The 72,089-nt window shown below is 39.0% G+C and overlaps 1 protein-coding gene, 2 long non-coding RNA genes and 1 other non-coding gene across 6 annotated transcripts; 2 read left to right on the top strand and 2 right to left on the bottom strand.

Annotated features, from left to right (window-relative positions):
• Window positions 1-26,349: 26,349 nt before the first annotated feature.
• Window positions 26,350-26,456, top strand: LOC128131445 (small nucleolar RNA R71). The gene has a single exon (XR_008229361.1). It is a non-coding gene; the product is annotated as a small nucleolar RNA R71 (small nucleolar RNA).
• A 16,483-nt stretch (window positions 26,457-42,939) lies between these two features.
• On the bottom strand, window positions 42,940-44,718 carry LOC111907524 (heat shock 70 kDa protein 15-like). The gene is made up of 5 exons (XM_023903326.2): window positions 44,000-44,718; window positions 43,805-43,878; window positions 43,690-43,722; window positions 43,216-43,308; window positions 42,940-43,067 (listed from the first exon to the last, which is right to left on the bottom strand). Exons 1-5 carry the CDS (start codon window positions 44,716-44,718, stop codon window positions 42,940-42,942), a joined length of 1,047 nt encoding a protein of 348 aa, XP_023759094.2.
• A 2,752-nt stretch (window positions 44,719-47,470) lies between these two features.
• Window positions 47,471-50,402, bottom strand: LOC122198287 (uncharacterized). The gene is made up of 2 exons (XR_006192667.2): window positions 50,070-50,402; window positions 47,471-47,807 (listed from the first exon to the last, which is right to left on the bottom strand). It is a non-coding gene; the product is annotated as an uncharacterized LOC122198287 (long non-coding RNA).
• Window positions 48,042-52,135, top strand: LOC111921832 (uncharacterized). 3 transcript variants are annotated; one of them, XR_006192652.2, is made up of 7 exons: window positions 48,042-48,597; window positions 48,951-49,019; window positions 50,902-51,145; window positions 51,273-51,342; window positions 51,469-51,555; window positions 51,691-51,813; window positions 51,920-52,135. It is a non-coding gene; the product is annotated as an uncharacterized LOC111921832 (long non-coding RNA). The 3 variants fall into 3 exon arrangements; XR_002860293.3 differs by having other exon boundaries at window positions 50,858-51,145; XR_008224223.1 differs by lacking the exon at window positions 51,273-51,342.
• The last annotated feature ends 19,954 nt before the right edge of the window (window positions 52,136-72,089 follow it).

The raw sequence follows: 72,089 nt of genomic DNA, 5'->3' as shown, positions 1-72,089 counted from the left end.
GTTTTAGAAAAGTCATAGAAAAATAATACGAAGTGGAAAGCTAAATCCGTAAATTCTGAGAGTTCCCAAAATGTGTTTAGTTTACTCATAATTTTTATCATGATTTTTAATGACCTCCAACTTGGGTGAAAAAGTCCATAATCACAGACTGGTTCGGATTGGTGTTTGATATGATAGGCAGTTTTGTAAAAATCACCATAAATTGTAGAAAAATCTTATGGAGATGTGAAAGTAGTCATTTTAAAGAAAAGAACTGGAACTACTTACACCTAAAACAATTTTGAAAACAAAAATGTTTAAGTTGCCCAAAACAGTCCGTGAACGGAGTTGAACTTTTCTGATGATGGCTGTTACAAACGTTTAGTTATGTTCTTGGTGTTTTAACTTGTATTCCCCCCCCCCCCCCCCTAAAAACTTGAGAAAACATGAAAATGTAGGGGTATGAACTCACCTTGAGTACTTTTAGTAGATGAGTGTTGAAGAAGAGAAGTGTCCAACTCAAGAACACTTGAAGAATCACTTGAAGATTCGAAGATCTAACAAGAATGTGATGATGTTTGTGTAAGGAATCATTGATTTGAGAAAGAGGGAAGTGAAATAATCATATGGAGGATGTTAATAATTACCAAAAGTAGAAGAAACGCTTGGAGTATAGCCTTGAATCTCGAATTTTAGAGAGAGAAGATGAGAGAAAGTGAAGTTTGTCCTTGATGGAAGAATGAGAAAATGAGAGAAGTGTGAGGAGAGAGGAGAGTTAGCCTTTGACCAATTGTGTGGTTGGAAAAAGGTGGGAAAATTACCATGAAATGACTAGGTATGGGCTGATGGTGAATAGTGACATGGATTGGGTATGCGAGTGGTTGCTTGTGTCGTATATAAAGGAAAGTCAACACTCCACCTCTTGTACTTCACCTACACTTCTTGGATAAGGTTTATCCCCAAAAACGTGGATACTTAATAAATATGGGGCCTTATATGTTAAAATAAAGTTTTGGATGAAAATCCCGCGTTAAAATAATTATAAACGAAGTTAAAATGAAGTCGTAGTCAAAAACCGGGAAGAAAGGCTCCTCCTGCGAGGCTTCTCGTAAGGGGGCCGAAGGTTCGGTCCCTTCTGGTGCTGGGTCCGAAGCGAACTGAGGCGAGACAGCAAGAAGCGAAGAGGAGGCTCGGTCCGAAATCAAGAGCGAAATAGACCGAAATGAACAGTAACTTCGGGTTCGGGCTTGTGCGAGGTTCGGACTCGAGAGCACCCTTCGGGTTCGGTTCAGCAGCCTTCGGGTTCGGTCCCTAAGAGGACTTTCGGCTCCTTAAGAGGGGTTTCGGCTCCTTAAGCCTATTTTACTCGTTTTTACCCCGTTTCAAGTCGTTTTGACCTGGTTAAGGGTCGGAATGATCCGAATGACTTCAAAAAGTTACGGGAACTTTTGAGAGAGATTTGGGAGAGATTTCACATTCTTGGAGAGATTTCTCATACAAAGAGAGATTTAGGAGAGATTTCACATACTTGGAGAGATTTGGGAGATATTTCACATACTTAGAGAGATTTGGGAGAGATTTGACATACGTGGAGAGATTTGGGAGAGATTTGACATACGTGGAGAGATTTGGGAGAGATTCTCGATAAAGAAAGATAGAGTGAAAACGATTGAGAGAGGTTTCGTGTGTGACAAATGTGAGTGTCCGGCTTCGCAATGCAAGGTCCGTAAACCCCGTTAAGCCTTGTTTAAGGATCTTACACACTCCCGATGAGTATGCAACATTGTTTTATCGGCTTGGCTCATCACTCACCACAGTTTTAGGTTAAGGAGATCTAGATGTACGTACTTTTTGATTTATGATCTCTCATTAGAATAGCGAGTTGTTTAAACATTACATAACATAAACTCTAGTACCCGTGGGCGAATTGAGTCAAACGGTTTGACTTCATGACTTTGACTTGATTGGAAATTGACGGTTGTTACAGAAGCCTATCTAGCATACAACTTGATATATGAATAATAAAAACTAGTTAGATAATTACCTCTTTATGTAGCTTGTGTTACTTAATAGAATTTTCTAAGGTCATCTCCTCTTTAACTTCTGAAGTTACCACGGTCTGTCATCAAACCTCATAGGATAAAGAGAAAGCTAAACAGGGGTTCAAGATTGAGTTCCTTTAAGAGCTTAGCACCTCAAGTGTGATGCATCAAATGCTTCACAAAACACAACTAATAATTAGAGAACTTGAGAGCGAGGTTAGTAACAGCCTAAAATTGGCTACACACTTGTGCGTCCGATTTTGGGTCTAAGGGGTTATATATAGAGTGTTAGAATTCCAAGAGTCACATTTAACCCTAATTCTTACACTTAGTCTTATGATCCATAACTCATGTGGACTAACTCTTCATGGACTCTCACAAAAACTTAGCCCATCATGGGTCAATAGCCCAAACCATATGGATCACTAATTTACATAATTAGTCCCCATTAATTTAATTAGTCTCTTTTGATCACTAAATTAATTCCAAATTAATTCTTGATCAATACTAGTTAAATAAGATGATTTCTCAATTAATATATTATACTTATAATATATTAGTAAATCATAAATAACCCCTTTCTCAAGTATCCATCCTATCAGATTGTTCTGGTGAATGCAACCCAAATGGACCATGCTACTCTTGGGTCAAGAACATACCAATTATAGTTATGGGCTTAGACACCTAATCCAACACAATTTTCCACATGCACTTTGATAGATGGGGACCTAACATGGTGGAACGATCATGTGAAAACATTTGGTGTGTTTGTCGCCAAACGCATCTCGTGGGACAATATGAAAGCACTCTTGGTGGATGAGTACTGTCCTCGGGACGAAGTACAAAGTCTAGAGAACGAATAGTGTAACATGAAGATGAATGGATCTGATATCAAATCTTACACCACAAGATTTAACGACCTAGCTCTTATATGCCCAAGCATGGTGAGTTCCAAGTACAAGAAAGTCGAGGGCTATCTGTAGGGTCTAGCACATAACATTAAAGGGATGGTCATTTCATCTAGCCCTACAACTTATGATAGTGCCAAACATATAACACTTCAATTGACAAAAAATAATGTTGATAAAGGAAAAATGGTGGCCAGGGAGAAAACTCCAAATAATGTTGATAAAGGAAACCCCAAAATTTGGTGGTCACAAGCAAAAGTCCAATGGAGAAAACTCACACCCATAAAAGAAAGAAGTTGAGAAAGCTTATATGACGGAAACACCATCAACAACTAGAGTTACAACACCATCCTAACAGAAGGGCAACAAAGGGAAACTACAATTGTGTAACACTTGTAACCGGTATCACAACGGGGATGCTATGATTGCGAAAAAGGCAACAGAAAGGGGCACACTGCAACTTTCTATAAAAAGTTCAATACAAGTTGGAGGAAACCAGAGGGTAAGTACATGATCGGGTAATGGAGGAGGAGGAATTTGTTACAAATGTGGAGAGAAATGGCACTTCAAGCGCAACTGTCCAAAGTTAAAGAAGAATGATGGGAATGCTTAGGGAGGGCATTTGTGATTGGGAATAGGGATGGTATCCAAGATCTGCCGATAGCTATTGGTACATTCCTTATCCATAACTTATATGCTACAAAACTCTTTGATTCTGTTGTTGATAGAAGTTTTGTAACTCTATCAATTAAAGAATTCCTAAATCATGAGTTTAGTAAGTTACATGTAGATTATGAAGTAGAAGTAGCTAATGGCCAGATAGAAATTAGTACTGATGTATTCAAGAATTGCCTTGTAACCCTGAACAACCGACCTTTCCCAATAAATCTCATGCCAGTCCCGATTGGGAGCTTTGACATTATCATAAATATGTATTGGTTATCACCCTATGATGTCGAGATTTTGTCCTACAAGAAAGTAGTGCGATTGAACCTACCCAACAGAGAGACCATGACTATTTATGGTGACAAGTTGGGGAAAAAACGTAAGCTTATTTCTGGCACTAAATCTCAAAAGTATCTACAAAAGAAATGCTACGTGTTTTTGGCAGACATTATCGATAAGAAAAGCGAAGAAAAGGAAATAAAAGACATAACTCATGTGTGTGATTAACCTGAAGTATTCTTTGAAGATCTACTTGGATTACCAGTTAGCAATCAAGTCGAGTTTTGAGTTGCCTAAGTTCCAGGAGCAACATCAGTAGCTAAATCCCCCTACAGATTGGCACCCCTTAAAATGCAAGAGCTTTCAAGTCAACTACATGAACTTCTTTACAAGGGCTTCATTAGACCAAGTTTTTCACCTTGGGGAGCACCAGTTTTATATGTCAAGAAGAAGGATGGGTCTTTTAGAATGTGTATCAACTATCGGGAGCTAAACAAAATAACAATCAAGAACCATTACCTGTTCCCTAGGATCGATGATAGTTGTGATCAACTCCAAGGATCCAGATACTACTCAAAGATAGATTGATATAAGATATGGGTATCACCAACATAAAATCCAAGAAGAAGATGTTCCGAAGACCACATTCACGACTCAGTATGATCACTATGAGTTCCTAGTTATGCCTTTCATATTAACCAATGCACCATCAGTATTCATGAACCTCATGAACCGTGTGTGCAAACGCTAATTTGACAACTTCGTTCGCATGTTCATTGAGAACATTTTGATACACTCGCAAACTAAGGATTAACACGGTCAACATCTGCAATTAATATTGGAACTATTGATAATAAAGAATTTTTATGAAAAATTCTCCAAATGTGAATTTTGGAGCATAGAAGTACATTTCTTAGGGCATATGGTGGGAAATAACGGAATACATGTGGATCCCACAAAAATTACAACAATCAAGAATTAGGAAGCGCCGAGAACGCTAACATAAGTGCGACAATTCCTAAGCCATACTGGATACTATCGGAGCTTCATTAGGAACTTATCAAAAATAGAAAAACCTCTCACTACATTGATACATAAAGAAACAATGTTTAAGTCGAAATACAAGCAAGAGGCATCATTCGAGAAATTGAAACATATGGTTTGAAGCACATCTATTTTATCCATCCCCAAAGGAACCGAATACTTCATCATATAATGTGACGCGTCTCACCAAGGATTAGGTTACGTATTAATGCAAATAGAAAAGGTGATTGCGTATGAATCATAACAACTTAAAGCGCACAAAATTAATTACACGAATCATGAACTTGAACTAGGAGCAGTAGTCTTTGCCTTAAAGATCCAGAGACACTACGTATATTGTACAAAATGCACTATCTTTTTGGATCACAAAAGCCTCCAACATATCTTTGACCAAAAAGAACTGAACATGAGGCAATGAAGGTGGGTTGAGCTACTAAATGATTAAGAATGTGAAATTCATTATCACCCTGGCAAGGCAAACACTGTGGCAGACACGTTGAGTCATAAGGAGCATGTGAAATGCCAACAGGTAAAAGCATTAATGATCAACATCCATTCCAATCTCAAGGCTCAAATTTTTGAAGCTCAAATTAAAGCACTAAAATAATTGAATATATGGGAAGAAGCTTTGCAAGGAATGGATAAATAGTTCGACCTTAAGGAGGATTGGACCCGATACCTCATGAACAAAAATTAGACACCAAAGTTTTGTGACATCTAAAGCTTAGTCCTAAATGAAGCTCATAAAACAAGCTATTCAAATCATCCAGGTTCAGATAACTTGTACTTGGACTTGAAGAAATTATATAGGTGGCCTAACATGAATGTTGAGATTGCCACTTATATGGGCAAACGCCTGACTTGTTCTAAAGTCAATCCAAAACATCAATGGACCTCAGGATTGCTACAACCACTTGAGATTCTCGAGCAGAAGTGGAACAAATTATGATAAGCCTCAACACTAAGCTGCCCAAGACACCCAATAGTCAACATGCTAACCAAGACTACCCAATTCCTACCAGTCAAAGAGACTGAAAAGATAAAAATGCTAACTAGAACATACCTTAAGGAGATCGTCGAACTACATGCTGTAACAATTTCCACCATCTCCTATAGAGGTTGTTGATTCACTTCATAATTCAAGCAATCATTATAGAAATCCTTAGGTGTCGGCTTAGATATGAGAACGACTTACCATCCACAAACTGATGGACAGAGTGAACGAACCATTCAGATCTTGGAAGATATGCTCCAGTCTTGGGAGATTGACTTTGGTAGTTCTTGGTATAATCATTTGCCACTCATTAAGTTATACTATAATAATAGCACCACACCAACATAAAGGCCGCACCATTTGAAGCTATATATGGACGAAAGTGTAAATCTCCATTGTGTTGGATAGAAGTCAGAGATACTAAAATTTCATGAGATCATGCAGGAGATACCATACGTATTGGGCTACAAATAATCCACGAAACCATTGAGTACAGATCAAGGATCGACTGAAGGGCGCATGTGAGCGGTAGAAGAATTATGCTGATGTGATACGTAAGCCTTGGGAGTTCCTGGTTGGAGACAAAGTTATGTTGAAAGTATCACCCTGGAAAAGTATGATTCGATTCGGTAAGCAAGTAAAACTGAACCCATGGTACATAGGACCTTTCGAGATTCTTGCGAGAATTGGTCATGTTACATACCATTAAAATTGCATCAACAACTAAACAAAATACAAGATGTCTTCTACTTCTGAAACCTCAACAAGTGTCTGTCTGATGAAAATCATGTGATCCCTTATGATAATATTCAATTGAAAACAAAAATCCACTTCTTCGAAGAACCCGTAGAGATCATGGATCAAGAAGTTAAGCGCTTACAGCAAATCGTGTCCCTATCGTAAAGATGTAGTGGAACTCTCAATAAGGACCGGATTTCACCTGAGAATGGAAATACCAAATGAACTTACTTATAAAATATTTTAGCGAAAAAATATTCACTTATCTAGGCCAAAAATATATGATTTAAGATATTGTAGTCTACAACTTTATAAAGCATAAATTGTTGTGTATGGAGGAAAAGTATTGTGCACACATCACATCCCATGACTTGTGATTAGTTTATAATAATATTTATTGGATTGCTTAAATATCATTCGATGGTATTACACGCCATCATCATTACCCCTAATCAAATTAAATTGTTCTTTCATCTTCCTCATAAAAATACGACCATTTTTTTAAAAACCTTGTAAAATATCTTCTTCTAATCTAAATACTAACCGCATATTTTGCAAAAATTTGTGTTTTAAGATCATTCAACTTCCCCATAAACATCAGGTGTGGTTTCTTCCCTTGTTTCTTGAAATTACTTTGTATTTACCTTGTTTCTTGTAATTACTTTTACCCATGTTTCCTCTTAAACATTGTAATTAAAATTCCATGATTTTGCAACTTTATAATGAAAATAGGATGTCTTATATGTGTCGATACATGACCAATGAAGATCTTCCTAACTCTATCCTAGTTGTGATTATGAAAAAAGTCGAATCATCATATTTGAAATACTTATGTATTGCAAGAAGTTTGTAATTCTCACAAACCTATTATATATACTTGTATTTGTCTCATTAACATTACCGAAATCAACTTGATTTTTTCTCTTAAACTTTAAATTTTAACTTCATTAGTTGACAAAGTATGAATGAAGAGGGAAAGGAAGGAGATGTCTATAAATGTGACTCCCTTGATCAGATTTCTGGAGGTATGGTTTTTAAACGAACACATAAAGTCGTTATCGATAAGTGTGCAAAAGAAAAAAAAACCCGAGGCCTCATACCAAACAGGAGTGGTATGTATGAATTGGGAAAATTAATTTTCGGAAACTTGGAACTTTAGTTGATTTTTTATCGATACGACTGTTAACATTAATGTTAATATTAGTTATAGACTGAGTACTTGTATAGTGGTAATTCCGAAAGTGGAATTAAGTTGTTAAGTAGTGTTGCAACAGAAGATCATTTTGAAGAAAATTATGTTCTTGGGAAGATTTACACCTCCAAAGGATATCCAGAATGTAAAGAAGGTATTGTAGATACTAAATACATGTTTTTTCATATAAAATTTCCCTTTTTATTACAATATAATCCATAATGCATGTAGTATAACAGTTGAATAGGTTGATGACTAGGATTAAATATGAGTCGCATGGAGTGTAATTATGACAAGGAGTAGAGTTGAAAAAATGAGTTGAATGATCAGTAAATGGTTCAATAGAAGTAATAATTAAGGGTGAGGAAGATCGAATAATGGATTGCGACTGTTTCTATATAGATTTTTTGTGGATGATGTGGAAATCCATTGAACTCTATAGAGTTTATAGGATTATGGATGCCCTTAGACATAACCCTCATCACAAGAACAAATATTGATGGATATTGAATATGTTTTCTTAATTTCTACAAGGTCTTCATTAGGCAACACACTTTAATTAAATTTACTATGCATATTAAAACTTTTCTTTTTGTCTATTTGTTGTTACGTGTATGTGATGGTGGACAAAAGGAATGTAAGTCCCCAAATCTGCTTGTGTATCAATCAGATCCAATTGACGGTGCGGAATCCCAATAAGTTGGATGATTTCATATCAAAATAGAATAGATGGAGAAGAAGAATAACTTGAATCTATGATGTATTCAATATTGGAATGAATCTCCTTACACATAGATTCACACACACACACACACACTCTTCTCTCTAACTTTCTCTCACACCTTACAAACACACACTTAAGCACCTTGAGAGTTCTGATCACCTTACCCACCTAACACCTATATATACATGGGCCACAAACTCAAGGCCAGACCGAAAAACCAATGGACCGAAAACCCAATGCTAGACCAAAAACTCATGGGTTTTCGGTCCAAGATACAATTAATCTGAATATTAGTTTTCGGCCTAAATGATAAAACAATAAATGATTAGAAAAGCAAAGTATAAACCAATTTTAGACCCAACAATCTCCCCCTTGGTTTATAGCTTACTTTTCTAATTGACCCAACAAGCTCCCCCTAAAAAGTAGTTGGCACTTCTTGTCAATCTTCATTGGAAGCTTGGCTTCAGCTATTATCTTCAAATTCTTCAAAGCATCAGGATGAATATATGAATCTTCTATGAATGACTTCATATTGAGTAGTTGGGTATTTCTTTAAGATTTGACTCTGAACGCACATTGGGTGAGGAAACTTTATGTATTGATTCTTGAAAGATAGCGCTTTCAGCTTGAGAATCTTCAGAGAGAATATCCGAGAGAACTAATCTTCTAGATCACTTCAGCAGGTTTAAGATAGCAGCAGACTGATTGAGGAGGCTTCAATGCAATCTGTGACATAATCTTCAATTTCAGCTTCACCTTGCTTCTAGGGTTGACAAATTAAATGTTGAAAGAATAATCTTCATTTGTTGTTCCTTCGAATGAGAATTCCTCAATGCTCACGGATGAAACATTGGCTCATAAGTTTTCGACACAGTCTCCATGAGTCTTATCTATACCTGCAATCACTTTTCAAGACAAAACAAAACTAAAAGAAAACTTAGCACACAAAAAAATATTTTTGATTTTTGAATTTTTCTGATTTTTGATTTTTTTTTTAATTCTCCCCTTAAATTTGTGCATAGAGGAAAACTATGAACAAATTTAACAGAAACAAAACTATTTGGGATCAAAGTTATGAGATAATCTGAACTCATTTATCAGTACCTTCACCTTCATGAATAGATCTGGTCAATTGCTGGTATTGTGGTCCACTTAAACACAAATGATATCAACAAAATTTTTCTAAATAAATCATCTAGCTGACGACGACCACGAATATTGTTGTCCACTTAAATTAAGCAGCGAGATCTACAGAAAACCTCTAAATGGTTCGATTTTAGTTGCACTAGAATGTGTTCCCCACTTCCCGATATACCCTCGTTGTCAAGAACTTCCTAAGGACTCCTTACATTAAGTGAGTAAACAATTATTAAGGAGGAAGATAGATTTAGAAATAGGTGCATATGTTGTGTCCCAGGTTGGATATATTTCAATCACGCAGAGGGGACAACATATGGCTAACAGATAGAAAGAATTTCATAGATAAGGAAGATGCATAGAAATAGATTTACATATGTTGCATTCCAGGTCGGATCTCTTCCAATCACGTAGAGGAAGCAACATATGACTAACAGATAGAAAGCAAGAAAATAATTTCCTACAAAACTACTTTATCAGAACCCCCCAGTCGCCCTATCAGAACCAGAATTAAGGACATAAGTCTGTACATCAAGGAAAAGTTAAGCCACAGTTCTATATGTGTATTAATTTAGTATATCTCATGGGTTCCCATGTTTATCTCACTGCTCAATCTACCCGAGCATCGTATGGTCAGTCCAAACAATCCTATCTAAATCCACACTGTCAAATCCTTCGTGCCTACTAGCACATTGAACACAGAGTCTAGACAATCTAGAGTCAGTCCCTTACACACGTTTGGACTGCCCGTTATCACTTTCTTGATATCACTTCCCAAACAATACTAACGAAAAACTATAAGAAAATAAAAAAAAATATCATCAAAATGAATCAGATAAAGATAAACTCATGAGTATAGAGAAGAAAACGCAAACCGCAATTCACCGATTGAATTTGCATCCAGAAGGTCTGAGAACAGCACGCATGATCTCAGAACAGATCCGAAAATTCTTCATGTCGTTAAGTACAAACCCCATGAGTGACCCCTTCCTTTTTTCTTTTCCCGCAATGTAGCACCCGGTTCCTGGTACGTAAATGTTATTTGAGTATTTCCTTTCTTTTAGCCTTGGACTCGGCGAGTCATAGGTCCGACTCGCCGAGTGGATGCGGGACCCGGGACATGTTTAAGTTGGCGACTCGGCGAGTCCATATCCTGGACTCGGCGAGTCACAGCTGTTGGATGAAACCCTAAGTTTCAGGGGTTTGCACCCTATTTAAAGGACTTATCCGCCCAGGCCAACCCCCATTCTCTCCCCAGAGCTCCCAACCCACATTCTATGCTTGTTCCTTGAGAGTTTGAGGCTATTGTGTGTGTTCTTGAAGGTTTTGAGGAAAAAGGGGAAGTAGATCAAGAGGAAGGAAAGGAATCCAGGCATCTTTGCACTCTTTCAGCAGTTCCTTTGAGGTATAATCCGTTTTTCCCCTGTTTCTATGCTTATTACTTCATGTAAGTCATTCTTGAGCCAAACCCCAAGTTTGTATGTGCAAATTATTTCGTAATAGGCTGATTGGCCCTTAGATCTAGGCAAGATTGAACTCCTGGAGCTCAGATCTGTTAGCTTTATGGCCCCATGTTGCTTATTCACCCTAGATCTACCCTTTTGAGGCATTTTGAGCCCTAAAATCCATATTGGTGAATATCCAAACGTAAAGTTGGAAACTTTACGTGTGATTCGTGTCCTAGAAGTCCAGATCTGTGAATGACATGGACTGGAATCGAGCAAATCTGTGTATTTAGTGGGTGCATGGCAACGACTCGGCGAGTCGTTCATATGACTCGGCGAGTCTGTTCGCGAGTCTCCAAGTTTGTCCCCTTTTCGTAGTGTCGAGTGAGCAGTGAGTCACGGGATGTGACTCAGTGAGTCGGAAGCTAAACTCATCTATGGAGGTACTCGGCGAGTCAATGCCCTGACTCTACGAGTTCAAGGCAATCTCCTTAGATCAAGAACAGACTCGGCGAGTTGTTCATACAACTCGGCGAGTCTCAGCATAAGTGTTCTTCGGATGAAGATGGACTCGACGAGTTGTTCATACAACTCGGCGAGTCTTAGCATAAGTGTTCATCGGATGAAGATGAACTCGATGAGTTGTTCATACAACTCAGCGAGTAGGATGAAGGACTTGAATATTGGTTAAGAAGGTGAACCCGTCGAGTCGTCGCCTAACTCGACGGGTAGGATCGGGATTCAGGGCAGTCGTTTGGATAGGGACTCGGCGAGTTGGAAAGCCAACTCGGCGAGTCAGGTCAACTGAAAGTTGACTCTGACTTTGACTTAGGGCATGGTCAGGGGTAAAATGGACATTTTACCCAAAGGTCAGTGAGTAGTGTTTGATTAGGTATATTGTGGGAATTGCAGCCGGAGGATTTCCGGAGCAGCAGCAACAGAAGTAGGCAGTTAGTTCCCGATCAGATCAGCAGCTACTTCGAGGTGAGTTACCTTCCAGTAGCGGTGGGTCTAGGGCCACAACGCCAACCCACCAGTAGGAGACGTATAATAGATGATTGTCTTTGTGACATCATCTAGGTTTACTACTACCTGATATGTTATATGCTAGCATGATATGTTGTATGTGATAGTAGTCGAGTTCGGTTGTTAGGACCGAAGGGTAGTCAGACACCCCAAATACGTCTGACAGTATATGATGATATGTTTGCATGCTGGCTTGTTATGTTATATGCGATAGAGGTAGTATGAGGGGACCAGTCCCTATGGTCGGTTGTTAGGACCGACGGGTAGTCAGCACCCCAGAATGGCTTGACACGGGTAGTCAGCACCCCAGAATGCCTTGACATGGGTTGTCAGCACCCCAGAATGGCTTGACATGGGTAGTCAGCACCCCAGAATGGCTTGAAACGGGTAGGACGGCACCCCAGAACGGCCGTACCGGGTAGTCAGGCACCCCAGAATAGCCTGGCAGTATGTATGTTACGTGTTTGTATGGTATGTGGTACGATGGGGGAACTCACTAAGCTTTGTGCTTATAGTTTTCAGTTTTGGTTTCAGGTACCTCCTCAGCTAGGGGAAAGGAGCCGGCGCGGTAGCAGCATGTCACACACACACACACACTCTCCGGTTTCCGCATTTACAAGCTTCACTGGGATTTGTACTCTGATATTTTGATTGAATGTATGAATTGGCTTTTAGACATGGTTCACTTTGTGTTATGATTTGATCAGACAATGTGTTTAGTTATTAATATTTGCTAAAGTAATGTTTTTAAAACAAAATTTTTGGTCGTGAAAATTGGGTCGTTACAAGTTGGTATCAGAGCCCTAGTTTGAGGGATTCGGACACACCCTCGGGAGTGTCTGAACTCAAATCGAGGGATTAAAAGATTTTCTCAAGGAAAAATGTTTTCTAAAATTGAGAAAAGAGTTTTGAGAAAGAACGAAGTGTGTGATGTGCGCGACCGGCCGAGCTCAAGTAAGTATCCCCAAAGTACCCATACAAGTTTATGTTATGTTTATCAGCTTTTGTAGAACAGCATGCTAGAATAGGACTAAGGATCTAGGAGTGATGCCTTATGTGCCTACTTAATGTGTTTCAGTTGTGTGAGAACTTGCATGCTAGTTATTGAGTAGACAGTAAGTAGGATAGCCTGATTAGGTTATGCCTGGTAGTATGAGCTTAGCACTTTATGCTAGCTCAGTTCCTGAAAGTAGATAGAGTTAATTGAGATAGTTACCCTTATCTGAATGCTGCTTGGTTCGTGCTACGTGGGACTCTGAATAATGGGAGTTAGCCATTAGGCGAATGCGTCACGTCACATGTGATCATGGTTGAATAATCTTAGAGTGTCGGGTTTGATCCTACTGCGCAGCTCTTGTTTGAGTCCAACCGTTGTAGGGACGAGTCGGGTACTCGAAGGATTATCTTAGCCTCGTCACATGTGATGGTATTCGGGTAATGGCTAATTGGCATTACAAGGAGGCCTGCAGCAGCTGAGGACTGGTTAGAGTGGAATTAGAGATTTCCCTAAGGCAAGCCTAGGATGAGTATAGCAGTGATCAGCAGTAGTGAAAGGGATCTGGTGGAGTCAAGGCATTCCTTGAAGAAGGTACGGATAGATGTGGAAGGTAGTATGGGCCCGTACTACTGAAAGCAGAGGATCCGTACCCTAACCAAGGAAGGCCAAGATAAGACCAGGGAACTTGTAAGTAGTTGTGATCCCTCAGGGAGTATCAGTATCACTAATGATTGTTGTGATGTATTGCAGAATGGTGGTACTTCGATCGAGGCTGATAGATGGCGGTTCAGGAGAGGGGTCGGGTTCGGGATCAGGTTCCGAGCCGGTGGATGAGGGACTACGCGAGTTCATCGCGTCAGAGATCACCAGGGGTATCCTTGAGTCGACTCCCATTATCTTTGGGTCGATCAAGGAAGGGATCATGGAGTTGATGGAGGATCGCCTTCGGGCATTCAGGAGTGATATGGCATCTAGCCATTCAGGATCTCGCACACTTTCCTTCAAGGACTTCAGGGGCAGTAGTGCGCCGGATTTCCATGGGGTGAAAGACCCCATTGCTGCCAAGCGATGGATTGCAGACATCAAGTCTGCCCAGTTGACTAGCTTCTGCCCTAAGGGGTCGAAGGTGAGGTATGCAGCAGGATGTTTACGGGACCGAGCCCGGGATTGGTGGGAGTCAGTGGGTGACTCGTTGGGAGCCTCAGCTATCGAGGCAATGACCTGGTCGGACTTTGTGACCAGGTTCAGGGCAGAGTTTGCACCGGCTGTCGAGCTTCAGCAGCTGGCCAGGGAGTTTCTTGACATGAGACAGACGACGGAGACTGTGGCGGAGATCACAGCCAAGTTCCGGGAGAGGGCTTTATTGGTCCCCCAGTATGCTGGTGACGAGGACATGAAGAGGACTCGTTATCATGATATGCTACGAGCTGACATCCGGAAGCATGTTAGCTTTTCGGCTTGCTCTACCTTGGATTCTATGATTGCCAGGGCAAGGGAGAGGGAGATAGATTTGGAGCACCTTTGGAAACGGAAGTTAGAGGAGGGACAGGCAGGAGGGGCTTCGGGGAAGAAGCCCAAGGGATCAGATGGTAGGCCGAAAGGCCAGTCAGGACCGAGCCGCTGCAGGAAATGCAGCAGGCCGCACGAGGGGGCGTGCAGGATGGGATCATCAGGCTGCTACAAGTGCGGCAAGTCTGGGCACATCAGCAGGGATTCCACTGCTCCGGCAGCAGTTATTCAGACATCAGAGTCGCTGTGTGTTCACTGCAACCAGAGGGGCCACAAGAAGGCCAATTGCCCCCAGTTGATAGTTTCAGCGCCAGTGAAGGCGCCAGCTCCAGCGACCCTGCGGATCACGGATGGCCGGCAGGGCAAGTCAGAGGCTCCAGTGGTGAGGAGCCGAGCATTTCAGCTGACTACCGAGGAGGAACGCGCCGCACCCAATGTGGTGACGGGTATGATTCTTTCCCTCTATCTTATTTTTATGATGTTATGTTATTGATATGTGCTCTGTATGTATATGTATGCATTAGGATCGTTCCATGTGAACGGCCTCCCAGCTCAGGTGTTATTTGATTCGGGTGCGTCCCGAGCATTCGTTTCCCTTGCGCTTAGCAAGAAGTTTCGTGAGCCATCAGGCGAGTTAGATTGCCCTTTGGAGGTGGAGATTGCTGATGATCGATCGGTGCGAGCATCGATGGTATTTCGAGATTGCGTGCTGCGTTTGTTCGAGGAGCGCTACTTGGTAGATTTGGTTCCCATACCGTTGCGTGGGAACAAGCTGATTATAGGCATGGATTGGTTGAGCCCTAATGGGGCTGTGATAGATTGCGCGCAGCAGCTAGTGCGGGTCAGGACCCCAAGCGGGGGAGAGTTAGTGATTCATGGTGAGAGGCCCCAGTATGGACCCACTGTATGTTCGGCAGCGAGGGCTAGGCGCTACCTTCAGCAGGGATGCGCATGATATGTCGCGTATGTGATGGATACCCGGGAGGCGGGTAAGGCGACAGTGAGCGAGGTTCCGGTGGTCCGAGACTTTGCAGATGTTTTCCCAGAGGAGCTTCCTGGGATACCACCGGAGCGACAGGTGGAGTTCAGGATTGACCTTGTTCCTGGTGCGGCTCCGATAGCCAAGGCACCGTATCGGTTGGCTCCTCCCAAGATGCAGGAGTTGTCTACGCAGCTGCAGGAGCTGCTAGACTAGGGATTTATTCGTCCGAGCAGTTCGCCCTGGGGAGCCCGGATTCTTTTTGTGAAGAAGAAGGACGGGTCGCATCGGATGTGTATAGATTATCGGGAGCTGAACAAGGTAACGGTGAAGAACCATTACCCGCTTCCGAGGATTGATGACCTCTTTGACCAGTTTCAGGGAGCATCTTGGTTCTCCAAGATTGATTTGCGTTCGGGTTATCATCAGATGAGGGTCAGGGAGGAGGATATGCAGAAGACCGCGTTTCGGACGCGCTATGGCCATTATGAGTTCGGGTGATGCCGTTTGGGCTCAGCAATGCTCCTGCCGCGTTCATGGACCTCATGAACTGCGTATGCAGACCGATGCTAGATCGGCCTGTGATAGTCTTTACGATGACATCTTGGTTTATTCCAAGACTCGGGAGGAACATGAGGAGCATCTGAAGGAGGTGTTGGAGACCATGAGGAGGGAGAGCTTGTATGCCAAGTTCTCCAAGCGTGAGTTTTGGTTGCGCGAGGTGCAATTTCTTGGACACTGATGTGTGTAAATTCAACTAGTTTTATCCCTACTTTTTATTAATAATTTGAGCACACAAAGGCAGTGAACCTGTCTTTAAGTGGTATAGATTGATAAGTAAGGTATCGAACTCAGGGAACGGAAATTAAACTAATAGCTAATTTTAACTAAAACAAATAATAAAAGTAAATGGTTTTTTCTCTAGTTTTGCAAGACTAGAAACTTAAACAAATTAAATTTAACTAATTAACTAAAGCAACAACTATTCACCAAATTTGATAAAGATGTTTCTATTTAGGTTCAACCAATTCACTCCTATGGTTATTTAAGTTAAGATAGACTAATTGCTATTGGTTACCAATGATAATAGTTAGGTTCATGTTCATTACTCCTAACCCTTAGACAATTAACTAATTTAAGCGTTGATCAAGTGTTTAAACTAATTAATTCCCTAGATTAATTATTTGGGTTAAATAAGATTTGTAATGGTCAATTAAGTTATTAATTCAATTAACCTCTTGTTGGTGGTTTCTCAACAAGCTCACACATTAATCTTCCTATTTTCTTATTAATCTTAGTTTCATAATCATTACTTCCAAGCATACGTTTTAGCATTCACATAGACATATGAGGTTAACAATTAAGTGATGTTCATGCAACCTAATTGCCTTCCAATTAACAGAAAATAGTAGTGATTAACACATAAGGTTCTTTAACAAACTTAATTTAACAAATCACCAATAGACAATTAAACAAGATTCAATAATTAAACCATAGGAGTTCTTTGGTATTCCCCAAACAGAAACAAAAACGAGTTTAGCTCATAGTTGCAGTAGAAACAAACAAAGAAACAAAGTTTAAGAAAGCAAACATGTTTAATTCCTAAGTCTAAGTGGTAGAATTAACCTAATTGCTTGAATTCTTCCAACTCTTGAAGCTTAGGGTTCTTCAATGCCTTCTGAATCTTTTTGTCGCAGGTGATTCTCCCAAAATTCGCCAGGGGTTCCATCCCAAGTGATCAGGATTCGTCTTATAAAGATATCTCAAAACAGAGGGTACTCGGCGAGTAGCAGAATAAACTCGCCGAGTAGGTGTATAGTTATCCGTCTTAGATCAGGAATCGTAGCTATCTTCTGGAACAATCGCGTGTACTCGCCGAGTAATGCCGAACTACTCGCCGAGTAGGTCATTCTTGGTACCCTTTAATCTTCTCTTGCTTTCCTTTTCTCCTTTTTACATCCAAGCATATCTTTTGGGCTGAAAACACAATTCAAAGCATTTTAAGTACCTTTTGTCCAAATTATTCTCATAATTAACCAAAAATAACTAAGAATATATGTTAAATAATTAACTAATTATGCACATATCAAAATACCCCACACTTGACTTTTGCTTGCCCCCAAGCAAAACTATGTTTTAAACACATTAAAATCACATTAATAATTCCAATCCTTCCCAGCCATTATGCCAAGACCGCAGCGCATGCATTTGTGTCTAAAATTTTTCCTAAAGAACCCCCCATATTTCAAATACTCACAATCCTCATAAACATTCACCCACTCACCCCGAACTATGCTCATTTTATGCAACCCTCCGAATCCATCCTCAGAAAACCTCTTTAACCTCAAGGTATTTTTAATTGAGCAACCCAAGCATACATATTCTAAAATTACAACTTTTGATACCACATTGGAGCTCTTTGGAATTCTTCACTTTTTTTTTTTTTTACATTAGATCTTTAATTTCTTCGAATTCACCACCTTGTTGTTTGATTTTTTGGTATCTTCAATTTTTCTGGATTTCTTCGAATTTCCGATCTTCATATTTGACATTTGACTTTGATGCTCCAAAAATTCTTCAAACTTTTTTCTTGTAATTCTCTTTTTTTTTTTTTTTTTTTTTTTTTTAACATGTAACTTTACTTTTTTTTTTTTCTTAAAACCCTACATGCTTAAGCAGGGGCGCTCAATCTCAACCTTTATTGGCTAATGATAAAAATCTTCCTGGATACATTTCAGGTTTAGGCTGCAAAACATATTACATCCCTCAGGCTGAGCAGGGTCGTGTTTTTGTCTCATGATTTCACTGGAATAAGGAAGCCACAAATGCACTAGAACGTGTATAGGCTCAACTAAATATTTGGGTTCTCATGCAATTATTAACACAACTTTAATATGGAATCCTAATTTTTACCAAAATTTTCTAATTTAAGCCCTAAGTATTAAAAATTAAGATTTTAAGTGTTCCAAGATGTGACTAACCCCCTACCCCACACTTATTTTATGCAATGCCCTCATTGCATATTATAACAACAAAAAATGCAAATAGAGAGAAAGTTGGAACAAACTTCCCTGGGGTAGCAGTCGCTAGGTTGACACTCTCGTCTTCAACTCCATCTTCTAGTGACTTTAACCATGGGAACAGCTCATCCATGGCATGGGTGTCATACGTCTCGTGTGGTTGATAGCTCGAAAACTCCAAGGAAAATTGGTTGTTGCACAAGTGGCAGTAGTAGTGCACAAAGAATGTATGAATGGCACATGAACAATAACCAGAACAAAGAAAAATTCCTCCTGCAGCAGGCTACTCGGCGAGTATGCGAGTAAACTCGGCGAGTAGGATGTATCGGACAAGCAGATCGCACAGAAGCAGATGTACTCGCCGAGTAGTATTAGTGCACTCGGCGAGTAGAGCATATAATTCCAGAAATTGTCTAATTGCTGGCCTTCTTTACTCTAGTGTTGTTATGCAAATATAAATGCACTCTCCAAGAACTCTCTAAACAGCAGCACTCTAATAAATTCTCGATTAGTACGGACTCGATCCTAGGAACAAAACTCTATAAGCACTCCTAAAGGCCCTCATTCCTTGCTTGACCATTCCTAAATAGCATGCATCCTAGCTTCAACACCTGAAAAGAAAACTAAAAGTAATACTAAAATTCAAACCACTTAACCAAGGTTACATGTCCACAATTGTCTTTAAAACAAACATCATAATCAAACAAAATAAAATCTTCATTCCTCCTCATCCATCCCGGCTCCTCCAGCTCCACTTCCACCTTCTCCACTCCTTCGTTGCATCCGTTCATCCCAATTCATTATGTACGGATAACCGGGTCCCGGCCGCGGGGCAATGTGCATTTGTTGGAAAAGATAGTCGAAAGATTGATTGGTGTAATTAACCCCTCGCCCTATATCATCCAAGTATCGTCGATACTCCACTTGGTTCCACCCTTCGTTATCCTCCACCGGAATCACCGGTGGGTCTTCACGTACCCGCTCGTTCCTCGGCCTAACCCGCCTTCCCGGCTCCTCGGGGACCACCGGCTCGTCTTCATTTGGAATAGTAAAGGAATCACCAAATTTCTCCACTATCCGAGCCCTCCTATAAAGTGCAGTGTTGAATGGAGGAGGGTGGATAACCGTTAGCATTCGGGCTTGCGGTAATTCCAAAATCCCAAATGATCGCGCGAGCCTCGTGATGAACATACCCCCATTGATCTTCGAGTTGATTTTTTCCTTAACTGCTCCCTCCGCAAGAAATTTAGCAATGCAATATGGGAGATCGCAGAAAACATCGGGGGTAATGATACTCCACATATAAAAAAGATCAAGGGTGGGGACCTTATCCCCATCCTTTCGCATATTGATTGTACTCGCGACGAACCGGTGAATAAGTCTATGGATTGGCGAACGAATATGACCTTCCTGAGCAGTAGAAGGTATATAGACTCGGTTAGCAATTGTACTCCACCATGTTGATGCCACCACCCCCTCGGGAAGTTCTTTGTAGGTATTTTCCAAGAAGGCTTCAAAGTAGTCCGTCATCGTCATATCTTGATCGTAGATGCCCAACCGCCAAGAGAGCTCCACCATGCTGCATTGTCGCATCTCCCCTCCCAAAGAAAACGAGATCGTGTTTGGATTGTAATATTCACTCCCACCTCGGAATGAAATAGTAGCAAAGAATTCCCAGCACAACTCCGCATATACTGGCTCTTGTATTTTAAATAATTGCAGCCAACCATCACAAGTGATGTTGGCATAACCCAAGTTACAATCTTTTACCAAATACGGAGTAAGTTCCTCCTCCAAGCCGACATTACCCATCCATCCCCAATCCACTGCAGTGGGCAAGTGAATTTCTTTCTGTCGCAGCGCTTCCAACCTGTTTAGGGCTCGAGTTTTGGAGGATTTAGAGGTAATTTGTTGAAAGGATAACCATGGCATATCACCATGGCCTCCTCCTCTTGATGATTGTCCTCTCCTTGCCATGCTCCCTGTAAAAACATAACAAAAACACAACAACAAACAACACCCCATAAATAAAACAGAAAATTTTTCATCTTTGCGAGACCTACTCGCCGAGTACGCGAGCATACTCGCCGAGTAGTATGAACACTCGGACAGATTCGAAATCGAAGCTGTGTATTCTGCGAATTAGTCCAATTTATCCATAGGGGTTTGTCGTAATTGTGTTTCTAACCACATGTGTTGAAGAAATTACACCAAATATCCCCTAATTCATGAGTAAATCAAAGCCCTAGAAATTGTGAAAAACTCCCCAAATCCGAAAATATACCAAATGTGGGGAAATAGGTGACAAAGACTGGACCTTTCATGAAATTAAAGAGTAAAAATGTTACCTTGGTGCTTGAATTAAGAGAAATTGGGAGAAAATTGACTAGATCTTGAGGAACTTCTTGGGAGGTGGCTGAGAGAACTGCTCGACGAGTATGGGGGTGAAGTGTTGAACAAAAGCAGTTTTTTACAGATTTTATTTTACTGGGTTTAAACCGCATACTCGCCGAGCATAATGGATATACTCGCCGAGTAAGGACGCGTGTTGTGAAGTTTTAGCTGTATACGAGCATCTACTCGCCGAGTGTATCCGATATACTCGCCGAGTATATGTCTCAGATTGAAAAAAATTTACGTTTTTGCCAATTTTACTATGTGATTTCCTTTATTTTAGCCTTTCCACCCCACACTTTTAGTAGAGCTTGTCCTCAAGCACTTAGAGAAGTAGAATGAATGAAGAGAAATGAAAAAATAATACGAAAAATAAAGAAAGGGAAAGAAAATGCAAACGTGAAACTCGGGTTGCCTCCCGAGAAGCGCTTCTTTTGATGGAGTCATTAGCTGGACTCCGCACCTTCTATGTTTTTGCAATTCCGCACAGCAGAAGCTCCTCCATTCCTTCATTGCGGGGGACTCCTTCTTCATATTTCTTCACTCGATGGCCATTGACTTTAAATGGCGTGCCATCTCTTGAGGTCAATTCAATAGCCCCATGAGGAAACACCGTCTTAACCACAAATGGACCATCCCACCTTGATTTGAGTTTGCCCGAGAAAAGTTTTAGACGGGAATTGAAGAGTAGTACTTTTTGGCCTTCATGGATGTCTTTGCTTTTGATTCTTTGGTCATGCCATCTCTTGGTCTTTTCTTTATAGAGCCATGAACTAGAATAGGCCTCATTCCGGAGTTCTTCAAGGGCATTCATTTGCATTAAACGGTTGGTCTTCAATTCTTCCATGTCAAAGTTGCATCTTTTTAGCGCCCAATATGCCTTGTGCTCGATTTCAACCGGTAAATGGCATTGCTTTCCATAAACTAACCTATATGGTGTAGTACCAATAGGTGTTTTGAAAGCGGTACAGAACGCCCATAGCGCGTCATCCAATTTATCCGACCATTCCTTGCGATTGCTTCCCACCGACTTCTCCAAGATACGCTTCAAAGCTCGATTGGTAACTTCCGTTTGCCCACTCGTTTGCGGGTGGTATGATGTGGAGAACTTATGGGTCACCCCATATTTCTTGAGCACCTTGTCCAATTGATCATTGGCAAAGTGTGTGCCACGGTCACTAATTAGGGCCTTTGGAACACCAAACCGGGAGAAAAGTCTTTTCAAGAACCGTACCACTACCCGTCCGTCATTTGTAGGTAAAGCCTGTGCCTCCGCCCATTTTGACACATAATCCACCGCCACAAGAATGTACTTGTTTCCTTTGGATGCGGGGAATGGCCCCATGAAGTCTATGCCCCACACGTCGAACACCTCGCACACTTGAATGCTATGTTGTGGCATTTCATTACGGGAGGAAATGTTTCCCACCCTTTGACAAGCATCACATTCTTTGACATATTGGGCTGCATCTTTGAAGATTGTTGGCCAATAAAACCCAATGTCAAAGATCTTCTTCGCGGTATAGTGTGCGCCATGATGTCCTCCCGTGGGTCCGCTATGGCATTGCTCTAGTATTTTTCGACTCTCCTTTCCGAACACACATCTTCTTATAATCCCGTCCGCGCAACTTCGGAAGAGGTATGGATCATCCCAAAAGTAATATTTGATCTCCGAAAAAAATTTCTTCTTTTGCTGACTACTATACTCCTTCGGGACGTAATTCGTAGCTAAATAGTTAGCTATATCCGCGAACCATGGTTCCTCTCCCACGGACACCATAATGTATTAATCCGGGAAGTCATCTCCATCTTTATCTTCTTGCAATGCCGGGTTCTCGAGCCTAGATAAATGATCGGCAGCTACGTTCTCCATTCCCTTCTTATCTCGTATCTCTATATCGAATTCTTGAAGAAGCAGCACCCATCGTATTAGTCTTGGCTTGGCATCCTGTTTGGAAAACAAATACTTGATAGCCGAGTGGTCAGTAAAAACAGTGGTTTTAGATAAAACCAAATAAGGGCGAAATTTATCGAAAGCATAAACTACGGCTAACAGTTCTTTTTCAGTAGTGGTATAATTCTCTTGGGCAGGATTCAAGGTCTTGCTTGCATAATAAATGGGTTGAAAATGCTTGTCAACCCTTTGTCCAAGGACGGCTCCTAGTGCATAGTCACTCGCATCACACATGATCTCGAAGGGTAAGTTCCAATTTGGTGCTATAATGATTGGGGCATTAGTTAATTTTTCTTTTAAAAAGTCAAATGCCTCTAAACACTCTTTAGTGAAATTAAAAGGTACATCTTTTAACAATAATTGTGTTAGAGGTTTCGTAATTTTAGAAAAATCTTTAATAAAACGCCGGTAAAAGCCTGCGTGTCCCAAAAAGCTTCTAATGCCCTTCACATTAGTTGGTGGGGGTAATTTAGCGATGGTGTCTATCTTTGCCCGATCCACCTCAATTCCCTTTTTAGAGACTTTATGTCCCAATACTATACCCTCCTTGACCATGAAATGACATTTTTCCCAATTTAGGACCAAGTCGGTTTTCTCACATCTAGCAAGCATCGAGTCAAGATTTGTAAGACAGTCATTAAAAGAAGATCCAAATACAGAGAAATCATCCATAAAGACCTCCATGAATTTCTCCACCATATCATGGAATATGGCGGTCATGCACCTTTGAAATGTCGCAGGTGCATTGCATAAGCCAAATGGCATGCGTCTATAGGCGAAGGTCCCACTGGGGCACGTAAAGGTGGTCTTTTCTTGGTCCATTGGGTCTATGGGTATTTGGAAATACCCGGAAAAACCGTCTAAGAAGCAATAATAGCTATGGCCCGAAAGTCTCTCTAACATTTGGTCTATGAAAGGAAGGGGGAAATGGTCTTTGCGAGTGGCATCGTTTAGCTTGCGATAATCGATACACACTCGCCAACCGGTTACCGTTCGCGTTGGAATTAACTCATTCTTCTCGTTGGTAATGACCGTCATTCCTCCTTTCTTGGGCACCACCTGGACCGGACTCACCCATGGGCTATCGGAGATGGAGTAGATGATTCCTGCATCCAAAAGCTTTACCACCTCCTTCTTGACGACTTCTTGCATGTTCGGGTTTAATCTTCTTTGATGTTGCACCACCGGTCTGGCTCCTTCTTCTAAGTTTATTTTGTGAGAGCAGTAGGATGGACTTATTCCTTTTATGTCGGAGATGCTCCACGCGATGGCTTTCTTCCTTTTCTTTAGTACCCGTACAAGCTCTTCCTTTTCTGTCTTGGAGAGATCTGAGGCTATAATTACTGGCTTCTGATTTCCTTCTTCCAGAAAGGCGTATTCCAGATGGTTAGGCAGTGTTTTGAGCTCCAATTTAGTGTTCATAGTGGCGTACTCGCCGAGTGCAGGTATGTTACTCGGCGAGTTCATGGCGGCATTTGCGACTGCTGACTTTTCTTGAGGTGTACTCGGCGAGTAGATCGGGTCTACTCGGCGAGTAGGGCTTTCAGCTTGGTTTTTGAGTTCTTTATACTCTGCTTCCTCCAACAGTCTTTCAATCTCTAGTAAATCTTTCTCTGGATCAAATACTTCTTCAAGAGCTGCAACCTTGCTGGAATCTTCAGGTATGTCTCCTTCCAATAACTCGTCAAGCATGTCGATTGAGAACGCCGTGTCGTCACTACTCCTTGGGTACTTCATGGCTTGGTCTACCCCGAATGTTACTGAATCATCCCCAACTCGCAATGTGAGCTTTGAGTCTCTCATGTCTACGATGGCGCTAGCGGTGTTGAGGAAGGGTCTTCCAAGGATGATTGGTACTTGCGGATCCGCCTCCATGTCAAGAATGATGAAGTCAGCCGGGAAGACAAACTTGTCTACTTTCACTAATAGATCTTCACATATGCCTCTTGGGAAAGTAACCGTCTTGTTTGCTAAATGAATTGCCATCCGAATTGGCTTTGGCTCTGGGAGGTCCAGCTTTTTGAAGAACGAGTATGGCATAAGGTTTACACTCGCTCCCGAATCAGCTAAAGCATGAATTGCTGCTAAGTTGCCAAATTGGCAAGGTAAAGTTAAGCTCCCCGGGTCACCCTTCTTCTTTGGTAGTTTGTTTAGCATGGCTGCGGAGCAATTCTCATTCAATACTACTTTCTGCACCTCTTCCATCTTTCTTCTATTAGTGAGGAGTTCCTTAAGGAACTTTGCGTACTTGGGCATTTGCATGACGGCTTCGATGAAAGGAATGTTTATTTGAAGAGTTTTAATATGATCAAGGAATTTCTGATACTCTTCTTCCTGCTTCTCCTTCTTGGCTCGGGCTGGGTACGGCATTGGAGGCTGGTAAGGTTTGACGGGTGGCTGATCATGCGGTTTTTCAGATGTACTCGCCGAGTACATCGGTCCTACTCGGCGAGTAGATCTCTCAGATTGTGAATGTTGGTTTTCAGCTTGTGCTTCCGTTTCTTCCTTCTGTGAGTCCTTATTCTCTTCAGTGCGAATGGGGGCCAGGGGAGTAATAACCTTCCCACTTCTTGTGGTAATAATGTTCACTTGCGCGCCTCGTGGGTTGTTCTCGGTTTTGCTAGGAAGCTCTCCCGGTGACCTTTGGTTTAGTTGTTGAGCGAGTTGCCCGAGCTGAGTTTCTATATTATGGATGGATGCTTGCTGGTTCCTGAGCATTGTTCTTGTTTCTTGGATAGCAGCATCGTGTTCACTGTGTCTTTTCTCGGAAGCAGCCACAAATTTAGTTAGCATCTCTTCTAAGCTTGGCTTCTTCTCTTGCACCGGCTCCTCTTTTTGGTAGAATCCTCTCCCTTTTTGCCTATACTTCTCCTCCTTGGCCTTCTTGTACTCTTCATAAGGCAGCCACTCCTTCTTTTGTTTTCGCCAGTCTTCTTCATACCGGTCACCGCTCGAATAACATACTTGTGTTTTTTTGTTGCCGTGCTCATCTAAATCACAATCCCTAGTGAGGTGAGGTCCATTGCAGTTTTCACAACCCACCCGTATGGCATGGATAGTTTGATCCATTTTGTCCATTCTTCTATCCATGGTTTTTAACATGGCCATGACCGCGGATAAATCTTCAGTAGCAGCATATGCGGCTCCCCTCATGACATCATTCCTTGGGTTGTGGTATTCTCTAGAGTGTTTAGAGAATTCTTCAATTAATTCTTTGATTACCGGGGGTGGCTTCTTCGTAAGTGGGCCCTGTGAGTCTAGCAGCTGCCGGGTCGTAACATTGACTCCATCATAAAAGATGGACACTTCTTGTTGGCTATTTAGATCATGGTGTGGGCAATTTCGTAGTAGACTTTTGTACCTCTCCCATGCTTCATACAACGACTCTCCAGCTTGTTGTTCAAAATTTGCAATGGCCTTCTTGAGTTTGGCTATTTTGGATGGTGGGCAAAAGTGATCTATAAATTCTTCCTTCATTTTGGCCCAAGTAGTGACTGACCCGGGAGGAAGTGATTTGAGCCAGTCTTTAGCAACACCCTTGAAGGTTACCGGAAGCATCCGAAGTAGTTGAGTTTCGCGGGTTACATTTGGAATGTTGAAATAGTCAGCAACATCATTTACTTCATCCAAATGTTTGTAGGCATCTTCATGATCTTTCCCATAGAAAGGTATTTCCTTAAGCGCAGCTAGGATATGACCTTTTAGTTCGAAGGTAGCAGTTGCGGGAATTGCGGGTTGCACAAGTCCCGGGCCATGGTCGTCGCGCATCCTCTTCTTCCATTCCCCCATGGGAATTTCATCAATGTTAGCCATAGTGAATGCTAACTCTTCCTCCGATCCGGTTTCTTGTTCGTACGTTGCCTCCTCTTCTTCCTCGGTCTCGTATCCAATATCTTCTTGGATTGGCTTTTCAATTGTCAAGGAAGCGCTTGAAGCTCCGGATTTGCTGCTCTTCTTTTTTCCAAAAACAGTCTTCAAGTTGGACAATGGTGATTTCTTTGGTGTGCTTGAACTCTCCACGTCCTTCCCTTTGTTTCTTTTCAATTCGGATTCGGGGTCTTCAAACGGGGGTACCAGTGGCGTGTTTGCTCCTCTGGTCATGAAAGTCCTGAAATTAATCAAATAAAAGCGTAAAAAGAACAAAAAAAAAAATTGCAAACAACTAAAAGAAAAAAAAAATCTAAATGACCTGTTACTCGCCGAGTAGTCGCGAGTGCACTCGGCGAGTAGCAGTGATTTTTCAAAAAATTTTCTAAGTTTTAAATCTAACTAAAACAGATACTAAAACCTAATTGCTATTTACTAAACTGCAATAAATGGACTTTATGCAAGTAAACTCACACAAAGGATCGAAAAAATTAGGAATTAGCTTAATTATTTAGAACCGTTCCCCGGCAACGGCGCCAAAAACTTGATGTGTGTAAATTCAACTAGTTTTATCCCTACTTTTTATTAATAATTTGAGCACACAAAGGCAGTGAACCTGTCTTTAAGTGGTATAGATTGATAAGTAAGGTATCGAACTCAGGGAACGGAAATTAAACTAATAGCTAATTTTAACTAAAACAAATAATAAAAGTAAATGGTTTTTTCTCTAGTTTTGCAAGACTAGAAACTTAAACAAATTAAATTTAACTAATTAACTAAAGCAACAACTATTCACCAAATTTGATAAAGATGTTTCTATTTAGGTTCAACCAATTCACTCCTATGGTTATTTAAGTTAAGATAGACTAATTGCTATTGGTTACCAATGATAATAGTTAGGTTCATGTTCATTACTCCTAACCCTTAGACAATTAACTAATTTAAGCGTTGATCAAGTGTTTAAACTAATTAATTCCCTAGATTAATTATTTGGGTTAAATAAGATTTGTAATGGTCAATTAAGTTATTAATTCAATTAACCTCTTGTTGGTGGTTTCTCAACAAGCTCACACATTAATCTTCCTATTTTCTTATTAATCTTAGTTTCATAATCATTACTTCCAAGCATACGTTTTAGCATTCACATAGACATATGAGGTTAACAATTAAGTGATGTTCATGCAACCTAATTGCCTTCCAATTAACAGAAAATAGTAGTGATTAACACATAAGGTTCTTTAACAAACTTAATTTAACAAATCACCAATAGACAATTAAACAAGATTCAATAATTAAACCATAGGAGTTCTTTGGTATTCCCCAAACAGAAACAAAAACGAGTTTAGCTCATAGTTGCAGTAGAAACAAACAAAGAAACAAAGTTTAAGAAAGCAAACATGTTTAATTCCTAAGTCTAAGTGGTAGAATTAACCTAATTGCTTGAATTCTTCCAACTCTTGAAGCTTAGGGTTCTTCAATGCCTTCTGAATCTTTTTGTCGCAGGTGATTCTCCCAAAATTCGCCAGGGGTTCCATCCCAAGTGATCAGGATTCGTCTTATAAAAATATCTCAAAACAGAGGGTACTCGGCGAGTAGCAGAATAAACTCGCCGAGTAGGTGTATAGTTATCCGTCTTAGATCAGGAATCGTAGCTATCTTCTGGAACAATCGCGTGTACTCGCCGAGTAATGCCGAACTACTCGCCGAGTAGGTCATTCTTGGTACCCTTTAATCTTCTCTTGCTTTCCTTTTCTCCTTTTTACATCCAAGCATATCTTTTGGGCTGAAAACACAATTCAAAGCATTTTAAGTACCTTTTGTCCAAATTATTCTCATAATTAACCAAAAATAACTAAGAATATATGTTAAATAATTAACTAATTATGCACATATCAGACACCTCGTCAACCAGAACGGGATTCTGGTCGATCCGGCCAAGGTCGAGGCCGTGATGAAATGGGAGGTTCCGAAGTCTCCATCTGAGATTCGGAGTTTCCTGGGATTGGCAGGCTACTATCGGAGATTTATCTAGGATTTCTCCAAGATAGTCGTACCCCTGACGCGGCTGACGAAGAAAGTCGTGGTCTTTCGGTGGGGACCCGAGCGTCAGGCTGCATTTGAGACGCTGAGACAGAGATTGTGTGAGGCGCCGATCTTAGCCCTGCTAGAGGGCGTAGAGGATTTTGTGGTTTATTGTGATGCGTCCATTTCTGGGTTGGGCGCGGTACTGATGCAAAGGGGGCATGTCATTGCCTACGCTTCGAGGCAGCTCAAGCCTCACGAGGTGAACTACCCGACGCACGATTTGGAGTTGGGGGCGGTGGTTTTTGCCCTCAAGATTTGGTGGCATTACCTCTACGGGGTTCGATGTACCATCTACACGGACCACAAGAGTTTGAGGTACCTCATGGATCAGCCGAATCTGAACATGAGGCAGCGTCGATGGTTGGACATGGTGAAGGACTATGATTGTGAGATCCTTTACCACCTGGGGAAGGCTAATGTGGTGGCCGATGCCCTTAGCCGCAAGGCGGCGCCGATCAGGGACGTTTGCATGAGGATGACCGTGGTGACTCCCCTGTTGGAGCAGATTCGGGAGGCTCAACAGGAGGCTATCAAGGAGGAGCATCGGAAGAGCGAGCGTGTGGTGGGTCAGGTTTCCTCCTTTGATTATGATAGCCGAGGACTTTTGACACTACACCATAGGGTGTGGGTGTCGTATCACGGAGGCGTGCGCCAGATTTTGATGGAGGAGGCGCACAAGTCCCGATTCTCTATTAATCCCGGGGTGACGAAGATGTATAGGGATCTTCGTCTAGACTATTGGTGGCCCTGCATGAAACGGGATGTGGCATGGTATGTCGAGCGATGTTTGACCTGCAGGAAGGTCAAGGCCGAACATCAGAGACCGCATGGCAAGATGCAGCCGTTGGATGTTCCACTGTGGAAATGGGAAGATATCACGATGTATTTTATCACGAAGCTTCACAGGACCGCACGTGGAGTGGATTCGATTTGGGTCATCGTGGATAGATTGACCAAGAGTGCTCACTTTATCCCGATTCAGGAGAGCATATCAGCTGAGAAATTGGCCGACATCTACATCAGGGAGATTGTGGCACGGCATGGGGTGCCACTATCGATGATCTTGGACAGGGATGTGCATTTTACTTCCATATTTTGGAAGAGATTCCATGACGAGTTGGGCAATCGTCTGCATTTTAGCACTGCTTTTCACCCACAGACGGATGGGCAGAGCGAGCGGACCATCTAGACTCTGGAGGATATGCTGCGGGCGTGCGTGCTAGACTTCGGTGGTAGCTGGGATACCTATCTTCCCCTCGCCGAGTTCTCCTACATCAACAGTTATCACGCAAGTATCGACCGCCCTCCCTTCGAGATGTTGTACGGATGGAGGTGTAGGACCCCGATATGCTGGGGTGAAGTTGGCCAGAGGGTCATGGGGAGCACTGAAGTGGTGCTCAAGAGGACCGAGAGGATCCAGCAGGTCCGGAGCAGGCTTCAGACTGCTCAGAGTCGGCAGAAAAGTTATGCCGACAAGCGTCGATCCGATTTGGAGTTCCAAGTCGAGGATATGGTTCTCCTGAAGGTGTCGCCCTGGAAAGGCGTCATTCGATTCAGGAAGCGGGGCAAGTTGGGCCCGCGATTCATCGGACCGTTCAGGGTCGTAGCCCGGGTGGGCAAGGTAGCGTATAAGTTGGATCTGCCAACCGAGCTCAGCCAGATCCATAGCACTTTCCATGTTTCTCAGTTGCGAAAGTGCCTAGTGGACGATTCTGCAGTAGTACATTTGGAGGATATTCAGGTTGATGACAGCCTGAATTATATTGAGCGCCCAGTCGCAATCTTCGACAAGAAGTCGAAGGATTTGAGGAACAAGAAGGTGGAGCTAGTGAAGGTGCAATGGCAGCACCGCAAGGTTTCGGAATGGACTTGGGAGCCGGTGGACGAGATGATGGAGCATTATCCCGAGCTGTTTCAGGATCGAGCAGCAGACTTCGAGGACGAAGTCTAAAATAAGTGGGGGATATTTGTAGCACCCGGTTCCTGGTACGTAAATGTTATTTGAGTATTTCCTTTCTTTTAGCCTTGGACTCGGCGAGTCATAGGTCCGACTCGCCGAGTGGATGCGGGACCCGGGACATGTTTAAGTTGGTGACTCGGCGAGTCCATATCCTGGACTCGGCGAGTCACAGCTGTTGGATGAAACCCTAAGTTTCAGGGGTTTGCACCCTATTTAAAGGACTTATCCGCCCAGGCCAGCCCCCATTCTCTCCCCAGAGCTCCCAACCCACATTCTATGCTTCTTCCTTGAGAGTTTGAGGCTATTGTGTGTGTGTTCTTGAAGGTTTTGATGAAAAAGGGGAAGTAGATCAAGAGGAAGGAAAGGAATCCAGGCATCTTTGCACTCTTTCAGCAGTTCCTTTGAGGTATAATCCGTTTTCCCCTGTTTCTATGCTTATTACTTCATGTAAGTCATTCTTGAGCCAAACCCCAAGTTTGTATGTGCAAATTATTTCGTAATAGGCTGATTGGCCCTTAGATCTAGGCAAGATTGAGCTCCTGGAGCTCAGATCTGTTAGCTTTATGGCCCCATGTTGCTTGTTCACCCTAGATCTACCCTTTTGAGGCATTTTGAGCCCTAAAATCCATATTGGTTAATATCCACACGTAAAGTTGGAAACTTTACATGTGATTCGTGTCCTAGAAGTCCAGATCTGTGAATGGCATGGACTGGAATCGAGCAAATCTGTGTATTTAGTGGGTGCATGGCAACGACTCGGCAAGTCGTTCATATGACTCGGCGAGTCTGTTCGCGAGTCTCCGAGTTTGTCCCCTTTTCGTAGTGTCGAGTGAGCAGTGAGTCACGGGGTGTGACTCAGTGAGTCGGAAGCTAAACTCATCTATGGAGGAACTCGGCGAGTCAATGCCCTGACTCGGCGAGTTCAAGGCAATCTCCTTAGATCAAGAACAGATTCGGCGAGTTGTTCATACAACTCGGTAAGTCTCAGCATATGTGTTCTTCGGATGAAGATGGACTCGACGAGTTGTTTATACAACTCGGCGAGTCTTAGCATAAGTGTTCATCGGATGAAGATGAACTCGACGAGTTGTTCATACAACTCGGGGAGTAGGATGAAGGACTTGAATATTGGTTAAGAAGGTGAACCCGTCGAGTCGTCGCCTAACTCGACGGGTAGGATCGGGATTCAGGGCAGTCGTTTGGATAGGGACTCGGCGAGTTGGAAAGCCAACTCGGTGAGTCGGGTCAACTGAAAGTTGACTCTGACTTTGACTTAGGGCATGGTCAGGGGTAAAATGGTCATTTTACCCAAAGGTCAGTGAGTAGTGTTTGATTGGGTATATTGTGGGAATTGCAGCCGGAGGATTTCCGGAGCAGCAGCAGCAGCAGTAGGCAGTCAGTTCCCGATCAGATCAGCAGCTACTTCTAGGTGAGTTACCTTCCAGTAGCGGTGGGTCTAAGGCCTCAATGCCGACCCAACAGTAGGAGACGTATGATAGATGATTGTCTTTGTGATATCATCTAGGTTTACTACTACCTGATATGTTATATGCTAGCATGATATGTTGTATGTGATAGTAGTCGAGTTCGGTTGTTAGGATCGAAGGGTAGTCAGACACCCCAGATACGTCTGACAGTATATGATGATATGTTTTCATGTTGGCTTGTTATGTTATATGCGATAGAGGTAGTATGAGGGGACCAGTCCCTATGGTCGGTTGTTAGGACCGATGGGTAGTCAGCACCCCAGAATGGCTTGACATGGGTAGTCAGCACCCCAGAATGGCTTGACATGGGTAGTCAGCACCCCAGAATGGCTTGACATGGGTAGTCATCACCCCAAAATGGCTTGACACGGGTAGGACGGCACCCCAGAACGGCCATACCAGGTAGTCAGGAACCCCAGAATAGCCTGGCAGTATGTATGTTACGTGTTTGTATGGTATGTGGTACGATGGGGGAACTCACTAAGCTTTGTGCTTACAGTTTTCAATTTTGGTTTCAGGTACCTCCTCAGCTAGGGGAAAGGAGCCGGCACGGTAGCAGCATGTCACACACACACACTCTCTGGTTTCCGCATTTACGAGCTTCACTGGGATTTGTACTCTGATATTTTGATTGAATGTATGAATTGGCTTTTAGACATGGTTCACTTTGTGTTATGATTTGATCAGACAATGTGTTTAGTTATTAATATATGCTAAAGTAATGTTTTTAAAACAAAATTTTTGGTCGTGAAAATTGGGTCGTTACACGCAAAAGGACACATACTCTCAAACAAAGGTCTGAATGTTGTACAGTCGAGAGATGCCTCCTATCAAGTGCCTGGAACAACCACTATCAACAAACCGAAGTCTGATGATATGCCTCCATAGCTATTCTGATACAGAGTGGGATAAATTGGTCTTTGGAACCTATTCCGTTTTGAAACTGGGTCGACCTTTGTCATCAACACACGATACTTTCTCCCATGACATGTCCTGTTTATGACAAACAGAAGATGTAGAAATATTAGAATCATTAGGAGATTTAGGAGATTGAGCCTTTGGTACCCATTTGTAGTTAGGTTTAACCCATTTCTTTTTCGATCCGATGGGTGGATAAGCACTTGCTTTTGATCTTGATGTTGGCCGTTGAGATGACTTTGATTTTGGCTTCATGGGAGCATCTCTTGGATTTGGCTTCTTGGCCGACATTCCCTTGTTGACCTTGGGAGTTGAATTCCTAACCTTGTGGGATTGATTTTTGGCCTTTGTGGCATTCCAGTCGCTATTGTCTGAATGTGGCCTCGAAGGTTTTCTTTTGAAGTGTCTCCCTCTTGGTGTTTTCTGGCAGACATGTGCATAGTAGGGAACGTATGCGCAATTAGGACAATTTCTGGCAATGTGTCCAGGTGTTCCACAGTGAAAACAAGTCTTTTTCTTCACCATGAAGTTATTTCTTCCTGCCCCTGGTGGCATATCCTTTCCTCGTTTCTTATTTTCCCACAAGCACACTTGCAACAGGCCGTCAGTTTCGCTTGTTTTGGTGACCTGTATTTCTCAACAGCAGGTTGATCAGAAGCAACTGAGTTCGAAGCAACAGATTCCAAGTTCAAGGAGTCATTAGTTTGTTAAATCATTTTCTCCTTGTTCTCATCCTTTGCTACCTTACCTGCACATGTAACAGAATCATTAGAAACGTTCATTTCATCCTTTTCTGGCACAACTGCAACAGGTTTCTCATATTGGAGATGTGCCCCCTTGTTAATTTCTTCCTGTGTCATAGGGATGGATGTGTAATTATGATTGAAACGTGGAAGAACACAATCATACCCTACACCCTTGTTTTGATTATTTTTGAGTTTTAATTGGTTTTCAAACAAGGACTCGACTATCTTACTTGACCTAGTGTAATTTTTGAAACTAACATCTGTTTTTCCACACTTTATTTTCAAAGCATCAAGTTCTTCAGTTATAGCAGCAAGTTTTTTCTTAATTTGATCATAATTTTCACACTTGATGCTGTAATCTTCTTGAAGCTTTCGGAAATCCTTGATTTTGGCTCTTAATTGTGCTTTTAAGGGTTTCTGTTCTTTCCTAATAGTGTACCTCTCATTATTTAGATCCTCATTTTCCCTCTTGATTAGATCTATTGATTCTCATAAAAATTTAATAGTCTTAACACAAGATGGACTACATGAAACTTCATTTACCGGAATTGATATGGAACTCATTTTTTTTTAATTAGTTTTTTTTAATTGCCCTTTGAGTTAAAAAAAATGAGAAAGTCAACCTTAAACGTAAAATTTGAATAGTCAAACTTAAAAGTCAAACCAAATATCTAAATTTGAAAATTTAAAGGTTAAATGAAAAAGTCAAAATTTAAAGTCAAAGGTCAAAGTCAAAATTTTAAAGTCAAAAGTCAAAAATTAAAAACTAAAATTTTGGTTGAAAATGGAATTTAAAAATAAAAAGAAATTGATTTTTGGGCTAATTTTGTCAAATTGCGAAACTTGGATGCGAGAATGAGATGTTAAGTTTAAAAATTCGAAGGTAAGACACAAGGGATTCGTTGGCTGAGTTGGTTAAGTGCGTTGTGGCAATGACCTAGAGGTCCCGAGTTCGTTTCCCGGCACCCTCAAATCCGTTTCCCTTTTTTTAGATGCGCAGGTTGCTGCGAGGACGAAGCTTTGAATGCGATGCGAGGACTCCACAAAGCGAGATGCGAGCCGAACACGCGAAGCTGCAGACCGTAAACCCGGACCGAACACGTGCACCTCGGACCCAACACCTCGGGCCGAAAACGTGACCGAAATCTCGGACCGAAAACTCCGACCCGGTCGAAATCTCGGACCGAAAATCCGACCGAAAGCCCTTCAAAGACCGAAATCACTTCGGAAATCGCTTTTCTTGACGAAAAACAACGTTTTTTCACCTTTTTTGCTCCAAAACTCGATCAAAAACTCATTTTCAGGAAAAACGTGAAGAAGAAACCCCCCTATTTTGCCAAGATCTATCCAAAAACGCAAAAATCTCTTCAAAATAAGATCAAATAAGCTCCAAATCTGAAAAAAATTGATTGATACAACCTTGGTCTGATACCAATTTTAAGTCCCCAAATCTGCTTGTGTATCAATCAGATCCAATTGATGGTGTGGAATCCCAATAAATTAGATGATTTCAGATCAAAATAGAATAGAAGGAGAAGAAGAATAACTTGAATCTATGATGTATTCAATATTGGAATGAAGCTCCTTACACATAGATTCATATACACACACTCTTCTCTCTAACTTTCTCTCGCACCTTACAAACACACACTTAAGCACCTTGAGAGTTCTGATCACCTCACCCACCTAACACCAATATATACATGGGCCACAAACTCAAGGCCGGACCAAAAACCCAATGGACCGAAAACCCAATGCTAGACCGAAAACTCATGGGTTTTCGGTCCAAGCTATAATTAATCCCAATATTTGTTTTCGGCCGAAATGATAAAACAATAAATGCTTAGAAAAACAAAGTATAAACCAATTTTAGACCCAACAAGGAACATGTTATATATTTGACTAAAATTGTTATTTATTTCCCACGTGTAATTGTAGGTTTGGAGGTACTGAGTACTTGTTTTCGTCGTTTGATGATATATGATGATAACTTTGTTGATTGTTAAAGAAACGTTAGGCAACTATTGGAAACTATAATTGTTCGACATAAACCTTCAGAATATCAAGTCATGACTTTAAAATAAGAAGAACATATTGTTGTAGAGATCGTTAATGATGATAATCCTGTATTGGATTTTCTTCTTGTTTGTAAGTGGTATCGGGAGTACATTGGTTTTTTTAAATTTGTAAAACATCTTCATTTGGTAGGTACATAACATTTTATGGTAACTGTGAATGTAAACACAATACTTTTTTTGGGTTTTTTTTTGTTGATTTGAATGTAAATAGCTAGTAATGTGTAAATTAATGCAGTTAAATATCGTATCATAGTAAAAATGCATGTTTTTTAATTTTTCGATATTGTTTATATTCTTATTCTCATATTTGTAATGGTTAATTTATTATTTGACTTCAAGCTAAAGTGTTTGGTATTTCATTTAAAAACAACTTATTGACTTATGGCTTTTTGAAAAATCAATAAGTCAAAAAACGTGTTTGTCAATATGAAAAGGTCTATTAAAATAAATTTTCAATAACCCTTCAAAAATAAGATTTCAATTAGTTAGGATTTCTAAATTTTCAAAAGTCCTTATAGCTTTTTGGGTTGTAAAAGACAAATAACCCTTAAAAGATAAACACTTAATCAAAAACCACTTGTTGACTTATTGACTTTCCAACGATAAAAACTAAACCAAAACACTTTTTAAGAAACTCTTTTGCTCACAAACATAAGTTAATAAGTCTTTTTGGCTAAAAGTCTTTCATTTGGCGTTCAAACTGAAACCCAAAACACATATTACCAACGTACTTAATATTTATATTCATGTAAACTAAACAACTAGAAGGAATCACTTAACATGAAACTTAGACACCTTATATGTGTTTACCACCTTATGTATTTACATCTCACTTAATACCCAAAGGTAAAGGTACATATAACATAAAAAACCTGGTACAAAAGATGAAATTTGGCCACTATTTTCGACGGTTGCACGACTTTCGGCCGTTTCAACACCATATGTCTCACTTAGTAACCAATACATGGTAAACATACATATAAAATAACAAAACCCGATAGTGAAGAGAACATTTGGTCACTTTTTTCGGTGGTAGCACGACTTGTCACTTTATTTTATGTAAAACCAATGTTAATATCAGAAATATAATTTGCAATGGTGACTGGTTCTTAGTAAAATGTCATAGAAACAATCATAATAATTACTTGATGACCATTAGTTATCGGAAATATGAAAACTGAGACCACCTAGCTTTCAAAAAGTGACGCTATAGCCCAGTTTTGTATTAGTGAAGGTAAGGGGAAGATTATCTGATAAATAAATTGGGAAAGAAATAGATTGATAAGTATATATATATATATATATATATATATATATATATATATATATATATATATATATATATATATATATATATATATATATATATATATATATAGAGAGAGAGAGAGAGAGAGAGAGGACAAACCTTATGAACAGTAACACAACTATTTATCCTCTCTAATGTCCTTTCAATTGACGCTATACACACAATTCTTCCTCGTTTCTTGCTTCCATTCAGAGTCTTCCAACATTTAGTAATGTGTCTATTGTTGCTCATCTGGTGCACCGCCCATATTCATATCCTCCAATAATTTTCATCAATGATAATCCTTCATCTATTTTTCTTTTCTTCTAGTTGTGCTTCTCTCTCTCATCTTCATCCCTATTTAGTGTGAATCCTATTCTTTTCCATGCATCTACTCTGCTGACTCCTTACTTCCCGGTCCTCCAATAAACGTTAAGTCATCAACTTCCCATCGTCGGTGTCACGGTTGATCTTCAATTGCATCTTGAACTGTCATTGTCACCAAATATAACATATATTTCTCTTTCTTTTAGGTTGAAGCTTCACATTCGCCCTTAATTTATTGAAGCTTCACTATCACTCCAATAGACTCACAGTTTTCGCTGGTCCTTAGGTTGATTGGCATTGCATAGACCTTTCAACGGTAATATAATTGTGTTTTTGTTGTAAATCCTCACTAATTTCCCTTAATCATCTTCAATTGATTATTTCAGAATGATGTAGCTTGAAGCTCGATGGTAGGTGCTTAAAACTAATTATGAAGCTAGCTTTTTATTTTCATGTCATTGTTTGAGAAGCATCTACGAAGGTACCCACCACATGTTTGTAGAAATGGCTCAATGAACTTCATTTTTCTTTATAAAGAGAAAACTACTAGAAAAACCATGTTACCCATTACTTTTATATAAATGTGATTTTTTGTGGTGTTTTCTAAAAGGAATACAATTTTCTTGGCTACATGTAAAGACTACCTTTGCATATGCATTCAATTTCAGAAATTTTTGTGTAATATTTGTGAGGTTATTATTTTCTTACTTGGATTATACTATAAATTATGATAATTATTTTTTGGAATATGGGCATTTGTTCCGAAATGAGCTTCTAAGATGGTTGCAGATATGAAACCAACATTTATCATATTTTCGGGAAGATATATAATGCACTTATTCTTTTAATGTGGTAACATTGGCTAAATTGCACATATATATTATAAAAGATATTTTAGTGTCTCTTAATAAAATAACTACATTTTTTAAATATGCAAATTATTTAAGTCTTTTGTTGAAGGAGATTATTTAAGAAGTGCATTTAGCTGGAATGAAATTGTAGGACCATCGGAGGAGAGACTATATCCTTTTCATGATGTATGGATGTATTTGCCTGAAGATGCATTTGGGCACTTTCAATTTTTTGAGGTAAAAAACATATTTTTATAAAATAAACAACTTTATAGAATTTTTCTCATGAAAATTTGAATAAAATTTTGCACAAAGTTATTTTGAAAAGATTTACGAACCATAGTCTTTTTGAAATGCTTTCTTTAAAAATGGTGACCTTTGTTTTTCAATAACCTTGAGATTCGACTCAGCTTGCCTTTTCTCAATATGCGATTTGATTTCAACTTTTAAGGCTTGCTGTGTTTCATCATTTGGTGTCAAAATATGAGATATGTTCAGCGTAGGTCTTTTCCTATTAAAAAGTTTTGAATTCGGTATGGGTCTAAGAGAAGATGTCATCAGAACTACGTAATTCTTGACATTGAAAGCGTTGTCCTATTTCAAACTTGTCTATTCTTACTCATTGCAGAAGAGCTTGAATCTTAGAGGTGGATTTAGCAGAAGTCTACGGTGAGACTTCTATTGAGTGGGATACTGTAGAGGGTGCAGTACTCAGTTTTTATAGTACATTTGATTTGGGAGGTAAGTCAGTTCCTTCTAAGATTATATCTTCATCAGAAAGGGACTTTGTAGACATGTTTGGACCTTCCAAAATGATTTTTTCGTCAACGTCAGATCCTAATCCAGGATATATCGTTCCAATGACTAGTATAGAGTAAATATTATTAGAGAGCCCGATGTTTCTGGGATAATCTATTCATTGACATAGTTGTTGCTTAGAACATGAGGGTTTCCAAAAGTACATTGAATTTATTCAGGATAGGTCTTGTCATTGATTGGGAAGTGAAAGGTCATGTCAAGTGGGACGTAGGGATTTTTGGCATCAAACTGAGGTGGAGTTTTCTCTCTAGTATTGTATCCATTTGACCAACCCGAATTATAAGTGTTGTCTACAGACCTATTATTGAAAAAAATTTCAATTGCTTCACTTTCATTAAAGAGATTTTCTATTAATTCTTTTAAGCGTACATTTGTACCTCGGGCTAAATCCCATTGACTGAAAGCAACATATAACTAAGTTTCACTAAGCAACCTAGAATATTTTCTAGTTTCAAGTATGCTTCTAACATATTGACCTTATGCTTTGTGTCTTTTAGTCTTCCACTCAAGTGATACAGCTCTTAGGTCATTATATTCTTTTCATCTAAGCCTTTGTTATAACTTGAAAGGACGTCATCACACATTTGAGGAAGTTGTTCTAGATATGGTTCACAATCATACATGTAATTTTTTTGACTAAATCATAAATTTTACTTGTTCAACGATGTTGATGTTTCCTTCTGCTTCCATGAAGCGGTAGTTTTTCTTTAGCATTTTAGTGTTCTCCTTTTTCTTTCCAACTACACAAATTTCCTCATTTCCTCTTGTTGTAATTTTCCTCATCTGCATCTCTCGAAGACCATACTTGATGGTCTCTCCTTACTTGTGCTACAAATGCTTTCTCAACTCTTTCCTTGTCTTCAACTTCTTGAGCCATTCTAAGATAGAATTCTTTGTTCTCTTCAGTGTCAAATGTGGTATCTGAATATTTATCTTCTTTTGGTGCTTCAGTGGAGTTTGTGAGCATCAATGGTGTATCTTGAGACTACAGTTGATTTGGTGACTTTATCAGATATTTGGAGGGCTGAAGGGATTTGTTTTATGGATCGTAGTTGCGGTTAAAAGGAGGTCTGGTGAACTGATGATTTTTACGGTTGTTGGGTGGAGGGAGTCTATTGAACTGTTGGCTGACAAGAGCTAATGCTTGTTGAAAGGCTTGTTATCATCAGGTTGTGTATCTAGTTCATATGACTGTCGTGTGTCATCATATGGGGATTGGTATGATGACTCTCTGGTATGATGATACTGAGGAGATCGATTGGCAGATTGCGGTGAGTGGGCGGCCAAGGCGAGTGGTCCACCAAGATCCATGAAATCTTTCATCACTATAGACTCTTGAGTTTGTAGTTCATCGTAGAGCTTATACAACGACAAATTTTTTATTTTGTTGTTACATTGAACTATCATATTTTCCATGGTCCACCGTTTTCCTAAACCACTCAAGAACTGCAGATTTATTTCATGATCACTTCGAGTGATGTGTGCATTTGAGAGTTTGGTAACGATGTTGTTGAATCTTTTGAAGGACTCATCAAGACTTTCACCAGAAACAACTTTGAAGCTATTGAACTTATTTAGGGCAGTGACCGACTTCTTTTCTTGAGCTTTCTCTGTTCCTTCATAAATTTTTTTAAGAATATCTCAAATTTCTTTTGTTGATTTACAATTAACAATTAGATTGATACTGCCAGGAGGAACTCCACAAAAGATTTGATAGAAAACAATTTCATCTTTCTTCATCTTCTCAATATCTCCATTGGTAGGTCTGGTCATTGCAGCTTGACCGCCTTCAAGTCTGGTTTGAGTTTCAATGGTGACAATGGGAGCAGGACAGGTACATGTGGTCCTTTTTCCACAGATCTCCAAATTTCGTTACCATGTCTTCCTAAATATATTTCTATACATTGAGACTAGTGATGATATTCACTTGCAACAAGTATTGGAGTGCGATTCAAACCTCTAATACTGGTAGATATATTTACAGAGTAAGCTTGTTCTTTATTTCCTTAGATTTTGAAAAGGATGATCTAAGTGGTATAGAAAGCCTTTTAAATTAGAGTTTTCTTTTGAAAACGAGTTAAGTCTTTACAGAAAATTAAAAAGAAACCACCATGCCTCTTATACTAATTGTTGAGAGAAGAACCTAAGATTAATTTGATGAAATGTAAGTTAAACTCAATGGATCTTATGATAAGCTCAACAATAAAGAAGTAAGTAGAATGTTTTATATATATATATATATATATATATATATATATATATATATATATATATATATATATAAGTAAGTTCAAATCACTACTAGAAAAAAGGCCTTTTACGACGCTCATTGCGCGTCGTAAAAGGCTCAGACGACGTGCAAATGCGCGTCAAGGAAGGCCCTGTCATAAAGAGAGACGACGCGCTTTTGCGCGTCGTCTATAGATGACGCGCATTTACGACGCTCAAATTTACGACGCGCATTTACGACACGCAATGCGTATCAAGGAAGGCCCTGTCATAAAGGAAGACGACACGCATTCGTGTGTCGTAACCTTACAACGCGCGTGTTAATGACACGCAATGCGTATCAAGGAAGCCCCTGTCAAGAAAGGCCATGTCATAAATGAAGATGACACACATTTTTGCGTATCGTAAATTTAAATGTTTAAAAAAAAATTATATATTTATTAATTTTTAAATTAAGTTTGCATTTAATTTCTTATAATATAAATAAAATACAATATACAAAAAATACAATCCATTGCATAATATAAAATAAAATTTCATACTCAAAAAATAAAATAAATTGCACAAATTATAATGTCATACAAAGAATCATTTAAATGTTAAACAAAAATAATACATTGCTAACATGTGTTATACATTCCTATAAAACTAACAAATAATCATACAACTCTGTTTCTTACTGGAAAGGAATGCCAAACATGATTAAAAAGTCTCCCTTAATCTTGATTACTCACCTGCTTAAGTAGAATGTTGTTGTTGAAAAGGTTACCTAGCAACAGAGGGGCAAAAACGTCTTTTTGACTCTCATTTACCCAGGGGTAAGCCCAACAACAGCTAAATTAAGGTTTGGATTTGGTTGACTGGGGCACCACCACGATATCCACCACCACCACGACGTCCACGGTTCCATTACCAAAGACTACCTAGAAAAGATTCCAGAAAAATTAATAATGAAGAAACTATAGGAAGACTGAAGATAATATTATTGAAAGTGATTATGTAAAGTGTGAACAAAGGGGAAGAAGATTCTCTGTTGTAACTTGTTTCTTGGAGGAGATTCTATGTTGCTAACTTGTCTCTTTTTAGACTCTCCACCTTGTTCTCTTAAACCAAAATGAAGACTTCAATGAGGATTCACACAACATCCATTGATAGCAGCAAATCAGGAAGCACAATGGTTCAATCCCATTCAAGTTTCTTTGGACCTATCAGCAAGATAAGAATACAAAATTCTTGTCATGATGGAAAGATTAAAAGCTAGTAAGATTTAAATCTTTGCATAATGGAAGAAAATGATGGAGGAAGAGCAGGAGCAGGAGAAGGAGCCACAGATAATACTAGCCCAAATAGGTTGATCATATGTTTGATGATCCTTTCTGTTTCACCTACAATAAAAAAAAACAATTTATAGACCCACATTTCACTTTGTTTCTCATAAAGTGGTAAAAAATTTTAAAAGAAAAAAGATATCGGGAATGGAAATAAGATTTGGACTTCCAACCATTGATCTAAGCCACATGATTTTACTCTTACCCTCTTTTCCTCCACTATAATTACAACGAACTGCATATAAGTTTGTATGGAAAGCTTTCCCTTCAATTTCTAGCTTCTCTATTTTAGGAATTCCTGAAAAAAAAATCCAAGAAACCTGTTTATATATTAATTGAAATTACAAAGTAACAAAAATGATAGATAAGAAGAGAAATAAGGTCAAGTCTAGAAGACAAGACTAGGGGAAACAGGGCAGTTTCAGATATGCAGTTTCACTCGATCTTCCAAATGTATCTGTTACAATGAATTCACATCTGAAGAAATTACCAATGTTATCAAATCACAACTTATATGGGCAAGAACATTATGATTGTAATGGCTTAAAGGATTTGTTCTCTTCTGAACAAATGTACCTATCTTTTTTATTTTTTAATACGGTATGATAAAATAAGTATTTAATATTTGAAAATATGAAACAAAGTAAGTTTTATAATGTCGAAGGATTAAAATCCTTACCAGTAACCGCAAGCATCTCAATTCTTGTAATCTCTTAAATGTAACATAATATTTAACAAATTTGCATTTTAAGAAAAGTATATAAAATAAATCTTGAAAAATACAAAAGTAATACCTAGGAGAATTACATCAGTTGGCTCTGACAACTTCAGCTCACCAACAACCGAATCGCTACGAACAGGTGCATACCTTCAAAATATAGAAAAAAAGGTTTTTTTTTTATAGATGTATATGTATAGATTAGTGAACTAAATAAAAAAAGGTAGAGATATTAATTACCCGAATAATAAAAAAGCAATTGAATACTCACTCGGGGCTTGCGAATCTCATTACATGTTCCATTATTAAGCATGTTAAAAGCTCTCGTGTAATGTATTGAACTAAAGGGCATTGAGCTTCACTGCATACCTGCATGCTAGCATGTCCAATGTCAATGAAGGCTACATTGAGTTGCTCATTTTCAGGTAAGTCATTTTTGTATATTCCATAAGCTAAAGCAGTGGCTGTTGTCTCATGCATCAACCGTAGAGGATGCAAACTGGCAATAGTAGCTGCATCCATTACAGCTCTTCTTTGAAGATCAGTGAAGTAGATAGGTACCCCAATACAGCAATCCACAACTGCTGCATTCAAATTCTTTTCAGCTATTGTCTTCATGTTTGAGAAAACCATTCCCATAAATTGTGTTGGGGTGAATGACTTTGTTTCCCCAAGATACCTTGCATTGATCAATGGGAAACCATCGGGTCCCTCAGTAATTGAAAAAGGCAAAGCCTTGAGATCTTGTTGCAATTCAGGATCAGAAAAAGGACGCCCTATTAACCGCTTAATTTGGGAAATGGTGTTTTTTGGGTTCATCATACTGGTTGCAGCACCAGCTGTTCCAAGAAAACGCTGTTTATCACCAAAACACACAAGAGCAGGAGTCTCACGTTTTGACTCATCATTAAGAACAACATCAATTCCCCTTTGTCTGGCAACTGCGACAACACAACTCTCATTCCCAAGATCAAATCCAACTACGCTCATCTTTGCTGAGTAAAGTAACTCGTTTAATTAATGAGAAGTTACTCTGCCTCACAGGAATCAATCTGCACAGATGAAAGGTAATTAGATTTATCAACAACTGTTCGATTACTCATAATCTGCTTAACAAACCACAAGATAAGAACCATTAATGAAAATATTCACAAAACATCAATGAAGATTGTGATAATCTTCATCAGAACTCTCATCTTACACCTTATATTCACTCTAGGCAGATATTAAGGATGGATGAAGCTCCTTTGAAGCCATGAGATGGTGTATCAATCTTTCATCTCTTTCTTTAGAAAATAATTTTAACATGACCTCCCTCCCAAGAACTCCGTCAGCCCAAGCGCCCAACCCACTCCAGTAAATTTGCTGGAATGCATATCCAACACGTTGCAATACCAAAAATAAAAAATAAAAAAATTATGTAAGCAAAATAAGCATATCAAATAATATAAAAAATTAATTTTATTCTTATGTTATATCAAGAGGAAATATATTAGGAGCCATTCATATGGCAAGTTTATACGATATAATTGAAACTTCTATGTAAAACCAGATAAACATAAAAGCAAAAAAAAAAAAAAGGAACAGTTTTGTTGTAAACTTAATTTCTATCTTTTTTTTACATAATGAATCATCTGAAATTGAGAGAGAAACAACAAAGCTAAAACATTCATATTTTTTTATAAAATCAAACATTCATATAAATTGAGTTCATTCTTCTAAATTCTAACCCTTTCTAACATTATAATAGATCAACTCAAGAAGGCCCATCTTTCTCAATCCCAAAAGGTGCCTCTAAATGCCAAATCATTAATAAGGACTTTTCACAAACACTTAGCGTGCAAATTTAAAGGCCACATTTTGAAGCTGATCCATGAAACTAAAAATAGACATACATGTGTGGATTGTTAATGCTTCTGATGTTGAAATAGCTAGTTCCACTGCATCTGTGATGTCAACTCTATGAGATTTGGGGTTTATCCCATTTTACCCTTTTAAAAATCCAAAATTGCCCCTTTCAAAATTAAAGTTAACCCAGCAGCCATGGCAAGAATCAAACTCAGCAGCAACATTTTCAAAAGGAAAAAAAAATATTTTGATCAACCGCAAACCAAACAAGAAGATTCCAGTATTGCCCTTTGTATATGACATAACAATGAACCCAATAGTCTTGACTAGGATCAAAATCAGCGAAGAACAAGAAACCCTTCCATAAATTTGTCAATCATGGACCAATAACAAAAAAAAAACTTTTGATCAAGCAGCCCCTGCTTCTCAAACCAAGGAGATTAGAAGAAAAAAAATATCAAAGAAGAGGCTACTGCGATAAAAAGGAACAGGGGTGCACCCATTTTTTTCCCAGTAATACCGAATTCTATCAAAATTAACAAGCTGACCAAAATGCCCCTTAATAAGTAACCACTATTTTCGAAAGCAATACAATCCAGAATAGATGAGCAAAAATAAAATCAGATAGAAGGTGCGTGAGAGAGAGAGAGAGAGATGGTACCGTGTGCTTGAGATATGTGGCGGCTCTTCTGAATTTTCTACGGATCTGTAAGGAGGGTCAAGGGAAATCAAATTCAGGAATCAAGAACTTGGATTCCATAAATACGAAATCCTAAGTCATTAGTTAAAACCCTAAGTCATCAGTTAATAGAGAACAACATTACATGCTTCCTTCTGCGGACATTTACCCCAATTTCCTCTTTCGTCTCTCACTCTAGAAACCCTAATCCCTCCGCCACAATGAACACCATTACAGTTTCCACGGCGCCTTGAAAGCCCTAACCTGAATCTCTCGATCAGAAGCGTATCTAGAAGGAAGCAGGTCAAGGAATAGTGCAAGAAAACTATTGGCGAGTATTCTCAATAACAGCAGAGAGATGAAGAAGGTGAAATTACAGCAACGATGAAGTAGATGAATGGAAATCAGAAGCCCTTTTTCTTGATTGAGATGATGAAGTCGAGAGATGGAGATGAAATCGTAACCTTCGATCTTTGATTGAGAAGTTGCACAACAGTGTGAGGAGAATGAAAGATGCGTGATAATGCTTAGGGTAGGGAGGGTAGCGGGCTTTTCTAATTTTTTGGCTTTTCTTTTCCCGCTTGTAACTAAGGAACGCGCGTTCATTAAAATTATAAAGCGACACATATAGAGGGCGCGCATTTAAGGTACAACGCCCTCCGTGTTTTTAATTTTTTTTCTTTTGACACTAATTTAAAGGCACGCAATAATGCGTGACCTAAATCCTTAAATTTTCTGAAGAGATGACACTCTTTTAATGTCACTCTCGTTTGCGTAACATAAATTAATGAGTGTCGTAATTTGCGCGTCGTAAAATGCCTTTTTTCTTGTAGTGAATAAAAACTGTAAATAGTATGAAAACGTAAAAACACTATGTTTATGTTATTATTCTGTAATAATGTTGCATTTGTCTATTGTTGAAGTAATTTCAATATGAATATTAACGTTTGATTATTCATATATTCATTAGAATGTTATTATTTTATTATAAATTTACGTATGTCTATTTTTATAGTAAATTATAATTTTAGTTTTAACATGTGACTATTCATTTATTCATTGCTGAATAACAAGATAAAGTTGTTGATACAAAAATTCACTGCAGAATAATAACATAAAAATAATGTTTTTACGTTCTCAGACTACGTATTGTTTTAACAAGGTTTGCATTCAAACACAAGTTATTAAATGATGAAGAACATCAACAAGAGATAATGAATATAATAAACACTTGTATTCAATAATAGTAATACAATGAAAGTTTGCGAAGTGGTACACATAGATCAATCAACATGAACATCTATATATATAGCAAAACCGAGTACATGATAAACAATAAAATACTCCTAAGTTAGACGGCCATGATTTCAATGCTTGGACTGACAACACTCATCTAAGACACAATGTCGGAAAAGGTGAACATTACTTCTCTGACACTTCGGTATACAAAAGACAAAGCATGCTTTTCTTTGGTTTAACTTTCTTCACTCCGGATTCCCAAGTCTTCAATGTTGATCTTCAAAGTCTTTACATTTGATCCTCAACCAAAGTTCTACCGCAACAATCAAAACAGGTCTTCAGTACTCGAACACAAATTATAGCTACCAAGGGTCACTTCCATGCTCACCATATATATATATATATATATATATATATATATATATATATATATATATATATATATATATATATATATATATATATATATATATATATATATATATATATATATAAAAGGACGACAAACCATATCAACAGTAACACAACTAATCATATACCCCAATTTCCTTCCAATCGACGCTATACACACAATTCCTCACCGTTTCATTCTTCCAATCAAAGTCTTCCAACATCCATTTACGTTTCTTCTACTACACATTTGGTGTTCCGCCCAAATTCATATTCTCCAATAATTATCATCAATGATAATCCTTCATCCATTTTTCTTTTCGCCAAGTTGTGCTTCTAACTCTCATCTTCATTCGTCTTCAGTGTGAATCCCATTCTTTTCCCTGCATCTAGTCTTCTGATTCCTTACTTCCTAGTCCTCGAATAAACGTCAAGTCGTCGATTTTCACATCGACGGTGTCAGGATTGATCTTCAGATGCAGCTTGAACTGCCATTGTCATGGAATACCATATGTATTTTGCTCTCTTTTCGATTGAAGCTTCACATTCTCCTTTAATCAATTTATTCATTGCCTCTTTGGCTTCGAAATTTAAACCTTAATTTTGTTTTCCCCCAATTTCCCTTTATTCATCTTCAATTTGATTGTTTTGGAATTAACATCATATCGTGTATATGGTCTTCTCTCATAATGATGTGGCTTGAAGCTTGATTGGTATGTGCTTAACATTAATTATGAAACTAGCTTTTATTTTAATGTCATTGCTTAAGATATGACGTCCAAACTATCTTCAAAGATACCTACTACATGTCTGTAGAAATGTCTCAATGAACTTCATTTTTCTTTATTAAAGAGAAAATAACTATAAAAACCATGTTACCCATTACTTTTACATAAATGTGATTTTTTTGGTATTGCTAAATGGAAGACGGATTGCTTGGATGCACCTAAAGACTACCTTTGCATATGCATTCAATTTCATAAATTTAAGTGTAATATTTGTGGGGTTATTATTTTTTTTATTTGGATAATACTATAAATTATGATAATTTTTTTTTTTGGAACAGGGGCATGGCTTCCGAAATGATCTTCTAAGATGGTTGCAGATATGAAGCCAACATTTATCAGAATTCCGGGTAGATATATAATGCACTCATTCTTTTAACGTGGTAACATTGACTAAATAGCGCATATAGATTATAAAAGATAGTTTAGTGGCTCTTAATATTATAACCAAACTTTTCTTAAATAAAAAGTATTTAGATCTTTTGTTTAAGGAGATTTTTTTTGACCTCCATTTAAGGAGATTATTTAAGAAGTACATTTAGGAGGTATGAAAATGTAGGACCATGGTAAGAGAGACTATGTCATTTTGGTGATGTATCGGATGTATTTGAGTGAAGATGCATTTGGGTACTTTCAATTTTTTAAGTAAAAAATCATTTATTCTAATAAATGAATGTTTTTTTTTGTCACATGTCACATTCTTATTTAATTTGTCAAATGTCATTTTGTGATTATTTTAAATTAATTTCTTTTACATATGTCATTTTATGGGTTTTTTTATTTTTAATAAATTCCATATAATACTTAAACGTAATAATTACAATAAATATAGTAATAATTTAATATTAATTTCATTAATGTATTTACCTTCTTTTTTCAAAAATTCGCAAATTAAAGTTTATTAGTTTATTTTGTTTATTTATTTAAATTTAAAAAATAAAAAAATCAATTTTAATAATTCATTATTTTTTTATTTTCTTATAAATCCAAAGTTCTTAAATATTTAGACTTATATTAAATTTTTTTAATTAATACATATAATACATGGATGTAACACCTAGTATTTTATAAATTAAAGGGTAAATTACACAGATAGTCCCTGTGGTTTAGGGTAATCTGAATGTTTGGTCCCTAAAATCTTTTTTTAACTCGGACTGTCTGTAATTTATTATTTTGTTGCACGCTTGGTCTTGTTCGTTCTAAAAAGACTAATTTACCCTTATTTATTTCTTTTCCTTATTTTTTATTTCTTTTCCCTATTTTAAATTATCTATTTATTAAAAAAATATTAACTAAAGAGGGAGGGTATCCGTGGTGGAAGGGAAAGAAGTTAATGGCGAATCTGACCATCCATTTTATTGATAGTGGCATAGATGAAAACAGAGGAGGGATCATATTACCTTCTGGTAGGGCTTAACCAAATCACCACTTGAAATCTACTTCTCAGAATTATTATGCACACCATAAGAAATGAATCGCAGGTTTCATGGGGTTTCTGTGAGGTGATCTGGTGGGGATGAATTGAACGCTTTCCAACTTGAAATTTGGTGGAGATAAAGAAAGGTTTGAAATCGGGTCGAGATGAAGAGAGATCTCCGGTTATACTTTGATCTCCGGCGAGCACTGACAGGGCAAAGATGAAGGTTTTAGGTGGAGGAAGTTGCTGACGGTGAGAGGTTTGGTGCGCCGGTGGAGATGATAAGAGGAACCGATCGAGTGTTGAATGGGGCTCATTTTAGGGCTCTTTTCATTGTAATTACATAAATAATCCCTTGGGTTTTTATGTTTTATTAAAATTTTAAATACAATAATTTAAAAAAAAACAAAAAAAGGGTATAACAATAATTGTAGGTCTGTTAGGGACTAAATACGAAACAATTCCTAACAATAAGGATGATCCGAGTTAAAAAAAGTAGTTAGGGACCAAACACAAACACGTAAATTATCCTAAACCACAGGGACCATCTGTGTAATATACCCTAAATTAAATAACTTTACATAATTTTTCTGATGAAAATTTGAATAAAATTTTGGTTTCAAAATTCGATGAACATTTAGGTGCATCACCAATAATAATATTATTAATCGCATTGTTAAGGAAAACATATATGATTTATAATTATTATCCAAGATTGTATATTTTATTCAAGAACCAGCGTGTGTGGCTATGGAGATTTTTATTGATCAGGTATTTCGATCGAAAATGGAGGCATGTTGATTTTGCTTTCACAGGAAACCCTATGCGTCGATTGAGCAGTAAATAGGTTTAATTGCACCGAGAGATGAAATTGAGGAGAAAGCAAGAGTGGCAGTATTTGTCGCAGATGAGGGCGGCAGATATGGGGATTGAAGATGAAGGGAGGTTGTTGATATTAGGGATGGTGATGTTGGGATTTTTGTCGATGTTTTTTAGCCATTTTCCATTGTATAGAATTGAGAAGCATTTGCTCATCCCTCGCCATCCTATGGATAGCAGGTATGTTGATTTTGGTTTCACTGGAAACCGTAAATTTGTATATTGTCTCCCTCTTCCACTTCCTGCTGCATTCTATTTCGATTTTGCTTAAATAATTCGAAATCAAAGGTTATTTTTTTTTCAACAGTGACCAGTATCGTCTTCACAAAATCGAACCTATTGGGCGTTTGATAAATTCGTATGTGAATAATCCATTGGTAGATAATCAACCTTACCACGTTTGAAAAAAAATCTTATTTTAATTGTATATTTTCTATTAATGGGATTTTGGATAGTTCAAATGATACTCTGTGATTAAACATTTTTGGATGATTCTATGGTAGAAATTCTATGCTCGAGACCAGAAGTCAATATAGAGAATGCTTGAAGAACCTTTCCACTATGTGAAGTTCTTGCAGCTTGAAATTAAGGTATATACACAGTTGTTAAGCTATGGTAAACCATACTTCACTTTTTCCATATTAATTTACAGACATGGTGATCGAGATGACTAATTTTTTCCTAACTTTATGCAACTGCTAAGCTTTGATGACATGTGGGTTTAGGTTTTGAAGAGGAAAAGAAAGAAAACATGGAGGGACGATAGTATATTCTAGCAGAATGTATTCATACAGAATGCCATTGACATTATGTTCTTAAAGAATGGAGGCATGTTAATATAATTATTGGTAAATGAATTCCAATTCTATCTGAATCGAATCACAAATTCCAATTATGTTGGAATGGAATATGGATATTTTCTCACTAATTTATTCATTGGATTTGTTTTCACAGAAGCTGATGCTTGAAGAACGGACCACGAAATTTGAACGACGCCTCTTAGCAACATTATTCTTTTAGAATGTATTAGTGTCTTTGTTAGATTTTGATGTTTTTTTTTCAAGATTTGAAAGTTTTTTTAGTTTTATTTTTTTAACAATAAATGTAACTCTTAGAAATTGTTACATGTATTCTATAAGAATTAATGTAATTTTTGTTTTAATTATTCAATTGATGGTTCGAGAATTTTGTTTTTCTACAAGAAATTTTTAATGTCATGATCAAGAAATATGTTCAAGAATATTTTTATTATTCTATGTTTAAAGAATATTTTTATTTTTGAACATACTCAAACATATTCTGTCAGAATGTCCGAATTTAAAACTTTATAATTCGTAAAATCAGATTTTTAAAATTAATAGAATCTATGATTGCATAAAATATGCAAATTTCTTTTATTAAATTTATATTAATTGACTATTATACCCTTGTAGTTAGAATAGATGGTATTTTTGAATTAAATTTAATTCAATAATATGTAATAATCACTTACTTAAAATAAGTAAAATTGATTGGCCCACATTTATGCATACAATAACACAATAATTACTTTGAATAGAATAACCTAAGCCTATATATATATATATATATATATATATATATATATATATATATATATATATATATATATATATATATATATATATATATATATATATATATATATATATATATGATCAAATGAGAACACTTAAAAGCTTGAAAACACGAAAAAAGATTGGGATCATTTAAATACTTTGATCAAAGCTTATTATTAAACAGACGAGTTATGAAAAATTCTAAAATAATGGTTTTATAGTGTAACTTTTAAATGATGAGAAGACCATAATAGGAATTGCAGCTTTACGTATTTCCTATAATTGCTCACTGTCTCACCTCTTTCCTTTCATCTTTCTCGTATCTATATTCCTCCCTCTCTCTCTCTCTCTCTTTCTCTCTCTCTAGGGTTTCACAATAAAGTCGCCTCCATCATATACATAATACCATGAAGATCTGTTCAGCATCGTCACCTCACGTCGCAGCCTCCATCGTCGTACCCATCACTGGTGACACCAAAACAGGCACTGATGAGACCTTATGATGTGCCTCCTTATGCTGCCTTTCTCTCGATTCTAGGGCTACAAATATACATACGCAAGAGCAAAAACGAAAAGAAACACTTCTTCTCTTCGTGTTATTGGTTCTTCTTTTCTAGACCAATATCTATAAGTCAATTATTGGAAAAACGAGTACTCTTACGATCCATCAGGTAATCAACCTTGTTGGCTATTTGCTTATCTGATTTCTAATTATGAATACGAGTGTCTTTGGTTACCTACTTTTTACTTAGAAAATTTCTAATTATGAACTTTTCAAGTTCCGATTTCTGAAATATGAAGACTGAAGTTTGAATTCTGATTCTGAAAATCAATTTGAATATTGCTATTTTTTTTGCTAATCTGATTTTGAATGAATGGAAATTTTAGCCCCGTTTACTTATTTTTGAACATTACTTTTTGATCCTTTTTATTTGAATTCGTTTTTTTAATTGTAGCTTTCTTTAAGTTCTTCTTTAAGGTTCTTGTACCATCTGTCACACCCCGAAACCGATGGCGGAAACATTCCGGGGCGGAGTACATCATGTAAAGTATCACAACCAATGTACATAGTAAGCATAGTAAACACAAAACATTACATTACATAGGAATATTTACATTTCTTTGAAAGCAAAGTATTACAAGCTTTATATACATATCAGTACGAACAAAAATAAAGACGAGACTTCTAAACGCTTCGTCTTCTCCAAAAGAACGTGGGATACCTGTCTAATGGGAACCTAAGAATACAAGCAGTTTTAAAAATATCAGCATAAAGCTGGTGAGTTCATAAGCGGTTGTTTTTGGTGAAAGAATCAGTTTTCCATTGGTTTCATAATAAAGTTGTTATCCAAGAAAATCCCATATTTTCTTATAAGAATAGTTTAGTTATCCATTGGTTAAACAGTCTGATTAAGAAAAGTTAAGTTATCCCAGGAAAAACCCTTATTTTCCTTAAAAGTGGGTGGTTGGTTATCAATTCGAAATGAAGTGTACATGTATCTACCATACTTGTAGCATTTAAGTGAAGTATCCTGAAAGCCTGGTTATCCTTGAAAAGTACATTAGTTTTAACACGTATATAAAACTAATAAGTAGATTGTAAACTAATTTCCTAAGGGTATTAATTTACTAAGTTCTTTATTACTTAAAAGTAAATCTCCATTATCTAAGTTGCGAGTTCTATAACCATACGATAAACTAGATATGGCAAGAAGGCCAGTATGATTTTATGACTTTTGTCACCAGTAGACCTGCCAGTCCCACTGTAGCTAGCAGCAAGGTGCGGGGTAGTCAGCCCCGTATAGATATATACACTCAAGTCATGCTCTCATTCTAAGAGATTCTGGTTACAGGGGCGGTCCTCCACTCGCGTATCTCTGTGGAGTGCTTCAGAGGACATGTCTCCAATCTTAAGAATAACGAATTTACAAGTAATAATGCGGAAAATCCTGTTTTATGAAAGACATGAAATCTTTTGTGAAATATAAAATATAACATTTTATAATGAGTTTCGCAATTAGTTTGAAAACTAACTATGCAAGTTAAACGGTTGGTTAATACGGATTTCAGTGTTAAAAGCATACTGAACATGTAACTATAACATACGAAATAATAAGTTTTGAGTACAAGTTTCCTTGTACCTTTGCTTGTATTCCCCCTGAAAACGTGAAAACACGGAAATGGTGTAGGGGTATGAACTCACCAGACGAGAAATGTGCCGGTTAGGATGCTAAGTGTCTGTTTAGGGCTTGAACACACGCGAGGATCCTATGTAACATGAGGATATCTAATTAGACTTTAAACTACTAATTAAGCAAGATAATACACTCCGATGCGCGAAAGCACTTTATCTCAAGTCTTAGGATTGATACGGGTTGCATCTATGGGTGTGTAGGGCCTAGATAAGGAGTTTACTCTTCAAGAGTAAACCCGTAGGGGTGTTTACGACCCAAAGACCATATCCCCATGAGTTTACGGGCGTAAACTCATGGGTGGGGTGTTTTTGGGTGTCTAATGGTCTTATATTGCACAAGGGAAGGTTCTAGGGTTGATTCAAGGGCTATGGAAGTGATCGGGACTTGAAATGATCTTGGAAAAGGGGTTTATGGTTCTTCAAGGACCCTTGGTAAGTTTACTACCGTAAACACATGATTTTACGGCCGTAAACTCATGCTTGTTCCATTCTTCATGTGTTTTGGTGGTTGTAGGTTAAGCATGCAAGATTCTAGACCCAAATATAAGCCATACAAGGTGTTAAGGGCACTTAAACACCTTTTGGACGTGTTTAAGGTTTTTGGAATCCTTCCCAAACCGTAAACTCATGTGTGGCTCATTTGTGCATGGTTTGGTGCATCACATGAAGGAATACAAGGTTCTAGGCACTCATGCAAGCTTTTGGAGGTGTTTAAGGGGCAATTTAACACCTTAAAAGGTGTTTATGGTCTATGAAGGAATGTTTACGGTCCAAGAATGTTCTTGGGCCGTAAACTCATGTTTACTACCCAAATGACATGATTTTGGTGTTCTAAGCTCGTACATCCAAGTCTTTAAGTCATAGCTAAGAACTAGAAAGGATTTGGAAGGGTTTTGGGGCTTCAAAACCCCTTTATGGGAGTTTACGGTTTTCGGAGGTGTTCCTCAACCGTAAACACAATTTTTTGAGAGTTTTGGATGATTTAGACAAAGATTTGCATGCTTAACAAGTTAAAAAAGAAGCTAGGATAGAACACTTACGATTTTTGGAGCTTGAAGGGGCATTTTTGGATCAAAACTCGAGTTGTAGAGAGAGAGAGAGAGAGTAGAGAGAGAAAGTTATGAGGAGGTGGAAAAAAGCTCAAATGAAGGCCACTCATCCTTTATATAGGGGTTGAGTTTGTGGCCAAGTGGGAATCCACCCAATACCGACGTTAAATGGGGTTTACAATTTTACCCGATTAAATTGTCGTAACCCGACTTAGTTGTAACTAAAAGTTTTCCAAATGAATATCGAGGGTGTTTTCACGTGTTTTTGATGCGTTCAGACACTTACGAAGTCATAATAAAAGTTCCAATTTAATTAACTTAATCCAAAAGTTAACGGAAATTTTTAATAAAAACTAGTTTATTAATGGAAAAGAGGTTACAATGACGGGATAAATTTCAGGTTGTCACATTATCCCCCCTTTAGAGGGAATTTCGTCCCAAAATTTAGAATTAAGATACAAATCATGGATTTGGAAAGAGATGCGGATATTTCTGCTTCATCGAGTCTTCGCGCTCCCAAGTGAACTTGGGTCCCTGCTTGGCATTCCAGTGAACCTTTACTATTGGGATGCGGCTCTGTTCCGTACATTTGATCTCTCGATCCATGATTTCAATTGGTTCTTTCATGAAGTTCAGGTTTTTTTTACCTCGATCTCATCAAGGGTAATCACGAGGGTTTCGTCAAATAGACACTTTTTTAAGATTAGAGACGTGGAATACAGGATGGATGTTGCTAAGTTCTTGAAAGGTCCTAATTACCTCAGGTTAAGTTTTCCGCGCTTTCCAAAGCGTATCATACCTTTCCAGGGCGAGACCTTTAACAAGACACGATCTCCAACCTGGAATTCCAGAGGTTTCTGTCGTTTATCGGCGTAACTCTCTGTCTCGTGAAGCTTTCAGTCGTTTTCGGATTTGGATTATCTTCTCGGTGGTTTCGTGGATGATTTCAGGACCAGTGAGAGCACTTTCTGGGACTCGACTCTTAGCTAGCTGTGTGTCCCCTACCTCGGCCCAGAATAGAGGGGATCTGCACTTGCGACCGTAGAGGGCTTCGAACGGGGCAGTCTTGATGCTGGTGTGGTAGCTGTTGTTATACGAGAACTCAATCAAGGGCAAATGGGTGTCCCATGACTTTCTGAAATCGATGACACATGCTCTCAACATGTCTTCTAAGGTTTGGATAGTTCTCTCACTCTGTCCGTCTGTCTAAGGATGATAAACTGTACTCATATCCAGCTTAGTTCCAAGAGCTTTCTGAAGGGACTACCAAAACCTTGAGGTAAACCTGCTATCTCGATCGGAGATAATGGAAATAGGTACACCGTGTAGTCGGACTATCTCTTGGATGTAGATTTACGTGACTCTTTCCATCTTAAACGATTCTTTAATCAGAAAGAAGTGAACAGATTTTTTCAATCGGTCGACAACTACCCAAATGGTATCGTACCCACTCGAAGATTTGGGTAACTTAGTGATGAATTCCATAGTAATCATCTCCCATTTCCACTCAGGTATCTCGGGCTGCTGGAGCAGACCCGAGGGTTCTGATACTCAACCTTTACCTTGGCGCAAGTCAGACACTTGCCCACGAAGGTAGCGATTTTGGCTTTCATGTTTGGCTACCAATATTGTTTCTTGAGATCCGGGAACATGTTATCCGAACCCGGGTGCACAGAGTATCCGGTCTTGTGAGCTTCCTTCATAACAACTTCCCTGAAACCTCCAAACTTTGGGGTCCATATTCGATCCATGAAACAGTAGACTCCGTCACCTCTGATCTCAAGTTTCTTATCCATTCTCCTCAAGACTTCATTCAACACGTTCTCTGGTTTTAGGGCTTCTAACTAGGTTTCTCGAATACGTACGGATAAGTGGGAATGGATGGCCATTGTCAGTGTCTTCGCCTTGTTGCTTGAGCTTTCCTTTCGGCTAAGGGCATCTGCTACCACATTGGCCTTGTCGGGATGGTAGCGGATTTCGCACTCATAATCACGGAGCAAATCTACCCATCGTCGTTGCCTCTTGTTTAAGTCTTTCTGATCGTAGATATGTTGCAGACTTTTATGGTCAGTGAAGACCGTGCACTTGGTTCCGTAGAGATAATGTCTCCAAATCTTCACTGCTCCTAACTCCAGGTCATGAGTCGTGTTGTTAACTTCGTGTGCCTTTAGCTGTCTTGAGGCATAAGCAATAACTTTTCCCCTTTGCATAAGCACACAACCTAGTCCCTGATTGGATGGATCGCAGTAGACAACGAAATCCTTTGTCCCTTTGGGCAGGGATAGGATAGGTCTGCTGTACAAGGCTTGCTTTAACGTTTGGAATGCGGTATCTTGCTTTTCACTCCAACAAAAGGGTACACCTTTCTGTGTCAGAGTGGTTAGGGGTTTGGCGATTCTAGAAAAATTCTGGATGAATCTGCGATAGTAGCCGGCGAGACCCAAGAATTGACGGAGTTTTGTGGGTGTCTTCGGTGCCGACCAATTCTCTATCGCCTTGATTTTGGACGGGTCCACGTTTATACCCTCCTCGCTTACAACGTGACAAGGAAAGCTTCCTTCCGAATCCAGAATTCACACTTGGAGAATTTCGCGTACAACTTTTCCGATCTAAGAGTTTCTAGTACTAACCTCAAGTGTTGTTTGTGATCTTCTTCGCTTCTGGAATAGACAAGTATGTCGTCAATGAATACGATAACAAACTTGTCCAGAAAGGGGCGACACACTCGGTTCATCAGGTCCATGAATACTGTCGTTGCGTTGGTTAGACCGAAAGGGCATCACTACAAACTCATAGTGACCCTATCGAGTTCTGAATGTTGTCTTGGAAACATCAGTCTCATGAACTCGTAGTTGATGGTACCCTGATCTAAGGTCTATCTTCGAGAAATAGCTGTCTCCCTGAAGTTGATCGAAGAGGTCATTCATTCGAGGAAGAGGATATCGGTTTTTGATGGTCAACTTATTCAGCTCACGGTAGTCTATACACATTCGAAAGGATCCATCTTTGTCACACCCCGAAACCAATGGCAGAAACGTTCCGGGGCGATGGACGTCATGTAGTATCGCAACCAATGTACATAGTAAGCATAGTAAACACAAAACATTACATTACATAGAATCATAACATTTGTTTGAAAACAAAGCTATATATGTTTTATAGATATATATCATATGAAAAAAAAGCTAAGACGAGTCTTCTGTATGCTCCGTCTTCTCCAAAAGATTGCGGGGTACCTGTCTAATGTGGACCTGAGAATACAAGCAGTTTGAAAATCAGCATAAAGCTGGTGAGTTCATAAGCGGTTTGTTTTCTGAAAATGCACAAGTTTCCTTTGGTTTTCTGAAAAAGTCGTTATCCAAGAAAATCCCATATTTTCTTATAAGAAAAGTTTAGTTATCCATTTGCTACACAGTTTTGGTTAAGAATAGTTATGTTATCCCAGGAAAAACCCTTATTTTCCTAAAAGTTTGTGGTCGGTTATTGATTCAGAACGCAGAGTACTTAAAGTGTTTATGTAAAGTTTCCTGAAAGTCTAGTTATCCTTGAAAAAGTACATTAGTTTTAACATGTATATAAAACTAATAAGTAAATAGAAAAGTTTTCATAATCTAGATTGCGAGTTCCATAACCATACTATAGACTAGATAAGGCTCGGAACGGGGCCAGTATCACTTTATGACTTTTGTCACCCTTGAACCTTTCGGTTCGACTGTAGCTAGCAGTCAGGTGCAGGGTAGTCAATCCCATATAGATCTATACACTCAAGTCACGTTCTCCCTCCAAGAGATTCTAGTTACAGGGGTAGTCCTACACTCTCGTATCTAGGGGGAGTGTTACCAAGGACGTATCTCCAATCTTAAGATTAATGAATTTTAAAAGTTGTCCTTCACTCTCGTATCTACGGGGAGTGTTATCAAGGACAGGTCTAAAGTTCTATGTTTTAATGTTATTAGCCCTTCACTCTCGTATCTAGGGGGAGTGTTATCAAGGACGGTTCTAATATTCTAAGTTTAATGTTATTAGTCCTTCACTCTCGTATCTAGGGGGAGTGTTATCAAGGACGTTTTTAAAGTTCTAAGGTTCATACTTTTAACAGTAATAATGTGCAAAGTCATTGGTGAAATGTAAAATATAACATTTTATAATAAGATTTGCAATCAGTTTGAAAACTAACTCTGCAAGTCAAACAGTTGGTTTATATGGTTTCGATTGTTAAAAACATACGAAATATGAAACAATTCAAATGAAATAATAATTTTTAGTACAAGATATTCTTGTACTTTTGCTTGTATTCCCCCCTGAAAACATTGAAAAATACGGAAAAAGGTGTAGGGGTATGAACTCACCGGACTAGAAATGTGTCGGCTAGAATGCTAAGTGTCAGTTCGGGGCTTGAATACGCGCGAGGTTCCTATGTAATATGAATAGATACATAAATGTATCTAATTAGACTTTGAACTACTAATTAAGTAAGAATATACACCCCGAGGCATGTAAACACTTCATATCAAGTGTTTAGAATGATCCGGGTTGCATCTAAGGGTGTGTAGGGCCTAAATAAGGAGTTTACTCTTCAAGAGTAAGCCCTTAGGGGAGTTTACGGTCCAATGACCATATCCCCATGAGTTTATGGCCTTAAATTCATGCGTAGTGGGTTCTTGGGTGCTAAATGGTCTTACAATGCACAAGGGAAGGTTCTAGGGTTGAATCAAAGGCTTAGGAAGTGATCAGGACTTGAATTGACCTTGGAAAGGAGTTTACGGTTTATGAAGATGTTCTTGGTGAGTTTACTACCTTAAGCACATGAGTTTACGGCAGTAAACTCATGTTTGTCCATGGATCATGTGTTTTGGTGGTTGTAGGTTAAGCATACAAAGTTCTAGGTCAAATTCTACGCCATACAAGGTGTCAAGGGCACTTTAACACCCTTTGGAGGTGTTTATGGTCTAAGAAGGGGTTTTTATTGTTTTGGGAGACCTTCCCAAACCATAAACTCAAGTGTGACTCAATTGTGTATGTTTTGGTGCATCTCATGAAGGAATATAAGGTTCTATGCACTCATGGAAGCTTATGGAAGCTTTTGGAGGTGTTTAAGGGGCAATCTAACACCCTAAAAGGTGTTTATGGTCTATGAATGAGGGTTTATGGTCCATGCATGTTCTTGGACTGTAAACTCATGTTTACTCCTCAAATCATGTGATTTTGGTGTTCAAATCTCGTACATGCAAGTCCTTAAGCCATATCGAAGCACTAGAAGGGATTTGGAAGGGTTTTGTGGCTTCAAAACCCCTTTAAGGGAGTTTACGGTTTTGGGAGATGTTCCCAAATTGTAAACACAAGTTTTTGATGGTTTTGGGTAGTTTAAACATAGATTTTCATGCTAAACAAGCTAGGATAGATTACTTACCAATTTGAAGCTTGAAAGTGGTGTTTTTGGCTCAAACTCGAGTTTTAGAGAGAGAGTAGAGAGAGAAAGTTATGAGGTGGTGGTAAAGAGCTAAATTGAAGTTCACCCATCCTTTATATAAGGATTGAGTTTGTGGCCCGGTCGAAATCTACCCGATACTGACGTTAAACGAGGCTTTTGGTCGTACCCGATTTAATTGTTTGTAACCCGACAGAATAAAACTAAAATTTTTCCAAATAGTAATTTGGGGCATTTTGTGACATCCCCATTTTCACGGCCAGAAAAGACCGATTTGTTTATGCTTTGTTTTATAAATCAGAGTGATCGTTTAAAGAAAACGGTTGCGGAATTTGTTCCCAAAATAAAATATGATAACCATTTATCAAAACGTTTCTCAAAGAGAATGTATTTTCATTAAATAATAAAACCTCGGGATGTCATGTTCCGATACAGACCAAAAGCATAAACAATAATAAATAGACCTTACAACAGTTATTCATAACTACTGGCCTATAATCCAAAATCTCTCGTCAAGTCCACCAGCTTATACTCTTGTACCATTACCTGTAATGCAAAGAAAACTGAGTGGGTCAGGCTTGGGAGCCTGGTGAGCATATAGGGTTTTCAACCCACAATAATACAATTATTATATTCAACCATCAAACAATCAACTCAATTATTCATCCCTATTATGTTTCTTAGGATTTTACCCTAGGAATTCAACTACTCGTCATTCCTTCATTCCTAAGGATTGACCTAAGGGATTTACACAAACTTCCATTGCTACATAAGGCGCATCTGCCAACATTATCCTTTAAGCGCCTCTGCCAGGATTACGTCATACACTATGAGGCGCGATTGCCAGGTTTATGACATTCTCTTTTAGGCGCATCCGCCGACATTATCTTATAAGCGCATCTGCCAAGATTACCCTATAAACGCATCCGCTATTATTATGACAATCTTTATTTGGCGCATCTGCCAACAATATCCTATAAGCGCATCTGCTAGGATCACTCTATAAGCGCATCTGCTTTTATTATGACAATCTCTATTTGGCGCATCTGCCGACATTATCCTATAAGCGCATCTACTAGGATTACGACATTCACTACTTGGAGCATCTACCGATATTATTCTACAGCACATCTGCTAGTCTTATGACATTCTTTAATTGGTGCATCTACCAATATCATTCTTAATCATCTTTCATACCTCATCATTTCATCACATACCAACTATCTCATCTACCCATGTTCTACCCAACATATTTGTAGATCTAGAATACACATACAGTTTATCTCATTTTAAAACTATATAAAACATTCATGCCATACTCATCTCAAATAAACAACAATATATAAACACATAGCACGTATTTTATACCAAATACTTCATATTTATGTGTTAGAAGAAAGTAACCATACACTCTGCCAAACGTACACTTAATACATTCAAACAATACTTGTATTATACCCGTGTTTATGAAAGGGACTATACATCCATCCATATAAACAACTTTATATTATCCACGTAGCACGTATTTCAACGAAAGTACTTAATAATTATGCGTTAGAAGAAAATAACTACACATTCACACTTATAAACAACAATACTCTTAATACACTCAAACCAAACTCGTATTATTATTGTGTTTATGAAAGGTAGTATACACTCACTTGATCAGAAGATGATTGGACAGCACTACGACTTGCAGAAGTAGTAATCCTCAGCAGATCTGGAAGATCTCTTCAAAAATCGAACTTCTCGCGGGCAGAGCTTCGGCTCGGGAACCGCACTTCTCGGGATCTTCGGGATCTCGGGACTTGCTTCGGGGCTTGAGAACAATACCGGGGCTTCGGGGTATTTCTGGCACGCAAACCGATGCAAAATGGGAGAAAGAAGAGGAGAAATTGGCAAAACTATCGGCTGCCTTCGGATTCCTTTTATAGAGGCTGAGCCTCGCACGTACGCGGGGCGTACTGGTCCGAAAAACGTCACTGCGTTCGTCATCCGAAGCCACTTGCTGCGATGTCGACACTTTCGGAGTACGCGGCGCGTACCTCGGATCAGACCGGTGACTCCTTCGGATAATGCTTCCGAATTAAAGATTAAAAATAAATACAAATTATTTAATAATCTTCGGAAATTCATATCTTCTTCATACGAACTCCGTTTTCGACGTTCTTTATATCCACGCGAAGGTGAGACTACGCTCTACAACTTTCGTTTAGACTCCGTCGGCTAATTTTGACTTTATTTTTATTAATTATTTTTAATAGGCCGCGACATAAACTTTCGTTATAAATTCATAACTTCTTCGTTTGACGTCCGTTCTCGCCTAACTTTTTATCGCTTCGATACCAACAATGAGATCTTCGATTCTCATTTAGATTGCTTCGGCTAAATACCGCTCTAACATAAATTCACTTTTTACGTTGCATTGCGTCGTGCCGGTTCTGTCGCGAAACTTCGACGGGCCATAACTTCTTCGTTATAACTCGGATTTTGGCGTTCTTTATATGCACGGAAACCTTGTGACATATACTACAACTTGGTTAAGATTAATCCTTCTAGATAATCTTCCATCAAAAAGTCATTTTTGACGCTTATTGTTTCTAAATTGACTAGCCCTGATCTACGGGCGTTACAATTATCTCCCCCTTAGGATGATTACGTCCCGGAATCATCAACGAAATAGGATTCGCATACTGACTCCATAAGTTATCTTTCCATTCTAAGTAATAACCTTGATGCTCAATCCTGCATCTGCTCTTCGTACTATCTTGGACTTTCAATCATAACCTTCGAGTTACAAAATAAGTCCTTATTGCGAACTCTTTCTTCTTCTTAGGATAAATATATTCCTTTATCCAATGTAACAAACCGATGGGTCGTGCTCTATCGACCTCTCATCGCACGATGTGACGCTTAGACTCGGTCTTTAATAAAGTTAAATTCCAGAATGGAATATACCTTCCTTTATATTCTATTGCGATATAATCACATTTCAGCATGTAGCATTTCTGCCTACAAACTTCTTTTAACAACGAGAGCGACACTATCAATCGCATTAACTTCAACCTTCTGACTTAAGTCAGATGTTACATCTAACTCGGTCCTCTAGACCACGTACATACTCCTCGCCGTCGAACTCAAATTAAACATGACCACTAGGGTCGGAACAAGAACCATCTTACTAGTCATCACCGAAACAATGGTAATGACATACCAGAATAAAATGGAATCAATCACTAGTTTCTTGGTAACCTTGCGACTTTCCCTGATCCAAGTGCGAGTCCTGTGCTTCCGGTAGTATATGCATCTACTACCTTTCACACCTACTCATACTCGTCCCAAGTATTGCCTCGTAGTCGACCAAGTCACCATGCAAGAAAATCAGACAATCATTCAACACATCAGTTAACAAAACTAGGGTTTATATTAATTCCTTGAAACGGTTACACAAAAGTTCAAGTTCACCCTATACTATGCCTCTAATAGGCTACACCACATGTTACTTTTCATAACGCTACTTTATAACTTGATCTTTAGATATAAGATCCTTATTCCTGATTCCTTGCATTGCCATCTGCTTCATCAAGGATCATTTGAAATGCTCTTGCCTTTAGCTTTGGCGGCGCCTCTAGCCTTGCTGTTTGATTTTTCCTTGGGCAGTCTTGCTTGAAGTGCCCCTCTTCGTTACATTCGTAACACACCTTTTTATTGAAAATACATTCATCGGCGTAATGCCCATGCTTTCCACACTTGAAACATGTCACTTCCACGCCACATTTTCCTGAGTGCGTCTTCTTGCACTTATCGCACCACCGTGCCTCATCCCTTCCTCCTCCTCCAGACTTCGAGGATTTTCTTTTCTCATTAGAACCTGAAGTTCCTTCTAACTTTCTCTTCTCACCAACTTCAACCTTACTGTCAGTCCTCCCCTTGATCATATTCTCAACAGACTTGGCAGCCCAAATAGCTGCCTCTAGAGTAGGTGCCTGACGCACTGGCACCGCATACTCCCAAGGGAGTCCCTTGGCATACCGATCGACTTTTGTCAGTTCGTCTGGAACGATGCGTAAAGCAAACTCCATCTTGTCTGTGAAAGCATTAGTGTATTCATCCACTGACATGCTGCCTTTCTTCAATATCAGAAACTTATTCTCCAACTCCAATAGATTTTGAGCAGAGCAGAACTTGCGCTTGAATTGCACCAAGAACTCTGCCCAGGTCAGTTGCAGTGGCTCATTAGGACTTAGGATCTTCCCCAAAGTGTTCCACCAACGAACAGCCCCACCCCTGAACTGACGCACTGCATAGGTAGTCTACAACTTGCCTCTGCAGCCACAAGTCATGAAGGCTAGCTCCATTTCCGATATCCAATCCATAACTCCGATCGGATCTTCCTTTCCAGTGAAGGTCGATGGTTTGCAAGTCAGAAAATCCTTATACTTGCATCCCATTCCATCGTTCCTTCCATTCTGGTTGTTTTGCCTAACTATCGGTGGGTTGGCTTGACCAACAGACCCACTGAAGTTTCCACCTTCCGAGTGCCCTTCATTTAATTCAGGCTCTTCCACTCGAATTGACAGTTCTTCACGATTCTGCTGAAGCAACCGTCTAGTTTCATCCATCTGACGATCCAACATCGTCTGAATCATCATTTGCACACCAGCCATGGTTATTGGCTCAGGTGCTGCTGCTACGACAGGTATTTGCTCAATCACTGGTGGTTGATTCCTGTTTTCATCAGCATTTCCAACTCCACTTCTTGTTCTCACCATTTTTGATCTACACACCAAATAAGGTGAAATTATATCCTCAATCACGATAGATATTCACATCGCCCTTATCACTCCGAAACGTTTACATGCTAGTTCTAATATCGTAGACGTACGCTTAGAATCCTAAACACATAAGGTTTCCAGATCCGGTCGGCAACAGACCATAGATCCGAACAAATAATAGCATCAATTTAGCTATCACACAAAACATTTAGCACATAAAAGCATTTTAGGCATCATTCCTAAAATGAACTAGTGCTTGTGTCAATTTAGGTGTACTACCTAACATATTTTAGACACACTCCTCACAATCATTACTTAGCATTCTAAGTTTAAGTCTAGAAATTTCCTACAAATTCCTAGTTCGCTTAAACTAATGCTCTGATACCAACTATGACATCCCCATTTTCACGGCCAGAAAAGACCGATTTGTTTATGCTTTGTTTTATAAATCAGAGTGATCGTTTAAAGAAAACGGTTGCGGAATTTGTTCCCAAAATAAAATATGATAACCATTTATCAAAACGTTTCTCAAAGAGAATGTATTTTCATTAAATAATAAAACCTCGGGATGTCATGTTCCGATACAGACCAAAAGCATAAACAATAATAAATAGACCTTACAACAGTTATTCATAACTACTGGCCTATAATCCAAAATCTCTCGTCAAGTCCACCAGCTTATACTCTTGTACCATTACCTGTAATGCAAAGAAAACTGAGTGGGTCAGGCTTGGGAGCCTGGTGAGCATATAGGGTTTTCAACCCACAATAATACAATTATTATATTCAACCATCAAACAATCAACTCAATTATTCATCCCTATTATGTTTCTTAGGATTTTACCCTAGGAATTCAACTACTCGTCATTCCTTCATTCCTAAGGATTGACCTAAGGGATTTACACAAACTTCCATTGCTACATAAGGCGCATCTGCCAACATTATCCTTTAAGCGCCTCTGCCAGGATTACGTCATACACTATGAGGCGCGATTGCCAGGTTTATGACATTCTCTTTTAGGCGCATCCGCCGACATTATCTTATAAGCGCATCTGCCAAGATTACCCTATAAACGCATCCGCTATTATTATGACAATCTTTATTTGGCGCATCTGCCAACAATATCCTATAAGCGCATCTGCTAGGATCACTCTATAAGCGCATCTGCTTTTATTATGACAATCTCTATTTGGCGCATCTGCCGACATTATCCTATAAGCGCATCTACTAGGATTACGACATTCACTACTTGGTGCATCTACCGATATTATTCTACAGCACATCTGCTAGTCTTATGACATTCTTTAATTGGTGCATCTACCAATATCATTCTTAATCATCTTTCATACCTCATCATTTCATCACATACCAACTATCTCATCTACCCATGTTCTACCCAACATATTTGTAGATCTAGAATACACATACAGTTTATCTCATTTTAAAACTATATAAAACATTCATGCCATACTCATCTCAAATAAACAACAATATATAAACACATAGCACGTATTTTATACCAAATACTTCATATTTATGTGTTAGAAGAAAGTAACCATACACTCTGCCAAACGTACACTTAATACATTCAAACAATACTTGTATTATACCCGTGTTTATGAAAGGGACTATACATCCATCCATATAAACAACTTTATATTATCCACGTAGCACGTATTTCAACGAAAGTACTTAATAATTATGCGTTAGAAGAAAATAACTACACATTCACACTTATAAACAACAATACTCTTAATACACTCAAACCAAACTCGTATTATTATTGTGTTTATGAAAGGTAGTATACACTCACTTGATCAGAAGATGATTGGACAGCACTACGACTTGCAGAAGTAGTAATCCTCAGCAGATCTGGAAGATCTCTTCAAAAATCGAACTTCTCGCGGGCAGAGCTTCGGCTCGGGAACCGCACTTCTCGGGATCTTCGGGATCTCGGGACTTGCTTCGGGGCTTGAGAACAATACCGGGGCTTCGGGGTATTTCTGGCACGCAAACCGATGCAAAATGGGAGAAAGAAGAGGAGAAATTGGCAAAACTATCGGCTGCCTTCGGATTCCTTTTATAGAGGCTGAGCCTCGCACGTACGCGGGGCGTACGCCAGTACGCGGGGCGTACTGGTCCGAAAAACGTCACTGCGTTCGTCATCCGAAGCCACTTGCTGCGATGTCGACACTTTCGGAGTACGCGGGGCGTACTGGAGTACGCGGCGCGTACCTCGGATCAGACCGGTGACTCCTTCGGATAATGCTTCCGAATTAAAGATTAAAAATAAATACAAATTATTTAATAATCTTCGGAAATTCATATCTTCTTCATACGAACTCCGTTTTCGACGTTCTTTATATCCACGCGAAGGTGAGACTACGCTCTACAACTTTCGTTTAGACTCCGTCGGCTAATTTTGACTTTATTTTTATTAATTATTTTTAATAGGCCGCGACATAAACTTTCGTTATAAATTCATAACTTCTTCGTTTGACGTCCGTTCTCGCCTAACTTTTTATCGCTTCGATACCAACAATGAGATCTTCGATTCTCATTTAGATTGCTTCGGCTAAATACCGCTCTAACATAAATTCACTTTTTACGTTGCATTGCGTCGTGCCGGTTCTGTCGCGAAACTTCGACAGGCCATAACTTCTTCGTTATAACTCGGATTTTGGCGTTCTTTATATGCACGGAAACCTTGTGACATATACTACAACTTGGTTAAGATTAATCCTTCTAGATAATCTTCCATCAAAAAGTCATTTTTGACGCTTATTGTTTCTAAATTGACTAGCCCTGATCTACGGGCGTTACACATTTCCATGTGTTTCTAACGGCTTTGGATACCCACGAGGTCATAATAAAAGTCTTACATTAAATGAGCTAATCCAAAATGTTAACGGAAAAATTGAAATACAAACGGTTTTATTGACAAAAATGGGTTACCGTGACGGAATAAATTACGGATTGTCACATTATCCCCCCGTTAGAGGGAATTTCATCCCAAAATTCAAACTTTAGTTACAAATCATGGATTTGGAAAGAGATACGGATACTTCTGCTTTATCGAATCTTCGCGCTCCCAAGTGAACTCGGGTCCTCGCATAGCATTCCAACGAACCTTTGCTATTGGGAGGCGACTTTGTTTCGTACATTTAATCTCTCGATCTATGATTTCGATTGGTTCTTCCATGAGGTTCAAAGTTTCGTTGATTTCGATCTCACCAAGAGTGATTACTAGGGTTTCATCGGATAGGTACTTCTTCAGAATAGATATGTGGAAGACAGGATGGATGTGGCTAAGTTCTTAAGGTAGTCGGAGTTTGAAGGCTACGGGATCGATCCTAATGAGGATCTCGAAAGGTCCTATGTACCTCGGGTTAAGTTTTACACGCTTTCCAAAGAGTATCATGGCTTTCCAGGGTAAGACCTTCAACAGGACACAATCTCCAACAAAAGGGTACACCTTTCTGTGTCGAAGTGGTTAGGGGTTAGGCGATTCTGGATGAATTCTGGATGAACCTGCGATAGTAGCCAGCAAGACCCAAGAATTGACGGATTTCCGTGGGTGTCTTCGGTGCCGACTAATTCTCTATCGCCTGGATCTTGGACGGGTCCACGTGTATGCCTATCTCGCTTACTACGTGACCAAGGAAAGTGGTTAGACCAAAGGGCATCACTACAAACTCGTGGTGACCATATCGAGTCCTGAATGTTATCTTGGAAATATCATTCTTGTGAACTCGAAGTTGACTGGGTAACTCCTGCATTTCTATTGGAGCCTATCGATACGGAGATTTGGCTACAGGGTTTGCTTCGGGAATTGGGTCGATGCAAAACTTTACTTGGCATTCGGGAGGAATTCCCAGGAGCTCTTCGGGAAAGACATCAGGAAAATTGCAGAATTCAGGAATGCTCTCGAGGTCTTTAACTTCCTGTTTCTCGTTGATCACATAGGTTGGGAATTCATGGCACTCCTTTCGCGAAAGCTTTTGGGCTTTGATGTATGAAATGAGGCGAAGGTTGGAACTAAGTTTATCGTCATAGCTTATGAGGGTTTGACCAGAGGGAAGGTTGAGATGGATAGATTTCTCGTAACAAAGGATATCAGCATGATTGAGGCTCAACCAATCCATGCCTATGATAACATCAAAGCTCTTTATGGAAAACCGGCATAAGATCGATGGGAAAAGAATGATCGCCGAGGGTAAGGGTACAACATATGAATATATCGCTAATGTTCTCTTTCTCACCGCTAGCTATCTCGATGTTAAATGCTTCGTTTACTAATTTAGGACTATGATCAAAAGTTGTTTGAATGAATGGCTAACTAATTTTCTTTCAACACTATAATCGAAAAAGGATTGCAAGTATAAGGGCTGTCAAGGAGGAATATATCTGTGGCAACGGTGGGATCAGAGGCTGCCTCATCTTGACCCATCGTTAGAACTCTCCCGGTGTTGTTGGTTGTTGCTGCTTTGGAGTAGTTTCTGTCACACCCCCAAAACCGATGAACGGCGGAAACGTTCTGGGGTGGAGGACGTCATGTACAGTATCACAACAATGCAATTGCATTAATAATATGGTTTCAAACAAGTGTGTTCTGTCATGTTATATAGACACCAAAAATTTTATACATCAAAATAAAGCAGGAGTCTTGAACGATCTCCTTCTTCTCAAAACCTAGCACCTGTACCTGTCTACTGGCGACCTGAGAACACAAGTTATTTTGAAAGCGAGTATCAGCTTTAAAGCTGGTGAGAACATAAGTATATTAGTGTTTGTGTTTGTACAAAAGCATTTGTATGATGTTTTGTAAGATGCACTGTGTATGTTTGTAAAAGTTTTGTATTTGATTGAACTCTCCTAGAAAACCCTATGTTTTCTACTAAAAGTAGCCTTCTACCAAGGCATCTAGTATTTGTGTGGGTGTCTCTTGTAAAAGTGTGTATTTTCCCAAATCCGAATATCATTAACCAAAAGTATTGTTTTTTCATTATTGTTTATTGGGTGAATATCACAAATTAAAAAGTAAAGGTAAAATGTTATAGTACTGTAATGTAGTATTTAGTAACTACTGCTGTACTAACTACCTTAAACCAAATATAAATTTTTAAGATAACATGTGATCATCCTGTATCTTGCTACTGACTTAGCTGAAATACGAGAATGTAAGATGCCGTGAAAATAACGTTTGGCACCCGTAGACTTGCAAGTCCCACTGTAGCGAGCATCAAGGTGTAGGATAGTCAATCCAGTATAGATCTATACGCAAACTCAATACACTCTCCAATGAAGGAGATTTTGATACAAAAACAGTCATGGCAGGTAGTGCCATGCCCTGATTAATGGCTCACATAAAAGTGGTTAATGTATATGCAATGTGATTTGTCTACTAGCTGTATTGTGTGTTCTTTCTCTATCTAGCCTGTATGTTTGTTTCTCATCATAGTGTCTATAGTTTGTTTCTCATCACTCTGTTTCATGTTTGATTCTCATCATTGTATGTATTGACTCATGTATGAACTGACTCATTGTATGATTCATTGATCTAGTAATAGTATCTTCCTAACACACCCTTTTGGGTAAGTGTTGTAAGAGGCTTCGCTATGCGGGAGAAGTTTTGAATAAACCTGCGATAGTAGCCAGCGAGGCCTAGAAATTGACGAATTTCTGTAGGCATCTTCAATGCTGACCAGCTCTCAATGGCTTTAATTTTGGAAGGGTGCACGTGTATTCCCTCTTTGCTAACCACGTGCCCTAAGAATTTGACTCGGCGGATCCAAAATTCGCATTTCGAGAACTTCGCATAAAGCTTCTTCGCGCACAGGGTTTCTAAGACTAATCACAGATGTTGGCTATGTTCCTCCTTACTTCGAGAGTAGATAAGTATGTCATCGATGAAGATGATGACGAACTGATCCAAGTAAGGGCGACACACCCTATTCATTAAATCCATGAATACTACGGGCACGTTTGTTAATTCGAACGGCATCACGACGAATTCATAGTGCCTATAACGAGTTCGGAAGGTTGTCTTCGGAACATCCTCCCCTAGCACTCGTAGTTGGTGATATCCGGATCTTAAGTCG

The sequence above is a fragment of the Lactuca sativa genome, chromosome 1, assembly GCF_002870075.4.
Source record: "Lactuca sativa cultivar Salinas chromosome 1, Lsat_Salinas_v11, whole genome shotgun sequence".
NCBI classification, from domain to species: Eukaryota; Viridiplantae; Streptophyta; class Magnoliopsida; order Asterales; family Asteraceae; genus Lactuca; species Lactuca sativa.
The sequence above is the reverse complement of the archived record's forward strand: the minus strand, read 5'-3'. Positions and strand labels throughout refer to the sequence as shown.

What these genes read in the sequence shown, in the direction of transcription:
- LOC111907524 (XM_023903326.2), bottom strand. Translation starts at nt 44,718, where the DNA reads ATGAGCGTAGTTGGATTTGATCTTGGGAATGAGAGTTGTGTTGTCGCA. An exon ending in ATGAGATTCGCAAGCCCCGA is followed by an intron (nt 43,879 to 43,999) that starts GTGAGTATTCAA and finishes TATATTTTGAAG; the next exon opens with GTATGCACCTGTTCGTAGCG. An exon ending in AACTGATGTAATTCTCCTAG is followed by an intron (nt 43,723 to 43,804) that starts GTATTACTTTTG and finishes GTTACATTTAAG; the next exon opens with AGATTACAAGAATTGAGATG.